Raw genomic sequence first — 71,709 nt, 5'->3', positions numbered from 1 at the left:
CTGTTAATGCTGTAACTTAACAAATATAATAATAAAGGAAGTTCTAATTTTAAAGTATGACGGCAGAATGAGACGCTTGGCGGCGGAAACCCTTTGACCCTTTGTTTATCAGCGCTGGAGCGACTCGCCGGATATGCCGCTGACGGAAATGCGTCGAGTGCCCACTGGTCCGCTCGTACACTGACATACAAATTTTACGAAGGCTCGGTATGCCCCTCTATACCGCAGAATCTTTTTTTCTCGTATACTTTTAAAAGTTTACTGCTGATGAACCATGCGCTCGTACATTTCTTCTTCAACTCATGAACTCTGAATTTTATTACCCGCCAATAGACGTTGCGTGGAATACTACTTTACATATAATATGTGGAGTGTATGTGGGAACGGAGCGGACCCGTGCACGCGCTTTCTTCCACTCAGCTGTGCTGCCTTAAAGTTTGAATCTTGTTATATCTGACTACTTCATGATAGGGCTGCTTAACGACCGATTACATAGGTGAACGATCACAAACACGCAGGGCTGCCACTGCAGGACTTAATAGAATTCGTTTCTTTGTTCTTACGACCAAGTTCTCAATACTATGCCGCCAATGCGATGCAATGTCAAAACTATTCAAGTACAGAAAGAAAAATGTAAGAAAAGGGAAAATCTTTGTTTCAAAAAGTACTCTTCGTTGAAAAGAAAAATAGACTCTGCGCCAAACGTAGGTAAGTAGTGCAAATAAAATTGCAATATTTTCTAAAAAATAAAAGTTAGAGTTTCGATTGTTTAATAGGAAATTATTTTAGCTTTTTTACAAGCTATAATTGTTATCACCACATTTCGCTTGTCTTTGTTCTTTTTTGGATAAACGATAACTTTTATCACAAAAAAAATTACAAAAGCGTTACAGACGCGAAGCCATGGTTAGAAACTAGTATGTTATGTGATATCTTAATTTCACAGCATTAAGTTCTTTACGTTTTAATGAGGTTTTAATACGTTTATCTACTTAGTTACATCCGCTGCACTTCTAGTCCGCAAGATGTCGCTCACAGCGGCGCGTCTACAATGTTGCTCGGTTTTATGAAGACCTCTTCCTTGATAAGATCGTATATGTATGTTTTTTTTTTAATTATATCCGTTCATGTCATGAGAAATCGTAAAGTAGGTTGTTTATTTCTTTATTTTTTGTTGCTCCCTTTACCACAACTATAAATATCAAACAGGTAGCTTTGTATATTAATTTGTATATTCTCTGAAATGTTGTATGAATCAATTTTCTTTGTTACATTTTTTATGTTCCATAACAGGATGGTGATGATTTCTTCCATTGCGACTTCCTGCTACTAACCCACCATCATTGCTGATTTTGTTAAGCATCTTTCGAATCATTTCCAGAGTATCACTGAAATAGTCATTTTTCCTAATTGATTTTTAATAACTTTAGCATTATCTGCTTCTATTTAAGTTTAGATTATTAATTATATATGAACTTAACTTCTCATTTCATTTGATCTCCTATATGCAAGTATTTCCCATAGAAACCAAAACAACCTTGATAAAATGTGTTCACACACAATCATTGGTCATTGCACTTGTGTCTTTAAAGGTTATAATGATCATGTGACAGGAATAAATTATAATTTTTCTCACTTTATGTTGAAACATGTGTAATTTACATTTAAATAAAAAAAAAGAATTCTTTCACAGAAGAATGATTTTCCCACGATGTTATCATGTAAATAAAACATCATATCTACTTATGTGCATTTTACAAAATATAACAAAGAATGGCATAAAAATACACAAAGAAAGTCATTAACCTCTCATATACTTTTATTAAATTGTATAATTAGACATAAATAAAATTCTCGTGTCACAGTTTTCGTCACCGTACTCCTCCGAAACGGCTTGACCGATTCTCATGAAATTTTGTGAGCATATTGAGTAGGTCTGAGAATCGGCCAACATCTATTTTTCATACCCCCCCCCCATTTTTTTTAACTGCGCGCGGACGGAGTCGCGGGCGACAGCTAGTTAAACATAAAAAAAACATACATCTTGGTCATTTCAAATCACAGTTTCGTTCTTTGTATCATAAAGTGACAAACGAGCGTGCAGCCCCCTGAATTCGCTGAAATAGCGAAGCGACCGTTGCCCATAGACATCTGTAATTTCAGATGCGTTGCTTAGCTCTAATCGACGGAGGAGGGGACGCATATTCATAGAATAATTCCCCTTCTTATGCATTCCCTCCTCCGTCAAATCAATTTCCCATTCCCACCCTTTTCTTATAATGAAACAGAAGTAAAATTAGGCCACCGGCACAACACCCATCAGACGAAACGCGGAATTGCTTCCACTTGACGCCTTTCTTCTGTGTGGTCGTAGTATTCGTAGTCGTAGTAGTTCACCGGGCGAGCCGGCCAATTCGTTTAACAGACGATATTGTTGCTGGCGTTTACCACTGTTTCTCTTGATTTATTTATATAATAAGCATTTAATAAGTTGCACAGGCTTCAAAAGTAGTCCTAGTATTAAGATCTCTGTTATTTAACGCAGAAAACAGGAGATTTTAAAAGGGATTAGTGTAAAACTTGAGATTGTGGTCTAACAAATAAATTGATTCGACAATCTTATTATTTGAAATATAAACAAATGGTTATAAGTATACAAAATAATAGCAGAATTTATAAAAAATGCGTTAAATATGTTTTATCTTTTGTCATTAGTAAGTTGCACAACCCTATGGTATGTTTATTAACTGTCAACGCATGTTCGTCACGGCCCAAATAATGCTTCCAGCGAGTGTAACATACTGGTGCGTACTTTGCCAACGATAACATCGACATACTTTAGTTATATCTACCTGTTTTTAATATATGTTTTAACACATTCAGTACCATTATGACGACCGGACAACACCGGAGGCCCATTCTAGTCCTCTTCTTCTTCCCATCTATTCTAAAAAGGAAAAGATGTTAAGGTTAGTGGATTTGGGGGAGGGGATATATAGGAAAGGTAAATATCTTTTTTACGATAACAGGTAGCCGCTCAGTAGTTTATCTTATGTTGAAATATTAAATTTCACTTACTAAAGTGAACAAGCAGGCAGACTGGCATTGGACGTGTTAATACCAACTATACCCACATATTAAAAAAAATTACTCATTGTAAACAGGGATTTCCGGTGTTTTTGTAACAAACGCAATAAGTGATTAATATTATAATAGGTACCTAGTTCAACTATGTATTACATAAGCACGTGTAAAATACGCAATAAGTTCATTAGTGTTATTTTCGTGTATAATAACGGGTGACTTGTGGGAATTCGATAAATTGGTATTTTAAATAAGTTTGTAATCGAAAACAGTACATATATAATAATGGTGCTAAATCCACTAGTAATAAAACAGATATGTATTAAGTAAACGACATAATTTATGCTTACTGAGAAGTTACAAAACGGATAATTAACTTAAAACTAACGGCAAATAAGGCCAATACGATGTCTAAAATACACCATCAAAAATATTCTTTCAAACCACTTTAGTGTGAGTTTAAGAATGAAGACGTTGGCAAAGGATTAGTGGCGTTAGTTTTGTAGATAGGAATAACATTGACTTGTCACATTCCCAGTGTATTCAACCCACACCTGTGTGCCCGGCTACCACCCAGCGGCAGACATCGGGCAAACACTGGAGATTTCACAACATCTATTTACATCGCAAATAGACTTAAACATGCTGTATTGCGACATATGAAATGATTACTGTCATTTTCTTTGAATAAAAAAAAGATATAACAAGAGAATGTTTCTGCACGACTGTTTCGGCAGCATTATTTTTGTTATAATATAGTTAAGGTGCAAACGGAATGCCATCTAATTTCGATAAAATGACCAAGTGATCGCTGCCTATAGACATCTATAACTTGAAAGGTTGCTGATGCGTTCCATAAATAGACAGACTTACGAAATGGGGATATTTCCCTTTTGCATACGCCCCCTCCCTGTCAAGTTTACTTCCTCTACGCATCTTTCCCTTAAAAAAGAAATAGCGTGCAATCTAGACTCTTCTATGACTTTATGTCATTTAGTGCTCCTATGTCAACAGATACAATAATAAGTGACTAAAGTGTGACCTTAGAAGTTTTACAGCGTATCCAAGTTCTCTAGAAGTATTTAAAGACATTCATTTTATAGAAGGCCGACTGAATGCGTCGTATCCTCTTATCTCGTACTTAATCTTTCCACTACTACATTATATTTTAATGATGACGTATCTACAAATAGCCTCAACTATACTATGCCTATTTACGGTGACTAACTAGCCCGTACAGTATCTAAATTACTTAAGAAATCCTAAATTATTATGGTCACAGGACTTAATACACCTGAAAACAGACCAATCGATTGAAAGCTTCTTAAATCTCAGCCAGGTCACTAATTTGGTACATTGTTTTCTTGGCTTTTTTTGCACGTCATGAGAAATCAATAGAAAACACTAGATTTATCCAGTAACTATGAATTATTTTTTATTTAACCAAAAAACATTATGAGGCAAAAACAATATTATGGAATGATTTCCAATAATAACCTTGCGACTGTTACATTAAATCTCTGTAGGGACGATAACTAAACAGCTGACTGTCATGCGCCGCGTCACCGGCGCCGGCGCAAGTCAAACGTCGCAATGCGTATGACGGTTATATTACCGTAGAAATCCACTGCTGTGACTTGTATTAATACATTATTTTGAACAGTAATAAAACCCGCACCAAGAACACCTTTTTCACGAATGATCCGGCTCAATCGGTGTAATTCCACGAACATACAAACAGGCGTGAAGTGGAAGCAATTCCGCATTTCAGTGATGACTGCCTACCGGAGGCTTAATTATAGCCCTCTTTCCCATCGATTTCGTAGTGGGCCGTTTGGGATGGGAAGATATCCTCTTTCTGTGCGTCCCCTCCTCTGTCGATTAAATGTAAGCAACGTTTCTGCAAATGCAGATTTCTATGAGTAACGTCCATTTCGCAAATGTTTTCCATAAAAAAAAGCGTTTTGTCATCCCTTTCATTCTCTTTGAAAAAAACAGAGACATCAATGTATTTTAATACAAGTATTATGGCAGTGGAATACTACGGTTAATGCACGAAGATTCCACGCACATTACTCAGCGCACGCGCATAAAACAAATAAACTGGAAAATGGATCGATTATGACTATTTTTTGACATAATCCTTGTTTTCATACAATTTATGTTATGCAATTTATCACTTAGAGTCTGACTGTAGACTGTACAGACATAAGTCGAACAATCTAATATATAAAATTCTCGTGTCACAGTTTTCGTCACCGTACTCCTCCGAAACGGCTTGACCGATTCTCATGAAATTTTGTGAGCATATTCAGTAGGTCTGAGAATCAGCCAACATCTATTTTTCATTTTTTTTAACTGCGCGCGGACGGAGTCGCGGGCGACAGCTAGTTTTTAATAAATATTACGAACAATAAGCGTTAACTGAGTTACACGTTTTTACTCTTACTTTTAATCTTCGTAATATTATAAATACGTAAGTTTAGATGGTTACATGGATGTTTGTTTGAAGGTATCTCCGGAACGGCTCAACGGATCTTGAGGAAATGATGCACAGATGTAGTACATAGTCTGGAAAAACACATAGGCTACTTTTTTTTTTAAATTCTGCACGGACGGAGTTCCTGGCGACAGCTAGTGTCAAATAAAGTTAAAGAATCAAGAAGAAGATAGTCTACTTTGAAAGCATTTGAAAAATCGTAACAATTTTTTGTTTTTTTAAAATACCAAGTTTTCAGTAAAGAATACCGATAAAGTCGGAATAAAACTTAATTATTGTAAATTATGATAATTGATTTATAATTAAAGACTTCAAAATCGGTGCAGTTCGGAATTCAAAAGCAACGTGATAATGAAAAGAAATATATATTAACACGAACTTATCACATTTGTGATAATTTCTTATAAACCGTGGGCTTTCGCTGCCGAAACACATGTTCATATAATATTGTTATCTTTGTGTATTTGTAGACAATGAAAAATATAACAATAAGTTTTGATACAAGTGAGTCAGCTGTGAAACCCTACGGTAAGAAATAAAAGTCAAACGTTTTATTTGATTTGTATCCTTCGTTCAACCTTTATAATTACTACAATACAGCGCCAGTTCAAGGTTTCAAGACATTGCCCTCGAATGCGTTTTCGGGGTTGAATCATATTTGAAAAACACTGTCAGTGGCTAAATATAGCTCTCAACTTAATTATATCATTTATGACAGCTTATTATACTAATTGGTTACTATTTGGTTAAAAAAAAAACATTTGTAAGACAGAACAATGTGAAGTGAAAACATGTCTGAAAAGAAACAAACAGTAAGTTTTGCAAATAATACGGAATTAAACTACTTAGCATTTAGTTGCCAAGGAGTTCTTAAAAGGCAGTTCAGATTAAAATTTATTTTTGGACTATTTTTGGTACTAGCTTTGATGGTAATTAAAAAAATCCCAACATGCAATTAATTTATAAGCACACATTTCGTAACAAATTTTTACAAACAGGTTGGTTTCTACTTTTTGATGTGGGAATATGCAATAACCCTTTGATGTCTTGTAGCTATCATTTAAAATTATTAAGGCACATTTACATAGCAGACACGAGCCGCGTTTTTTGTGCGGCTAAAATTGTCTGTAAACGGCGCACGCACTACCTACACAATGAATTCATGGTTCCATTCCGCGGTAGGGAAAGTACACCTGCTTTTTTTAGTTTAAGTACGTCTTAGCTTTGACTAAGCTGTGTATAATATGCGAAAAAAGCGACGCAGAGCTTTTGTTTATAACATTATAAGTAAAATGGGCTTACTTACTTTTATGGGCTTACTTAAGGCTTACTTAATTTTTATATTGGATGTTATGTAAGACCAAGATTATGAGAATGAAGAGAGAGAGAGAGAAGGACTTTTGTTAAACATTAAAGATTTTCTTACGTTCAATTCAATCAATATATGTACTGGTATATGTCGTATCTATTTTGTATAAGGTCCCTAACAATAGCAATAATAGCTTATCAAAACAATAATTAATAACAAAGGGCCCGCTAAATAGCAACGCAAATAGCTAATATAATGACATCACTATTTAGAAATAGTTGTGGGCTACGTCAGTGGCGCCGGCGAATGCGTCCCTCCCCAGCCAGCACCAAACCTTAACGGGCACGACGCGACATTCCTAGGCTGTGACTCAGTGCAAGTATAATGCACGCTAAGCCCATTCAAAGCACTGACTACTTGCCACAGTGTACATGAAAGCAGCATGTAAAGTAGGCACCATAACGACATCAGATAGACATATCAGATGCATTAGACTTCATTTTAAATACGCAATCAGAATATACGAATTATTAAATGAATCTAGAATAGCCTTGTTCTTATTAGGTAAGGTTCTTTAAGAAAAAATGTTTTTTGTGTTTTCTTAAAAATAATATCATGTTTTAAAGCATGTTTTAAGACGATAGGGCTCTTGAAAAATCGCATTCTTTGTGTTACATACATGTAGGAGTCATCAATTATTAAGTTACAATAATATAACCGAATAGTTTTTTCAGTTATAAAACTAAGCATGGCTAAATTCAGAACTTTATCGTAATTCAACAGCGGTAGACGCCAGCAACAACGTTTGTTGCACGAATGGGCCGGCTCGCTCGGTGCAATACCACAACATACAAGACAGGCGTCAAGTAGAAGCAATTCTGGTATTCGTATGATGAATGTACGTACCTGTGGACGCATATGAAAGGGAAATGTTCTCTTTCTGTGCATCCCCTCCTCCGTCTATTAATTAAATAAAAGGCAGCAGTCTTTTCGCTATTTCGGCGAATCAAGGTGACCGCTTACTAGTTTGCCACCTAATAATATAAAAAAGTAATCTCTAAACTAACAATGAGTTCCAGTACGCATAACATTCCTTTCTCTTATCGTTTCATATTTACGCATGTACACTATTTCCATTTATAATAAACAGAGCATTGTACTGGAGTTGCAACAGAATAAGTTACGGAAGCGATACGCGGACTTGCCTCACAGTTTGCCAACACTGCCCAGTGGCTTGCTTTAGTACAGTACTTCGAATATTGCCACATCACATTTCTGTGAGAATTATTACAACATACTATTCACTAAATAATGATTAAAAACGAAAAAAAGATGTCTTGCACCTCTTAAAACTAAACACAGAAACCTTCTACCGACTACTATTTATGTAGAGAACCCATTATGTAACTTCTTTAATAGCTAATTTATTGTACCATTCTCACCTTGTGTATTGATTTTAATATCAATTAATCTTTAGTGTAAATTTTGCCATCACTACTTTTTTGTGTCAGTAAATTGAGGAAACTTGCCATCGTTTACATTCTCGAATTTGTGGCTTGCGTGCGTTTATCCAATAACATGTCATCGCTGCATTATTTTCATATATTATTTGCTTTACGAAGAATAATCCAGAAGGAATTGCTATTGGCGGCACTTTCTCGCCGTGATTTTACATTTATGATATTCTAACGGGTACAGTTAATGTTATTTTCAACACATCTATAACACTAACAGTTGCTTTTCATTTATTCTGCAATCTGATAGACGTTTCTAAAACAATTAGTATTGAAGAACAAAACAAATGTTATGTAAAGCTAAAGATACAGTTTCGTACCTTCTTTTTGTAAAAGTAGAAAGGTTTTAAAAAATAAATATCTAAGCATCGGACAGCAAAGTAGAACTTTTAGTGCAAAACTATTAGTGTACAACCTGAAGTATAATGACTTTGAACTTTTGACTTTAGAACTGCAGTGGGTACTAACATAGTCAATGGCACAACGATATCTTCAAATAATGATTAAATTTCTTACACTTTCTTCAAAATATCACAATATCATTCAAAAATGTATTAAAATTAAAGGAATCAAAAAAAATTAAAGCGAAATAAACGTTAAAGGGAACTAAAAATTATGCGTTATGTTAATGAGGAAGACGATCGTGACCAAGTAATGTGTTGCGACCAATGGCAAGGGGTGCTCTCAGCAATAATAAGTGGTTAAAAAGCTCCTAGTTTTGTGGAAAAAGTAAAAGATATAAAAGTTCAGTTGTATAGAGGACCTGCGTTACTGGCGACTCATGTTAATAGGGATTGACAGATGCATAAAAACAACTACGTATTGACCCCAGACCACACCGAATAGAAACTTCTGGTAACCCTTTGGATTACTTACTATTTTATACGTAAATGGCAACCCTGGCCAAAGCCGGGAGTCCCATGTGTGTGAATCAGCGCGTGACCGTGGTGGGCGCGTGAGGCCACTCGCGGCTAGGGTTACCAAATTTAAATAATCTTGAACACTGGCGGTGAAACCGACAACCAGGCTTGTCAAACTTCGACTCCTCCACGACATTAACGACAGTCACTTGTTTCATACAACCCACTATGACCCAAAGATATCAATGTTAAACCAATAGCCCGAATATGCACCACGCAAGCGCAAAGCATTGACAACCCTAGTTGCGACTCGTCCGACGCACATTGTTGGACAATGGCTGATGTCATACAAGCGTGTGTGATACGCTTCACAAATACCTATGTGTTCAGCTGCACCACCGAATAACAGGATTACCGATTAAATGATTCATATTTATTTTAAGTCACGGAAAATTTGGATCACTTTTCATTGAATATCTGTATACCTTTCTATCTAAAAAACATTTCTTTTTACACTTTAATCCGTTTCAAGTTTGTTGCGTCAAAATAAGTCATGGTTCTTAGGAAATAATTAACTTTATATACGGTAAGGGACAACAAGACTCTTGGTTATCTTTGGACTTAATAAATTACAGAATATACAATAAATTAAAATGTCTTTGAAGTTCATTTTATTACACTAACTAATATTAACAGTACTCTAATAAAACATCTTAACATAAACAAGAGAAATACGTTACTTACCAACATACTCGAGCAACGTGGCCAGGTACTCGTAGCATCACGAGTTCTATTTCTGTTTACGAGGCATATATACAAATACTGCACTACACAATTCACTTGTTTATAAATGCAACAAATACACTCGGCGTTAAAAAAATCGCACATCCGAAAAAAATAATTTAAATACTATTTTAACACAACAGGCCAATGGCAATGTTGTGGTTTGAGGGTATCATTCGAAAGGTAATTTCATTAGCTTTTAGGGGTTTTAATTGAATTTTACATTTATAAAGAGACGAAAGAGAAATTAAAGAAAAAGACAGGGTATGTACAAATTCTCAAATTAATAATTTAAAAAAAAAAAACTTAATAAACACAAAAAAGTTCTTAAAAACTAGTGTTACCCCGTCTTGCCTTGATAACGGCTTCCATGCGATCTTTCATGGAAGCCGTTATCAAGGCAAGACAAGGGTCGCAACAGCTTCTTGGGGTATTTGTTCCCACTCTTCAAGTACCGCATCTTGGAGCTCTTGAAGAGTGGTTGGAGCTGGATCTCGAGCTCTCACGCGCCGTTTTAGGTCATCCCAGAGATGTTCTATTGGGTTAAGGTCTGGACTTCGTGCTGGCCAATGCATAACAGGGATATCGACCTCCTGTAAATAAACCCGTACAATAGCCGCGGTGTGGCAACGAGCATTATCATGCATTAACAAGAATCCATCACCGACATAACCAGCATACGGGACCACATGTTCCTCCAAGATTTCAGTAATGTACCGACCAGCATTTAATGACCCTTGCCCACGGCCACCCCGAGTCCGGGAAACGCACACAAGTTCCGTTTTCCCGTCGACGGAAATGCCGCCCCAAAACATATACGAGCCACCCCTGTATTCGACAGATTCTTCGAAGCAGGGTTATGTGAACCTCTCCCCCTGTCTTCTGTAGACCCTTCTACGTCTGTCATTGCAGAAGAGACAGACCCTCGTCTCATCAGAGAAGAGTACGGTCCGCCACTGTTCTAGAGTCCACTCGCAATGATTGCGAGCAAACTCTAGGCGATCTCTGCGATGCTGTGCAGTAAGTTTTGGACCTTTAGCAGGTCTATGGGCTGTTAAACTCTTTTAGTGTAACCTTCTTCTTATCGTAGAAACACTCACAGATCTTCTCCGAGTTGATCGAAGCTGTTGTTGCAACTCAACACCATTTGTAAAACGGTTTCGTAAAGATGTCGTAACGATGAAACGGTCATCTCTTTCTGATGTGGACCGTTTTCTTCCAGATCCCGGTTTTCTAACATAACCACCAGTCTGCTGAAAACGTTGGAACACCCGTCGAACTGAAAAACGGGACAGTTCAACTGTCGAGCAATGTCACACTGCCGCATCCCCGACTGCAATTGGGCAATCACTTGAGCGGCTTCTTCAGAGCTGGTGTCCATCTTTACTTGTTCTTACTTGGGTTACTTGTTCACGTGTGTTCACTGCAAAGTTTAAATTACGACTGACCCATATTTCATCCAGATCGACCCTTTTATACCCTTTTTAGGTGGTGTAACTAGCGTCCTTACTAACGAGCATTTGACAGTGTTTATTTTTGACGCTCTATAAAGATAAATGTTTTAATGATTTCATGATTTTTTTATTAATAATGTAAAGCTAATCAAATACCCATTTCAAACATACCAATATTTATATAAAATATAATTAGTTTCTAGCCATTACAGCCATTTTTCGCGCAAACTCAGAGAGGTGCGATTTTTGTGACGCCGAGTGTAGATACAACTAGTCGTAGAACAAAAAAATCACTTAGTTACAAATAATTACTGATGAGGGTACTTAAAAATTTCATATTTAGAAACAGATTAATGAGGGTAATTTCACATTTTTATAGGAGATGGGTCGTTTGCCTTCTCGAATCGATAAGCACAATTGAGTGTACCCGTATGACAATATCTAATCAATCTTATGAAATTGATCAAGTCATATATGCTACAAGAGATTACAAGTAAAGGAACATAACTACATAAATTCTAGCGAAAAACATTACTCTGGGCAATAAATTCAAGGAATTTCACTTGACTTGTAATTATACAATACGTTAGCGAGTACCGCGAATGGAATGTTATGCGCGCACACGACACCGCGGTTATCGGCTGACCCAGTCTGCAACTGATAGCTTGGAATGCCAAAGTCCCTGCACAGAACAATGCAGACCCATTTCATACTGCTTGGAGGAAAATTCGATATTTATTTAGTAACTAGTTGAAGTAACTTTATCCGGTATAAGTTGGAATGCCATTTAAAGTAAAACGGCTTACTTGTTTACTCTACAAGTACTACAAGCTTTTGTTTTTAGGAAAGAAGTAAGTAATTTAAAATTCGGACATTAAAAATGTTGACAGTGTGGAAATCTATAATGTTGGTATTGATGACAAATGAGGAAAAAGTACCAACTGTGCTGCGAACCGACGAGCAATTAAGGCATAATGTAGATTCCATACGGATAATGTGTAAAGCGAGGATGGTGTGGCAACACCTTGCTAAAATAGAATAATAATAATTTACTTGGATTACAGGTGGTGTTTTACTTCACTAATCAAACCTCAAAAACAAAGCATGTCCTACTTTAGCTTTCCACTTTACCGACAAGTGCAATATAATTTACTTCCAATAATATTATGAAACGTTACATTTTGATTTAACCTGTATATGTCAGTCTTGACGTTAACATGAAGTTGACTGCTAAAAAATGCCTTTAGGCATTAAGTTGCCCTAAAATGAACCGCAAATGTAAATGCTTATTTAATACTCTACTTAAACAACATATTGTGTTTTGAAATACACGTTAAAATTTAAATTTGTAATTTGTTAACTTTTATTAGAGAACAATTGTTGACTATTCAAGCGCAATGGTATACCAGGGCATTGTTTTAGGAAACACGAGACTTCCATATTTTTGAAGTGATGGTAAGAGATCGTCTAGTGGGGAAATGATTTCGCTTACAGGAACACACAGGAAGAAGCAAACCTTTTATCGCAGATTTATCTACACGACATAACAAAAAAGGTTAGTCTTCATAAAAACAATGATAATCTAAAGAATTTCACTGCTAACAAAGCTAGCTATTGTCTATGCATATATGGCTGTTTAATCCGTGATGAATGGCAGCACACAGCAATGCGGGACGCGGCCGGACTAAGGAGTGCCTCTGACTCACGCGGCGCCCACGCCGACGACCGACGCTAATTCTATACCAGGGGGCGCCACTCTACTCTAACACTGTTTATGGTAACAAGTTTACAAAACGATATATAACCTTTTTGGATTCTTTATTACTGGCCACTTAACTTTGAGAGATGACAGACACCAACTCTTTTATTGTATTGAAGATGAAACAGACCAACCCTGAGAGATTATAGAGTGGTTTATCTGCATGTCAAATCTGGAGACACAGCAGAGCCACCGACAAAAGTGTATGGACTATATGGCCAGTGTTTACTAGCGTGGATTATTTCCACGTTCGCCTTCCTTTGTTATATGTACGGGTGAACGACAGGGCTTGATAAGCCTAAGCAATGTAATAAACTGGGTATTATTTAGATAACAAACTATATAAGTACCTATGTACTGGAAAGTTTCTTACTGTTGACCAATATTGTATAAAAAAATTACGCACTTTTGGGTATAATTTTCGATATTTGATTAAACTACGATGTTTCCTAAAATAAATATTTACGTTTGGAATGATGGTTTTAGCTGACAAGAAACTGCCTGTAAGAATTTATATATACAGTCAAACAACCGGTTTCTGCTTAGTTCTATTAGTAAAAAGTGATAAACTGGCTTAGGGGAATTATTGATTGTGCTATAAATCTTATGTTCAAGCTGTAAGACGGATATGGCCGCGGCGCCATGGATTCGCCATGCGCGCACTATGTCGCGACCGTCGACTCTACTGTAATCATGTATTAGAAGATTCTAACTTAAAGATGGTTCGTAGTTAGCTGCAAGCGCAAGTATGTGGGTCTAATGCCGGTAGAGGAAAGCTGCAGGCGCGGGAGTGTTTCTCGACCCGGCAACTATTTATCCCGCATTATGATCCAAAGTCGAAATTGATTAACCAGAAGAACGTCAATTTCCACACATGGCGGCCAAAACGAATTGACTTTTTTTGTTATTTTGTGAAAATCTAAACTAAAATTATAAAGAGGAAAGATTTGATTGTTTGTTTGTTTGCAAAATTATTTTACTGTTACACTATCACTGATTGTCATAGATAATCATTACTTTTTTTAAAATTACGCGCGGACGAAGTGTCAGTTATCTACTAGTTGGGAGATAAAGTGATATTGTAAAATAAAGGTAGCTAATGTTATAGTTGCCGAGAAAAAGTGTTTCACTAGAAGTATTTCATAAATTTCGATGTGAATGAAGCCAGGCATATGTCCCGTTGATACCTAAAACTGTGTGCAGTATTTCATATGACATTGCGAGCTACCATAAAGTTTGAATAGCACTGTACCAGTCGAGTGGGCGAACGCCGCCCTTCAACGAGGATTACCTTTCACGGAAAAGTAACACAAATAAATTACGACGCGACGATTGTTATAAATATTTAACAGTTATTTACTTACAATTAACAAAGTCACAATATATGTACATAACTAGAAAGGTGAATAATATGGTTCGCAGAATTAATATATAAGATATTTATTTGATATATTAGGTCCTTACATATGAAATTGGCGTTTTTCGTACTGGCCACTTTAATCACGAATTTCTCCTCTTTGGTAAGGAATTCCAAATTCAAATTTGTACAGCTATAGACTCATGTATTTGTGGTTCGATGACCGTCATTCATTTGTTTTTTTTCTTCTATTTTTTTCTGTTTGCGTCACTCATTTTACAAAATGGAAAACTTAAAATATCGCATTATTTACGAGTACGAGTTCCGCCGTGGCACTAGTGCTGCGGAAACGACTCGAAGGGTGAATGATGTGTATGGCGGTCGTGTTGCAAAAGAAAACACAGTTCGTTTTTGGTTCCAACGTTTTCGTTCTGGAAATTTCGATCTGCAGAACAAGCCCCGTGGACGGCCTGAGACTCAAGTTGATAATGAAGAGTTGAAGGCTATTGTGGAAGCGGATCCATCGCAAACCACGTCCGAGTTAGCTGCAGGCTGCGATGTTAGTGATAAAACTGTTTTAATTCACTTGAAGCAAATTGGGAAGATTAAAAAGCTTGAAAGGTGGGTACCTCACGAATTGACTGAAGCAAACCGGCAAACGCGCGTCGATTGTTGCGTTACATTACTCAACCGGCACAATAATGAAGGTATTTTAAACCGAATCATTACCTGTGATGAAAAATGGGTTCTTTACGATAATCGGAAGCGCTCAGCGCAATGGTTGGATCCTGGCCAGCCAGCCAAATCCTGCCCCAAGCGAAAATTAACCCCAAAAAAGTTACTTGTAAGCGTTTGGTGGACTAGTGCCGGTATTGTTCATTACAGTTTTCTCAAATCTGGCCAGACTATTACGGCTGATGTCTATTGTCAGCAATTGCAAACCATGATGGAAAAGCTAGCGGCTAAACAACCTAGGCTGGTCAATCGCTCCACGCCACTGCTGCTTCACGACAACGCTAGACCACACACTGCGCAACAGACGGCTACTAAATTAGAAGAGCTTCAATTGGAAAGTCTAAGACATCCTCCGTACTCCCCGGACCTTGCTCCAACAGATTACCATTTTTTTCGAAATTTGGATAACTTCTTGCAAGGGAAAAAATTCAACTCCGATGGGGCAGTCCAAATCGCCTTCAAAGATTTTATTGATTCCCGTCCGACTGGTTTTTTTAGTAAAGGGATTAATGAACTACCTATGAGATGGCAAAAGTGCATAGAAAATAATGGTTCATACTTTGATTAATTAAATATATTATATTAAAAAATATTCGACTTTTTGTTCCTCCCATACAAAACGCCAATTTCATATGTAAGGACCTAATATATTTTCATCAATGATCGTCTTCAAAGAAATTTAAAAGAAAACTACTAGATTAATATTATTTGTTATACCTACAATATATAGGAATATTTTTATTACTAACTTACTCTTCGTGATATCAATAACAAAATTATCTTTCCGTCCCGAGCAAAACAACTTTATAGACTTTGGAATACATATGTTAACACAATGAACACACATTGTTCTACAAACTGTATACAAGAGAAGAACAGAACAAATATCATGATTGTATATTGAATGAGAAGCAAATTTCACACTAGGACAGTATAGTAATGTAGAAAAATAGTGCAGTACTATTATTGTTTGAACACAAATGCACTGTTTTGTTCTGTCTCGTCGTTGTGTCTTCAAGCAATAGCAGTATTTTTGTCGTACGATTCCACCTTACCGTCCTCGTGTGTAAATAGCATAAGACAGCTGTTCGACGTCCGGTTCAGAGGACAAGGTGCTGAGTGAGCGCATAGTTATTATAGCTTTATGTACAATGAGGTCACTTGTCGGTAGGGCCGGAAACACGCGTGCGAAACATGTTCAATTAATTAACTTTATAAATACTATAAAATAGGGTTCTTCCTAAAATTAAATTGTTTAAAACAATTTGTTTAATTTAATTATAATTGTTCAGAACTTAGATGGAGTTGTAGTTTCGACAATTTTAGGACTTGTGATTATCCCTTGAAATATTTCGCTTTTGTACTTTCTATTAAATACTGCGTACAAGTAAAAGATTTTAAACACATATCTGAGTCAATAAGGTTTCTCTGTTATAAATATACAGAAATTATAGTTCTTTGACTATAATTTTGTCGTAACAAGAAACGGGTGTCTATTTAAATCTGTGAGAACTACTTTTGTCAGTATTAGAACGTTGAATTGTCAAGTAGAGGCCCGATCGCTAACGCAGCCTTGCAAGGACGTTACGTCTATGCGACCGGCCAGTATCCTTTAATTAATTCCACCTTTACACTGACTCACCTCTCCCTACTGGTTATTGCAGTGTGGTTAAAGTCCATTGCGTTAAGCTTTATACTAACAACTAGCGACATCTAGTAACAATTGCATGATGCATATAAATATATTACTGGTCGCCCATTAATTGAGAATGGGTCGTTATTATTTTTTTTAAATATCACTTATCACCTTTCCACTTTAAATTAAATGGTGTCAAATTTCACGTTCATGGCGCAATTTCTTCAAAAAGGGTTACAAAGTTTTCGCTTCACGTATTAATATGTTTTTTGGAAGCAGAGAGGAATAATTATTTTACCTTTTTTCTTAGTATAAAATTGTACAGGAAACGATTCCCACCACTAACCAATTACAGTGATATAAGTTAACCAATGTATACGATATAATTCGATACTGAAATTTATCATTTGGTTGTTAACCAAATTATTTATTAATATACTAATCAGAAATAAAACATATTTTATTAAATAGTTATAGTACTCTTTGTACTCAGAGGTCATAAAAAATCTTGAGGTTAGAACGGAGTCAACACTAGAAACGACGGTAGGTATTACCATAGAATTTCACTGCTATTGTCGTGACATTTGTTACATTTAAATACTAGCTTTTACCCGCGACTCCGTCCGCGCGGAATAAATAAAAATAGAAAACGGGGTAAAAATTATCCTATGTCCGTTTCCTGGTTCTAAGCTACCTTCCCACCAATTTTCAGTCAAATCGATTCAGCTGTTCTTGAGTTATAAATAGTGTAACTAACACGACTTTCTTTTATATATATAGATATAGATAATAAGATGTATGTATGTAGTCTTATTTTAGTCAAAGAGTATAAAAGAGGAAGCATTATGTATGAATTAAAGTGTGACAGCAGTGAAATTCTACGGTTACAGTATAACTTCCTGGCTAGAGGGTCAATAATCCTAAGTTAAATAAATTAATATGAGTTGTATATTCGTCTCATGAAATGTCTAGCTTTTCGTTTCGTATATTAATACATTTCCAAAAGCGTCAGCTCGGCGTCTGTGCTATTCCTGAACGTCTTCAGCCATATTTATTTCTGTCCAGACGACCATAGGGTTGCTACCTGTTATGCCACAGAATAAAAAAAAATCTCGAATACCTTCGTACTTTTGCTACACGATACTCTCACCTAAAAGATAGTCAGAATTATACATCAGATAAAATCTCTAGTTAGTCGTTGTTTCACCTTATTACGGTTACTTTAAAATCTGTCATTCAAATAGTGTTAGTTATAAAGCAGTTTCGCAAAAAGGTTTTCAGTTGCTAAAAAGTAAGAAAAATTCCTGGTTCGTATAAATTTAGTAGGCAATAAAAATAAGTAAAAATATAAAACATTTGAACAACAAATTATAGGAGTGTAAACTATAGGATTTGTTAAGGAAAAGTAAAAAGTGCATAATGCAAGAAATATTATTTACATAAACCAAAAAAAAACTTCTTATACAAACTATTCAGAAAGTACATAAAGTCTATGCTCTATGGTATCGGATTTAAATAAATAAAAAGAATTATTTTTATTGTTATATTGAATTGTGATAAATTAAAACTACAGAACTAGTAAACTACATCTCCATTACAATAATTAATTGTGTATTTGCATTAACATTCAATGTTTAAAATACAATTTTTGTAATATCCAAGCAACTGCACTAAAGTGGTTAACAAAACTCTAAGAAATGTACAAACTTAACCTAGATTTATCTTAAAATTAAACTCTATAATTTTCCGAAATACATCGCATTAATGTTACTAAAATAAAGATGGACCTAAAATTAATTTGCTATCATAAAAATGTTGGTAACTTTACGTATTAGCCGCGTATGAGCCGCGGGTAAATTATAATGAATCAATACACGATAACTAGTTCAATTGAGGCGTACTACTAAGGTGTCCTAATTCAAGCGTCACTATAGTCATAAGTACGACAAACTTAACTGACCCGGTAGGCTATAAAGAAACTAAAGTATATCTCACAGTTGCCCCTCGTCAAAGTGTCACAAGTTGTCAGAATGCAGCTTTTGTTTTGAGTGTCATTTTCTAGGCCTAAGTTATCCGCTTTCTGACAGAACTAACTGCGATAGTGCACCGCTCTTTCGTCCCCGGCCGGATAAGTTCGTCGTACTCTAATAATTCACATGCATAATAATAATAAAGTATATATAAGAATATAAGTAATGTGGTATATAATAATATGAAATTCATGTCCAGAAAAATGACTTCTAATATTTACAAATACATAAGTATATGCACATTAATATAAGCTAAAACATAAATTAACTATTATTTTTATTTTTATGTAGTGTTTATAGCATCAAATAAATCATGAAAGTGTCTTTAAAATCCAAAATACACATTTCTATTTTTAAAAATTAAATCAAAAATGTGCAGAATATAAATAACATATTATCCACAGCATCAAATGTGATTTATTATTTCATTAAAATATGAAGACTTAAGAAAACTGAATAAACTTTGTAAGTTTATTGATAAACTTTATCACGTTAAATCGATATTTAACTATGACGACTTCATTTCAGAAAAATAAAACGATATGCTTATTTTATGAATTAATAGTAAATACAGTAATTTTTCATAAACAAGTATTATAATGTCTGCTATCCACGTTGGGCGATGCTTCCCGAGTGAAAGCTTTCTATCGCGCGGCGTCGCTCACGTAACGCTTTGCACGCTTAAGCACGTGTACAAGCACCAACGTTAAGGCTCATGACCACTTGCCTCAATTTGGGGCGGTGTCGGTTTTTCTACACAAATCAAAAGCGCTCGCACGCGCTTGGCTAATGTGGTCAATGCGCCAGAAGAATTTAATCCCTTGTTTAAACTGACCAATTACACAGACTTGCTAAACGCATAGACAGTAGCATTTGACTTGTATTAATTTGCCTTCACCAGGCATGCCTCGGCCACCGTGTATAGCCGGCATAATAATTGCCACCAGCGATGTTGAACTAATTAATTTTTAATACAAACCCACATCCCCACAAAGTTCTCCCGCGCTGTTGTATATATATAGCACGTTATCTAATAAACTAACGTTCTATTTTTAAATATACTAACGAATTTTGTAATATACGTTATAATTATATATATATTTTTTATTTTCCTTTAACATTTCTAACTCTATACAATGTACACTTAAACCATTTTTTAATATAAATATCAACATCTAATCGTTTTTGTTAATTCTTTAATAATAATTAACATTGGAAGAACACTATATAAGCATTTAAGGCAATTTAAATGTTCCTTTTACTTTACGCAATGTTGTATTGTTTGTGAATTTCAACTGCAATAACATCCGCATCAAAATATATATCGTTGTCTCGGTTTTTCAATGAGAAAGAAAGAGATGAATATATGTTTTAATACACATGTTTCTGTAGTGAAAATGCACCATACAACTTCTTAACATCTGGCAAAACTAACATACTACGGATAACAATATAGTACCTACAAAAAATACAATAAAATGTATTTTTTATATAAACAATCAAAATTGTAATAATTCCTATAACGTTGGGTTTCTATTGTTCAAACAGCTGTATATGTTTTCGTCCATCTTCATTTTAAAAAAGGAACAAAAAATATGTCTTTACACAAATGTTTAAGCAGTGGAAACCTACGTAAAATTATATTTATTTTGAATTTGGAATAAACATACGTCCACTACGTTGTTTGATTTTATAAGGTACATTTTGCCTGATTTACTGCCTATTTCCACTGCAGTATCACTTGTCTCTATTTTGTCAGAGAAAATGTAAATTCTAGGGTTAATTCTGTCTGGTCTGTAGGGTCTGTTTTCAAATGTTTCACACACAATGTTACATATATGGAAATAATATTCCCGAATTTAATTATTTCATGTTTTAACCTATAAAAATGTCCAAATTTACGAAAAATTAAAATTAGTCATTTAATATGAATAATAATAAAAAAAAATTACGAATTAATATTCTATATGTTTTGAGAAAGCTGTTTATATATTATTTGCTATTACATAAACTTGTATACTTTATATATTGTATCACGTTATTGATTTAAAAAATGTTATATTAAAATAGTGAATTTTATTGTTCTTAGACGGTGTTAATATAATTATAAATACTTAATACTTAAAATTAATTTTGTTATAGACAATTAAAAAAATAACAAGAAAAAAAAACTTAACTTTTTAAACTCAAAGCTTTAGCGAGGCAAAAAAACTTACAAACTCCAACCAAGCGTATTTACTTTGGCAGGCACTGGCAATAAAAATTAACTATAGCCGGGCCAATTTACTGTTGGTTTCCGAAACTAAAATCTCTTGTAAAACGTATCGTTATTCCTGTCATTATCTTTGTCAAAACAGAAATAACAATGTTTTAAACGAGCATTTTGGTCTCAGAAACCCACGTTAAACAGATCACATTTGACAACTATCAGATTTACTTTCATAGTGGAGTAACCTGCTTAAAAACACCAATTAAATAAATAAAATAATAAAATAAAGTCGATAAGGACTTCAAATATTCAATTGATTTTAGTTATTATGAAAAAAAAACGATGTTTTTCGTTCAAGTTTTTTTTGTAACATCCCTTATGTTTAGATAAAGGTATCATTGACCAACATTGTGAGGACGTTCTATGTTTATTTTTAAAATAAATACTTCATTTAAATTTGAAAAAAAGGTTAGTAATTGTCAATATTAACATCAAATAATATTTTATACCCGCCTTTTCAAGGTTATGTTGAATATTGTAATGTCAAATGTGATCTATTAAATTGATGCAATAAGTAAAAATATTAACATTATAATCACTTAAAACTTAAATCCTTACTTCAATTTCATTGTGAATAATAATTATATTACGAGATTACATCAATTCAATGGTTTTTAGTAAATATTTATATGTGTACATATATTTTTATGTCATATAATTTTAGTGCAAATGAATGAACGAATGAATGACTTACATAAGTGTTTTTTTAGTCAATTCTGGTCATTGTTCATAGTTTCGAAATGAGTTAGTTTTTCAATATGAACAAGAGCTCAGACAAATCATTTTTTTTTGTTATGTTTATTTGTGTTTCATTACAGTCGATAACGAATTTACGACAACGATAAGCAAAACCATAGATCCATAGCTCCTAAAATTGTGATTTTTAATTTATTTATCACCGAGCTTCAAGTTTTTCAACGCATTTTATTTTATCTTGTGTATGACATCACATATGCATAATTATTTTTAAAGCGGCCTATAAATATATTTTAATATTACCAATAAACAAGCATTTTATATTCAACAATATTATAGCCTGACCGGAAATATTGAAAACTCAATTTGATGGCGCCACATTAGCATTTTTAATTCATGTGTGTGCTAGAACTTTATTTTTCTTATATTATTTTACTGCACTTTATAAAGTTATCAAACATCTTTAATATTTCCATTCAAGTTGTAAACAATTTATATGACAACATCGTTGTTTTTGACGTACTATTGTATTCAACAATCACTCAATAAACAATTAAAACCATTAACAAAGCAAACATTTAAGACCCGCGTGGTTAAATGCCAAGAGACTTTAGTCTTTTTCATTTTGGTATCTCTAGAGATGTTAGACATTGAATTAAACTAATTTTAAGAATTAAAAACCTTCTGACGTCACAGTTATATAATGAACGAGAAGAAAAATGAAACAATCGCATGAATCTTACAACATGTTACTTTGGTTTGAGTATTATATATTTTATAGAAATCATACGTAGAATTAGTTTAATTCAATGAAGTTATTCTTATAATTTATATTGTAATGCACCTAAATGTGCCATCTGACATCGCGCGACGAGCTCGCGACATCTGCCAACGAGATGACGACGATTCTTGTTCCGTACTGGAATAAAATAACACACTTTTTATATTAATATTCCTTACAGTAAAAAGTTACCAAAAAGCAAGAGACCCGATTTCATATATAGATATCGCGAACAAATTGTTGAGTTGCTTATCTCAAATAGACAAAGGACAGGACGTACAGAAAATAGCATTTTCTCTCACTACACGTCTTTTCCCTTTTCGAGTCCAATTGCCTTTCCCATCTTTTCCTTATAAAAAATAGTAGGAAAGACATAGCAGCAGTTTCAGCCTCTACAGCTGTATATTGTTACCTGTGTGGTGTGTAGGCGGGGGATGAGGCGGGGGGTGAGGCGGGGGGTCAGGCGAGGTAGGCGCGGACGAGGGCGCGTACCGCAGCACGACACAGCGGACACGCAGCCAGCGCCGCACCACACCCCGCACATGACACCAGGTGTCCACACGGCAGGAACACCACACTCACCTGACACATACACATATACACGTACAAATAACTATATTTTATAGACAAAGGCTCGATAAACTGCGCCTTCAGTCGGCTCGAAGGACCAAAATATACTTTCGGTATCAATTACAAGCCTAATTGAGCCTAAAAATATTCGTTCTGGCTATAATAATTAACGCGAGTAAATAAAATCATTGAATGCTGTTTAACAAAGAATGCCTTATCGCCTTATCTCTCTCTTAAACACTTGACCAAACATAATCACATGGTGTTTGTACACGATTATTTTGTAATTACCAGAAAAATAATATAGCGTAACCTGTTTTTAATATACCGATTTTATTTAAGACATCTAATATATAAAATTCTCGTGTCACAGTTTTCGTTCCCGTACTCCTCCGAAACGGCTTGACCGATTCTCATGAAATTTTGTGAGCATATTCAGTAGGTCTGAGAATCGGCCAACATCTATTTTTCATAACCCCCTCCCCTCATTTTTTAACTGCGCGCGGACGGAGTCGCGGGCGACAGCTAGTAATAATATATAATAACGAAAATCAAAATTTCAAAATAACATCCTAAAAAAAAAAATCAAATTATCGTGTCAGTATGCGTGCGCGCATACTTAATGATAACGTTTATAATAATAGTTACCATACATTATGTTCATAAAAAACCGCAAATATAACTAATCCCCACATCCTGACTTCAACCCACAACAAACTACATATTTTCGTTAATAAAATAACTAGTCTATATATGAGCCGTTTATTTTGAAAGTGACCTAACTCCGTTTTTCAATTTTTTGCCAGTTACCATTGTTACATGTACAACTTCATGTTATTTATCAGTGAAGCACTTCAGATTGCTCAAATTCAGAAAAAATACGATACATTTTTTACACATAAGTTTTCCGAATTAATTGAATAACTGAGCCGTGTAGTTTGAAAGTGGCCCAACTACATTTATAGTTACATCAAGTTAATGTTTCATGCATCTTAAAACATATTAAAAAATTAAGAAGTGAAAAACACATCATAGCTTACAGTGATATGTGCTCCGGGCAAAATAGAAACATTAAAGTAGCTTTAATGTGGTTGAAAATTGTCCAAGCTTTGCATAATAATGTAGAAATTATAGATCATAAATTTTTAATATCAGGACATTCGTTTTTACCAAATGATAGAGATTTTGCCGTGGTAGAAATGGCATTAAAAAATAATTTACTGTACGTTCCCCAAGATTATTAAAAAGTGTCGGAAGGGTAATAATTTTACCCTAAATTAAATGAGACAGGAAGATTTTGTATCGACAAAATTATTAAAAAGAGTAAAAAATTCTGATGGAGAATCAGTAAACTGGTTAAGAATATGTTGGATGCGTTTTGTCAGAAATGAACCATATAAAATTTTTTATAAGACATCCATGAATGAAAATGAAAATTTTAAAGTTCTGAATTTATTACCACGCCAGGGTAGTCTAGAAAATTGTTTTGTAATAAATTTATGTTCTGTAATTAAAAAATGTTTTGAATCGCATAAATTATGTTTCCGAAGTGTTTTCAACATATGCAAAACAAATTCCGTATTCCTTTTTTTTCAATTTGAAACATCTTAAATTATGTTGAATGGACTTGGGCACCTTCAAATTTTATAATGAATCTGGCTGTTAATTTTGAAAGTGGCCCAACTCCATTCTTGATAAGAAAACGCACGTTATTTACTTAATAATTGCCACTATTTTAACAGGAACTTTAAATTTAACATCCTTAAATACGCTTAAGCAGTATGACTCGTTAGTATCTTATACGTTTATTTTTAAATTCATTGAAACGCAAACCTTTCAATATCTCGATTTGAAGATAAATGGAGTTAGGTCACTTTCAAAATAAGCGGCTCATATATAAAAGAAAGTCGTGTTAGTTACACTATTTATAACTCAAGATCTGATTAACTCAAGAAGTGATTTAGCTGAAAATTGATGGGAAGGTAGCTTAGAACTAGGAGACGGACATAGGAACTTTTTTTATCTCGTATGCATTTTTTTATTCCGCGCGGACGGAGTCGCGGATAAAAGCTAGTAGTATTATATTTGTAAAGAAGTATGGAGTCCATGTTTTTACAGGATTTTTGATAATTTTAATTTGTGATTAACTTAATCATGGTGGAGACAAAAAATAATGAATACATATCATGTATTCTAGATTTTCTGCTTACATAATTATTTTGTGGCACCCAAAAATAATGTTATTGAAATAATCACAAGTTATAAAAATAATAATTACCTCACTATCCATACACACTTTACAGAGCCTTGCTTCTTTCAGCTGCCTGTTCTCTTCTTCTAGAGTAAGTTCCTTCTTCTGTGATGCCGGACTTGCATTTCTCTTCTTATCACCGCTCGTTTTCCGTTCTTTGCTTGAGCTGAGAGAGCGTGTTTGAGTTTTTTCACTTCTAGAAGGTTGTGTCGGCAGGGACGCTCTAGAAGGAGTTACATCTCTCCTTCTAAAAGGAGTTATATTTCTGGCCGCAGGTGTTGGAGATACAGATGGACTTTCCGATTCAGATCTACTTTCAGATTCGTCTTCGGCTCGCGAAGGTGGCATTAGTCTGAAATTATTATTTCAATATAAAAAAATAACAAGTAAATTATATATTTTTTATATTTAAACACAAATAATTATTACAAATACGTGAATTATTTTCATATGTAAATTTTTAATTTGCTTCAATAAACGAAATTATTTTACCCTAAAGACACAACCAAATAAAAAAAATAATCACCTATTGAAATAACATAAAGTTGGTACTGAAATTTTTTTGTATATATATAATATTTTTTTATTTAATATTATGGCGGAATATTTAAGTACAATAATAACCATACCTGGTACCACCAGGCACGAAATCTCTCAACGTCTCTGCCAGTATATCTCTCGCCAGCCGCTGGCTCTGAGGAGTCACACTCCAAGCCTCCTCGTTCAGCTGCTCATCCAGTACTGCGTCTATCAGAGCCTCCGATGAACTGAACGGCAGACCTACACATAGACAACAACTTCTTTTAATATTGTGTTATTCAGCTTTCTAATGGCAAAAGTATGTTTGAAATCGGTGCAGTAGTTTTTGAGTTTATTTGTTACATACAAAAAATACAAAAATATACATCTTTTTTATTTATAATCTTAATATTATAAATGCTTTATACTAGTATATACTATTTCTATTATATTATATACTACTTTTTTTTTTAACAATCAATAAGGTTAATAAATGAATATGGAATAATAATTATAAATGCGAATGCAAAATAGCTAAACAGATCTCGATAAAATTTGACATAGATAAAGAAGATATGATAAATCTAGATTTGACAATTTGGAAGAACACATAATATTTTTTTTTTTTTTAATTTCACACGAAAGTAGTCGCGGGTCCAGCTAGTAGTTAGTAAAGAGATCATAAGGAAACATGTAAAATTTTCAAGGTTTTCTCTGGCTTTTGTTAGTACTGACCAGTGGTGCGCAGTCTGCGGACGAGCGCGCGCCGCACGCGGGCCGCGTCCAGCCCCGCACCCAGCGCTGCCATCGCCGTACTGCTCTCCATACATGCGTCCACCTTACATACAATTACATTATTATACTTGTTTATATGTCATATTATTAAATAGAACAAAAGGGCAAATTCTCACCTGACTGTCAGTTATTGAAAAATTAGCACTTGGATTACGTCGTCTTGTACTGAGACCGCTGTCGGCTGACAACTGAAAATATTAACAAACATAAATTATAATTACACATGAACTCAAGCAAAATCAAATCATGTTAAGTTCATGTGATTTATTTGCTATGCTGATAACGAACTAATTTTTTAAAATTTTATCTGTCTATCTTTATATCAGTCTGAAAGTAATTTGTCATTCGTTCCAGGTAAACTCCAAAGCGGCTGAATCGATTTTGGAGACTTTTCAATTATGACGAAGTCGCGGGCGACCACTAGTCAAGGATAAAATATCATTCAATGATCTTCAATGTACAAAATTTAATGAACAAAAGAGAGAATGTACAGAAAAAGTAGTACTCACAGTGCGCTGCACGGAGGACTTGTTGCGGCACGATTCAACGAAGTCGTGGCCCTTCACAAGCAGCAGGTATCCGCAGTGCGGGAACCAGTGCGCGTGCTCCGACCACGGCGCATCTCCCGCCTCCCACTTCCCCAAACCACCGTCGCAGTAGAAACAACGCACCTATTTAAAATAAAATCAAAGAATCTAAATTTTTACAGCCCTGTGTTTATAAAAACTGAAATAAAATAATGAAATACCTGATCATCCACCCCGGTGTAATAAAATCCAGCCTCGGCCAATGCCTTGGGCACCTGAGGGCGGTCCGCCGGCCAGTGGCTGAAGGTCTGCAGGCGAGAGGCGAGGGAGGCGTAGGCTGCGTGCCGCGCCCCGCCCCCCACCACGCCCAGCGACCGCCACGAGCTGCCCGCAGCCACCACGCGCGCGTTGTGCGCCGCGCCAGAACTAAACCCATCATTGTTGCTAGTTTCATAAACTCGTAATGCCAGTTGCAAAATGGACGACTTTCGGAAGAAGTCAGGAAATTTTTGCTTACTGGTAACTCTTAAAACTTGTACGTATTCTAAATGCGCAGGAAACCGCTACTTAACATTATCAAAATCCTCATAAGAGTTGATTACCTTTGCCTTAAGTATATACTTATGCTGACATAGACATATAATATAACAATTATAGACATATAATTTAATAATATAACAATATACCCGTGTGTGACGTCTTCATATTTTGGTCACATACTACAGTAAAATACTGATGAAAAGAAACAACACAAGTACCAAAAGACATTCAACAAGTTTAGTTTAACACTGGATGTGAAGTGATATTTGTTTGTAATACTGACCACTATGATTTAAATGTTTGTTGACATAATGTTTTAAAAATCTACTCTATAACTGATATATTTAAATTTCTTTGATCATATCAAATGACTCACGATTGGGGCTGGTTATTATCAGTATTGTCGGGTACGTCCGGGTCTTCCCAGGGCCGGGTCGGCATCATCGCATAATTGTTGCGTTGCGCCGTCTCAAGTGCTTGTGCATGCGCGCATCGGGGGAAGTACCTACCAGGGGAAAATCATTTGTAAAACAAAACATAAAGTAATGTAAGTACTATTTATATTACTTTAACATTGTTTTATTAAAACACCCTTGATTCAGGATGTTGTAATATGTTCCTACTATTCCAACAAGGTTCAAACAAAAGCACAAGTCATTGAAAGTTACATTTTTTTTACTAATAAACATACAATTTCTGAATAAATAAATGTTTAAACTATCAACCATGGAATCATGATATTTCTATATTAAAGTCAAATCGCCAGGCAAGTTGAGAGTACTAAATGTGTAAACATTACAAGTTCCTTACATCCTATGTACTTCAAGGGGTGATCCCAATGAACCAAAGTTTCTAAACGGTGCAAGTTCACCTCCACACCAAGCACAACGGAGACGGCCCTCACCCGCATGATAGAAGCCAGCATTTACTAATGCCTCTTGAGATACTGAACTGTCCTATACAGAAAAAATAATATGTAATTGATTTAACAGCTAACAAATGTTGACTTGCCTAATGTTCTGTTTATATTTGTAAATGACCTGCTTTCCTAGACAAAGCAACATTCAAGTGGGATATCTGTAATTGAAAAGTCAAAAATAACTTTTAATATGTCACATGCTTAACACATAATTATTCCAATACATTTTGGCATATTTTATTGATACTACTAGTGAAATTACGAATCAAATGTTACATTGCCCAGAGGGGTTGATAGGATAATCCAATAAATTAAAAGACAGCCATTGCCTCCTTAAAACACTTAAAATAAAAAAATAGAGGTAATGATTCTTTCCATATATCTCGGCGGCCTAGTCATTGGCCCCCCTATCACAATACCATTTACTAAACTTCCCCGCTAAACTTAAAATTGTATTCTGTGCAGGGACTGTAAGGGAGTTAAGAGCCGCCAAGATATCTGAAAACTATTATACTAATACAAAAACTTACATTCCAATTAGTAAATGAAAGCAACCGAAGTATATCAGTTTTATACATTTCATCTTCTTCAGTATGACCGTAATCTTGAGAAGATTCATCAATATTTTGATCGTTAGATGAAGATCGGTTTGATCTCTGTGGTGAAGATTCAGAGGGAGCTACGGGCTCATCAGTAGATGGGCAATCTCCTCCAGGCGTTAGCGGGACATTACCGGACGATTGAGGGTTTATGACAAATTCACAGTTTGGATACATCATACGATGTCGCCACATTACTTGGTCTCCACAATTCCATTGCGACAGTTTTCCACTGCAGCTAAAACATTGCACTTCTGTTCCTTGTCCCGTATAAAAGAAACCCGCTTTCGCAATTCTTACAGGATTTATCAAGGCACATGCTGGCCAGTTTGTAAAAGTATTTAATCTGTTAATTTCAAGATTCATTTTCACTATAACACACAAATGGACGTATCATAAGAAAACTTAAGACACTTTTATGAAATAAAGAGAATGAGAAACTTATTAAAATCCAATTAGTAACATTGCTTTATGTCTAGAATAATGTTTAAAGGTTTTGACTTTGTAGTTTTAGAATTTTTAGATGAATCAATATTGTTGACTGACTTTGGCAATCTGAAATCTGACGGTTGACAGGGGCTGGGGCTGACATGACAGTGACAACTGTAACAGTTATACATGCTCTTTGATGTGATACACATACTGTGAAACTGACCTCCGTGAACTTGGCCCCCTCACTTTCATTTTTTTAACTTTTTTTTACGCAAATCGTTTGAGAATCGTTTGAGAGGGTTTGAGAGAAAAGAAATATCGTTTGAGAGTTCCTACTTTCTCCGTAAAAACAATTTCAAATTCTAGTGTGAAGTTGGCCCCCTCACTTTACTTTTTTTTATTTTTTTCAATGCGAATCGTTAGAGAGTCGTTTGAGAGACATTAAGAGAAAAGAAATATCGTTTGAGAGTTTTTACTTTTTCTGTAATAAATATTTTAATTCTGGGCATCGAAAGTTACAAATCGATTTTCCTTTTTTTCCGAATTAAATATGGCAATCATGCACTTGGACGTTTCAAATTTATTGTGTAGGTAGAGAATGGTAAGAGAGTGATTGAGAGAAAAGAGAAATCGTTTGAGAGTTAATACTTTTTCTGAAATAAATATTTAAATTTTTGAGATTTGTAAGTTTTTGAAAATCGATTTGTTACTTACGATTCCGAAATTGAAATATTTATTTCAGGAAAAGTATTAACTCTCAAACGATTTCTCTTTTCTCTCAATCACTCTCTAATCATTCTCTACCTACACAATAAATTTGAAACGTCTAAGTGCATGATTGCCATATTTAATTCGAAATAAAAGGAAAATCGATTTGTAACTTTCGATTCCGACATTGAAATATTTATTTCAAAAAAAGTATTAACTCTCAAACAATTTCTGTTTTCTCTCAATCACTCTATTACCATTCTCTTCCTACACCATAAATTTGAATCGTCTAAGTGCATGATTGCCATATTTAATTCGGAAAAAAGGAAAATCGATTTGTTACGTTCGATTCAGAAATTGAAATATTTATTTCAGAAAAAGTATTAACTCTCAAACGATTTCTGTTTTCTCTCAATCACTCTATTACTATTCTCTTCTTACACCATATATTTGAATCGTCTAAGTGCATGATTGCCATATTTAATTCGGAAAAAAGGAAAATCGATTTGTTACGTTCGATTCAGAAATTGAAATATTTATTTCAGGAAAAGTATTAACTCTCAAACGATTTCTCTTTTCTCTCAATCACTCTCTAATCATTCTCTAACTACACAATAAATTTGAAACGTCTAAGTGCATGATTGCCATAATTATTTCGGAAAAAAAGCAAAATCGATTGGTAACTTTCGATTCCGACATTGAAATATATTTTTCAGAAAAAGTATTAACTCTCAAACGATTTCTTTTTTCTCTCAATCACTCTATTACCATTCCCTACCTACACCATAAATTTGAATCGTCTAAGTGCATGATTGCTATATTTAATTCGGAAAAAAGGAAAATCGATTTGTTACTTTCGATTCCGACATTGAAATATATATTTCAGAAAAAGTATTAACTCTCAAACGATTTCTCTTTTCTCTCAATCACTCTCTTACCATTCTCTACCTACACAATAAATTTGAAACGTCCAAGTGCATGATTGCCATATTTAATTCGGAAAAAAGGAAAATCGATTTGTTACTTTCGATTCAGAAATCGAAATATTTATTTCAGGAAAAGTATTAACTCTCAAACGATTTCTCTTTTCTCTCAATCACTCTCTAATCATTCTCTACCTACACAATAAATTTGAAACGTCTAAGTGCATGATTGCCATAATTATTTCGGAAAAAAAGGAAAATCGATTCCGACATTGAAATATATATTTCAGAAAAAGTATTAACTCTCAAACGATTTCTCTTTTCTCTCAATCACTCTCTTACCATTCTCTACCTACACAATAAATTTGAAACGTCACAGTGCATGATAGCCATATTTAATTCGGAAAAAGGAAAATCGATTTGTTACTTTCGATTCAGAAATTTAAATATTTATTTCAGGAAAAGTATTAACTCTCAAACGATTTCTCTTTTCTCTCAATCACTGTCTAATCATTCTCTACCTACACAATAAATTTGAAACGTCTAAGTGCATGATTGCCATAATTATTTCGGAAAAAAAGGAAAATCGATTTGTTACTTTCGATTCAGAAATTGAAATATTTATTTCAGGAAAAGAATTAACTCTCAAACGATTTCTCTTTTCTCTCAATCACTCTCTAAGCATTCTCTACCTACACAATAAATTTGAAACGTCTTAGTGCATGATTGCCATATTTAATTCGAAATAAAAGGAAAATCGATTTGTTACTTTCGATTCAGAAATTGAAATATTTATTTCAGGAAAAGAATTAACTCTCAAACGATTTCTCTTTTCTCTCAATCACTCCCTAAGCATTCTCTACCTACACAATAAATTTGAAACGTCTAAGTGCATGATTGCCATATTCAATTCGGAAAAAAAAGAAAATCGATTTGTAACTTTCGATGCCCAGAATTAAAATATTTATTACAGAAAAAGTAAAAACTCTCAAACGATATTTCTTTTCTCTCAATGTCTCTCAAACGACTCTCTAACGATTCGCATTGAAAAAATATAAAAAAGTAAAGTGAGGGGGCCAACTTAACACTAGAATTTGAAATTGTTTTTACGGAGAAAGTAGGAACTCTCAAACGATATTTCTTTTCTCTCAAACCCTCTCAAACGATTCTCAAACGATTTGCGTAAAAAAAAGTTAAAAAAATGAAAGTGAGGGGGCCAACTTCACGGAGGTGTGAAACTGTCTCCAAGACTGCCGTCTAAACTCTCTGGCAATCTATATCTATGCACAACGTCAAGCTTCAACGCGTATATGAAAGATAGATTCAGCCTTAGTTTGAATTGTTAAATTAGAAATGTAATATTTTGTTATATTTACTTTGAAACCTTCAGAAAATATTAAGAATATATAGGTTTAATACCAAAAGTGAAAAATGATCTTCGTTATTGTAATTTCTCTAATTTTAGTCCTGATAAGCGCTTTATTGGTAACCTTACATTTTGGACTAGATAAGAAAGTGGTTTATAAAAACTTACAATTCAAACATGTGGTAATTACCGGTGGATCCAGTGGAATCGGGAAGGCAGTAGCTGAGGAGGCTGCTAAATTAGGAGCTCATGTAACTATTATAGGCCGCGATATCGCGAAGTTGGAAAGTGCCGTTAAAGATATTTCTGTATGTAAATCTAATGATGAACAGAAAATTCAGTATGCTGCCTTGGATATTACATCGGATTATTCGTCTATAGAAAAATGTCTATCATCTCTGGAAGTAGATATTGGTCCAATATTCATGCTTATCAACTGTGCCGGTATGTGCATTTGTGGTCAATTCGAAAGTATGAAAATCGAAGATATAAAGCAAATGATTGATCTTAATTATTTTGGCACTGCATATCCAACTAGGTATGTCTTGAAAGGTATGAAAAAAAGAAATGAAGGAATTATTGTATTTGTATCTTCAGAAGCAGCATTGTTGGGTAAGCAACATCAATTTATATTTTAATGCAAGAGAAAAATCAAATACTAATTTAATGTGAACACTTTAGTATGTTAATATTCTCTGTGGACATGAGTTCATCATAAAAAAAAACATGGTTTTCTAAATCAGTTTTATTCTCGTAAATTCTTCATAACAACGTTTTTTTACTTGTCCTTCTTTTGTTATAATTGCAATTTAAACATAATATTTATATGATATAAGCTTATAGTAATATCTTATAAATTAAAAATTTAATTTCAGGTATATATGGTTACAGTGCTTATAGTGCTGCTAAATGGGCTGTCCGAGGTCTAGCTGAGTCAGTGCTTATGGAGTTAGTTGGCACTGACGTAAGGTTGATGCTTGCATTTCCACCAGATACTGATACCCCTGGTTTTAAACAAGAAGAACTGACCAAGCCGAAAGAAACCAAGTTGATTTCAGGGTCTGGAGGTCTGCAGTCTCCTGAATCAGTTGGAAAGAAAATGTTACTAGATGCCATGGTATGTAAGCTTATGTTCTGTATACACCAAAATTATAAAGGAGAAAAAAATTGTATTTTTGTGTGTTTGTCTATACAAATAAAGAGGAAAGATTTGTGATTTTTTATATAATAATTTAAAAAAAAAATAATCATTTCATACAAAATTTGATTTCAAAGATTTTTATGCCTTTAGTTACAAGTTACATTATTTAGTTTTTTTTGTACTTGTATATTTTTTGTAGGCAAAAACTGATAATGTAAAAACAGAAAAAATACTGGTCTGTTTTCAAAAATATTTAAAACTAGCTGTCGCCTGTGACTTCGAAATTTCATTGAGATCCATGCAACTTTCTAGAGATACCTTGTAACAAACAAACTTCCATCCAAACATTCCCATGTTTAATATTAGTAAAATGTTTGGTGAATAAATGCAAAATTATTTGGGATAGCTCAAACAAATTATATGTTTAAATGAATAAAAATACATAAAAAATAAAATACAATCCATATCTTTTATATTTTTTTTTCAGAATGGAAAGACATATTCAGTGTTTGGCATGAGTGGACAATTACTGGCCACTTTATACTGTAGTTCAATAGACAGTTTTGGACAAGTGTTTATGCAGATTTTAACAACAGGTTTCTTGAGGGCTATTACTGTGCCAATAATATTATCATTCCATAAAATTGTCAGAGATGGCCTCATAGAACGAATGAAGAGTGAAAAGAAGACTGTGCAATAATTTTTTATGGAATTGTGTCGTTTTTATAATAATAAATAAAATATGGGTTTTATTGTAAATCTTTACGTTTATTTAACTTGTATGAAAATTGTAATTAAATGCTAAAATTGTAATTAAATAATAAAAAAATATTATATGTCATATATAAATATTATTCCAGCATTTAATTATAGAAATTAAAATAAAAGAATTTAAAGAAAGGTATCATTAAATATTTTATCATTCATTAATATAGATCACGACATTAAAATACCTTCAAACCATTAAAATATTTATGCAACAAAAATATCAGCTATGTTGAATTTTTAAATCTTCATTTTTTCGATATTGTGCAAGAACTCTGTTGATAGTGTAACTTAAACCCTCTTCCAACATAGCCTTCGTCAGACCTGAACCAAACCACTATGGGTCCGCCGCTGACATCTAAAAAAAAAACTTAGTACGTATAATGTTTTTCACATATTTTGGCAGTTCTAACTTCGCGGGAGTCGCTGCGCATAACATAATTTTAAGTGTAGCGGGATGCGGGGGGAGGACACAGCGCAGCTCACGGTGACCCTGGTCGGTCAAGATATTTGAAAAGACATATTAATTAATGCTTATAACATCGTAAAATTTAATTTAGAAACTTTTTTTAAATCAGCTAAAATACAATAATCCCGACTGCCTGCTTTACGTATGATTTCCTTCCATTGAGGCGAGAAATTATTACCTCGCAAGAAATTTAGCCTTTCGCACGTTCGACACTTATTTTGGAAACGAGGCCTTACCCCGCTTTTAATGTTCGATGACGTAAAAACAAACATACCTACCATTTGCTTGCTGTGCAAAATAGGTGAAACCATTTCTAACATGCGCCTCAATGAAACAAATATTAAAAGCCAAGCTCGCGAACATGATAAGCCAGTAGAGTATTTACCTGTGACTGGTGCATCTAAATAAAAATCGTGTACAACTGAACCATCGTTTAGGCGCTCTCCACAGAGCCTCACAGCGGATATCAGCAGCCAGTCACTTGGACAGTTAAATATCTCAACACCGGCCTGACGTGGCGGAATTAACGGCAGACCATCTGTATATTAAAAATGAAAAGCCTAAAATTAATTCTCAGAAAGAGCTGAATTTTCTTTTTAAATTCTTAAATTTTGGGTTCGACCCAAATTTTTGGCTAGTAATTAATAAGTATACAATACTGAATCTTGTCTCAACTCTTATCGTAATTACTTTGGAGATATTTCTGTGTATTAAAACATTAAGCTTTACTTACCGGTGTCATAATTAACTATTTGCATAGGATCTTCATTTGTATACGTGACGCTGCATGACGACTTCTCACGCTTAATGCAAATTGCGTAATTTAAATTGTTCTAAAAGTAAATAAGTATACTGGTTATATTATATTCATCACGTCTATTACTTAAACTTTGTCTATGCAAATCTGACGTTTTGTCTTTAATTTTTTGTTTCTTTTCATGAAAATGAATCCAGTAATTTAACTTTTAGCAATGTACAAATATTTAAATAAAGAAGAACTCACCAAATAACTGGGAATAGATTCGCTCGCGATATCTGTTATGTTCCTGTAATTGAATGATTCTATGGAGCCGTCCGGTTTATTAAAATATTGTAGGCATCCTGTCGGCGCGGCTAAGATGTCTGAGCTCTTTAGTTGTGTTACCTTAACATAATAAATACATATATTTTGTAACTATTGTACATAAAGCGTAAATTTGTATTCTCCTCCGCCGTTGCAGTCTTGTCGGATCACGTATAAGTGACTCGCTTAACAAGACACCACCACTTCTTCAAAATTATATGGAAAAAAATAATACGTACCTTTATTGCAAACAATCGACTTTCTGGTGCAGCAGTCTGAATTGTCAAACGTATAGGTCCTTGCGTGTCACCCACTTCTATGTATACTGAAATGTAATCACGATCCCGTTAGACGTGCACGGCATAGGAAAAATAATTTTTCCTAAAAGTGATTTTGTTGGTGTCCATTCATTCAGATCAGTCTAATTGGATTCGAACCTTACGTCTTATGGTGCGTGGTCTGCATGTATTCTGAATTCATAGTTAATTAGAAGCGAAATAACCACCGAAAAAGAAAAAGCATAAAGATATCAACACATAGAGCCCAACAATAATGAACTACCTAAAATGTTGCAGTTGTGGAAATCTTAAGCAATTAAGTAGCTTGTAATTAAAAAGTTAAACACTTAATATTATGTAAATATAATTAATGCACACCTTGTATTTGTTTGTGTAGTTAACGCTTAGTTTCAGTTTACGGAAATAATAATTTTAATGTTAGTATGTATTTTTATATTATAGAGTGGCGAGTGACCAAGCGTCCACCTGTAAACGCCTACTTTGCAAAGCGATTCCTGCCCATAGACATTCACAATTGCAGATGCGTTGCCTACCTCTAATCGACAGAAGAGGAGGAGGTGACGCACAGAAAGAGGATATTCCCTTCTTATGCGTCCTCTCCTCCGAAAAAGGAATTGCAAGTTTACTCGTTGTTATAATAGTTTCCAATCCATATCATACACACAAACACATACATTGTTATCTCAATTTTATTATAGAGGATGAAACAGATGACAACATTTATAATTTTTGTGTGAAAGCAGTGAAAACCGAGTCATATATTTTGTCAGTTACGTGTCAAGTGATTTTTGTGGGTTGTGATATACATAAAATCATATATTTGTCATAGTATACCATTAAATAATATTGGTTTTTATAATTGGAAATGCTAAATAATTTAATTAAAATTAAATGTATTACTGTGTTGGCCAGTATTAATTCCGCAGAGTATAGGTATTACGTGGTTGGTATTCTGTCCAGAAACTACAAACTGGTCCTGGTCGCACGTCCCTGAAGTAGGGGGCATGAGCTATGGGATAAAAGAAAATTATTTAGTTGAGTTATTTTTAAAAATAATTTTTTTTTATGATTTCATATACATCTTTGAGTGGACTTTTTTGTTTTCTGAGAGATAGAAAATATATTATGACCGAATATTTTAAAAGTTTTTTTTTTTAATTTGAAAATTAAATACAGTGTTAAGGATGATTATTAAATATAATTTTTTACAAAATTGCGAGGTCATTTCATTTTTGGCATTTACGCATAATTATTGTCTTATATAGTTTTAAATAAATAAAAAGACGAATACCTCGAATTTGGCGAAATCTAAGCGTATTTGTTTTATATCATTTGAAGTCTTATTCAGTGTAAGAGCGCAAGCGAGACGATCAATACTCGGGGAAGGAAAGTCAGGGTTTATAAGCCAACTGACGCTCGCAGATGTTTGGCCATAACACGACAGTGCAACTGAAAACCAAAAAATCATTAGTACCAATATTTTTCCGCGATTGTAAAGGCGATGTCATAATAATAAGTTTCTTATGTATTAACCTTATTGAATTCCAATATTTTCAATTAAATTAGACATGAATAAGATGGTGTTTTTACGATCTTTAAAAGAATATTCTTTGTAAACACCTGAATAGACTTATAGACATATTATCTACTTAACCCACAAGTAACATAGATTTCATTGTCCTGAACAAAAAAGTTGTTGTACTTACTCACACAACATGTTCCGTAACCATCAGCGCAAGCACCCATTGGGGAGCCTCCAGAACTTTGACATTCGTACTTATGAAGACATCTTCCTTCCAAACCATTAGTAGACGTACAAATTACATGGTCAAATTGAACAACTTCAAATACTTCCAGAAACCTAGATTTAACCGTTATATTGTCACTAAAATGACTAATCTGTTCACGTGTGTTTGATGTTGGACGTTTTCTTGCAATTTTTCGTTTAGGTGCACTAGTATTACCATTATTTTTGTATTCAAGACTACTTTCATTATATAAGTAATTGGTTCCATTAAATTTACCAGAGTTAGAAAACTCTTGAAAAATTGATTGATTATCGTTTTTAGGCGAGTTATAGAAAAGTTTTTCAAATACATTTTGTGTCTTCAATTCCGTCGCTGTTGACTCAGATCTAATTTTTGTCCGCCAGTTATTATTACTAGCGTTATAATTTCTTACTGTTTTCAAATCGTAATTTGTTCCTTGATCCAGTGGATTGGATTTTATCTTCTTTGTTATGCTCGCTGCGTACCACTGATCTCCATTAATAAAAGTACTTATTAAAAATAAAGCAATTATCCCATTGAGGTACATTCTCATGGTACTGATACGTGCACTAGCTTCGCCTTACTGGACAGTTTTATTTTCTATTATGGTCTACGAGGACAATGTATTTGATATAATTAAAAGTCTAGAAACCGTTAAGCCTTATTCTTTTGCTCTACTTACTCATCAAATTTCTACCTATTATTACAAACGCTTAAGTGCTCCACTGTATTTAATGTTTTTATCCAGTCAATGCCTTGATAATTATCAAGCATTCTAACAGACAAATAAGCACTTGTATTTGTGGCACAGGGGAATAAACAAAGAATAATGATTTATGCGCGGTCTTTATCACCTTAGCTGCGGCAAGTAAAATCTTAAACCTTCGTCTGGTGCGGCGGCGGGCCAAAGTGTGCCCCCAATGATTTTTCCGCCAGTGCGTGGCAGGCGTTTCTCGACCCACCAGCATAAGGTTAGATTAAATCGCTATAACTTTGCGAAAACATAATATAGGTGTGTACTTTTTGGACTGTTAGAAAAACCTTGAACCCACCTTCTTTAGAGTTGATTCGCCCCGGGATCTGCCAAACAGGAAATGAGAAATGAACCAGGGAAAGTGGCGGGTCGATATCGACCAGCACCGCACTAGAAAGTATTTTTAGTAGTGATGGAAAGACAAAAATAAGGAGATATCGAAAATAAAATAGAATTGTAGAAAAGAAATGAAAAATAGTTTATTTAATTATTTATTTATGCTTGTCTTTAAAACATTTCGCACAAAGATTTTGTGTGCACATCCTATTTTTTTTTTCTTGAAGGAAAATATCTATTTTTTTCTTGAAGGAAAATATCTATTTTTTATTCTTGAAGGAAAATATTTCCTCACTGCTGTCACTATCACTTTTATCTGCCTCGCGAATTAGTTTATTTTCCAAAATTTGTATTTTTCTTTTGTTTCCTGCCATCGTGCGTCGTTAATTTTACGAAAAGAAAAAACGCGACGTACAGTTCAGTGAGATGGCTCAACACTAACTAGCGAAGCGGGGCGCTCCGTGCGGTATCGGGTCGCCAACCGCCTGTTGGGACGGCGGGCCGCGATAGACCCCTGCCGCACCGAGTTGATATTTTTCACCGTCAGTGCGTGGTAGGCCGATAAAGGCCTGCCGTGATTTTTTATGAGAAAATCGTTCCGCACCAGTGAGAGGGACATAGTTTTCTTCGTCCGCACCAGCTGAAATTCCGCGGCAGGTCGATCTAGGCCTGATCCGCAGTGAACGTGTTATACAACGACGGAGGACTGGCTTTAACAAGCTCTTGGACTATAATTTTCATATTTTTTTTTAAAATGTAAAATTATAAAACTATTGAAGTTAAACCAATAAATGTTTTATAACAATGCGTGTGCTTGATTCTTATCTTGACAAATAATATCCTTTAGAATTTAAAATGATTTATATTAGTCCAGTTGACGTGTTTAGGTCATAGAATGTGTTCTCACTGGACGGCCGCAACTTGAACATAATCGCATTATGCGACCTTAATTTCATACAAAGGTAATTACAATTTCTTGTGTAGTATCCGGAAAATGCTGTGAATTTGTAGTATATTTACTTTGCAAACCGATATTTTAAGACGATGTCTTCATTATATTTTAATTCAACTAGAGCTAAAGAATTTTGTAGTCAGAAGTAACCATAAATAATTAACAATATGCGTACATGTAGTGCCGGCTTTAGCGCTTCCATAGCCTTAGGTGAGATTTCTAATTCGCTCCCTTTTTTTCCATTTCTTTGATGGAGGATTAAAACTGTTACGTCAGACTGTATAGTACCTAACTACTAACCAGTGCGCTATTTTACTAACCCAATCTTAAGTCAGTTTTAATTAATACTTAGCTGTTCTAGTATTTATAAAATAATAATTCAATTCTAGTAATCCTTGATCACACCTGCAACAGTTATGTCAATGCCTAACACTATAGTATGTTGCATACAATACATTCTGTAGCAAATTATACGCCACCGTCACACGCATGACCCTAAAATGACATACTAGTATGTAATATGTTGGTATATCCAGTTGCCTATAAAAGCTTTACCGTTTCTAATTGGAGACATATCACTCACGGGCTTTCAAGCACAACTAAATATGATGCTTAAGGTAAGCAATATGATTTATTATATTTTTTATTAACATTTCTTAGAATAAACTTACTACAGAACTAAGAATGTTCCGACTTCACTACACTTTCTGAAATCTATGGTGCCTTATTTATTTATTTGAACATTGGACGCCTTTTCCAGGCGTCGGTACATATTATTTTTTTATATATTGAAATTTCTCGAATTTTGATAATGAATTTTGTTGTACTTTATCTCTGCATATTAACTTAAAATATTCTTAACTGCTACTTTGAAGTGCTATGAGATAGTAGTATTTGACTCGCTTTATATTTATTGCACTACCAGCACCATCCTGTCTAGAATCTAGAGGTTTAAAAACTTAACTTCTTTTTTATCTGGAATGAACACATGCAATCATCATTCAAGATGTATTACAACTTTATTTTCTCTGGTAGTGTGTATTTATAAGTTCAATAATTGTGTTACCATTTCTCAATTAAATACGGTTAACATATTACCTTTAATGTTACATGAAAATTCGTCACGCCTTAGCAATAAATGTCGACTAAAATGATAAGTCATGCACACAAATAAAGATAAAGGAATATTTATGCGTTTATACTTTGAGCGTTTTAATGTGAAAAGAAAAATTTTAAGTTCGTTTTGAGATGGAAGTAAAAATACTTTAATTAAGTGCAAAAATTAAAGACGTTACTCAGAGAGGTTTTTCAGATAACTAGATATTAAATTCATTATTCTTGCTCTTTATAACCACACACAGTATACATGTTATGCTCGTTAGATCGACATTTCTTTTCATACTATTCTGATATTTTTTTTTAAAACTCTAGTTATTGATTGTGGTCTGCGCCGTGGCTGCGACCAACGCAGGGGGATTGCTCTCACCTGTGGGGGTATACGGTGGTCACTACGGAACCATCGGCGCGTGGAACCCTTACAGCTCCTACCCCGCCCAGCCGGCCATAGCGTCACAACAATCTAATATATACAGGTCACCCTTAAACCTGGGCCAGGTACGAAATAAATACAATTAATTTATTTAGCGATTAGAAATCTGAAAACTATATAACAGTTATTAAACTTATTATTATTTTACGTTTGACTCACAAGATGATAATGGATTTCTCTTTAGCTATTTATCTATTCAACGCATCTGCAATTGCAGATGTCAATGGACCATCGGTCGCTTCGCTATATAGCAAATTCAAGAGGCCGCTTGCTCGTTTGCAACCTTATAATATAAAAAACTAAATCTAATATACCGGTGCCAAAATTTACTAGTTTCGGACCCTTTGGAGGTACTTCAGCACGAGTGTTTCTTTGGCTTTGTTCCCGGTCGCATCACGCCTTGCGCTACGGAACGGGGCGAGTAGCCGTTGTTTATAACAATCGATTATTACATTCCAGGTATCAACGTTCTCAAAAGCAGTTGACACCCCGTTCTCAAGTGTTCGCAAGTCAGATGTACGAATAAGCAATCCTGGAGTAGCCCTCGCGCCGGCTTACCAGGGCATCGCGGCACCGCTTGTGACACACTATGGTGTCGGAGCACCTTTGGCTGCCCCTGTAGCTAAAGTAAGTAATTTATTAAAATTACTGTAACAACTTGTCATTATATTTTTTACTTTTTGGAATTATAAACTCGCTGGTCGAGATTAACAGGTACCAATCAGCACCTATTTTTTTTTAAGTCAGTTCTATGAAAACAATGATTTGTTGCAGAACTCAGTGATTAGGCTTTGCCATGTAACGGCAGATCAATTCGATTAAAATCATCTCTCTCATTTTATTATTACGTATGTATAATAATCTCTAACATTAAAATTTGTATAACACAGGTAGCTGGAGGGCTTCTGGGTGTAGCTTATTCGGCGGCTCCAGCTGTTTCCCACATGAGCTACACAAATGGTCTTGGTCTTGCCTACTCCTGGTAAACTGTACATTAACTAATGTGTAGTTATTTTGTTTATTGTATTCGTAAGAGTTTAATGATTCCTCTTTATTTATTACCTGATAGTTATTAGCATTTATGGTTTTAAAAATCATTTTTTTCTCTAATAAAAAGTATTGTTCAATCATTTAGTTGTTTTTTTCTAAATTATTACAGTACAACGTACAACATAGCGTTGATTTATTTGTTTAGGTTTGCCGCCTTTCAAGAGATAAAGAACATTCTGTTTCAGGTAATCAAATTCAAACAAAAAAATTAAAACATCAGATTCAGTATACTACAAGTTAACAGATTCATTATTTGATTCTTTACTTGCAAAGATAAGAACTGTTAAGAAATCAACATTATCTCACAAGTATTAATAATGCGACAAATTGACATGGTGTAAGTGGCATTGCTATCGCGGAAAATTGGTAGCTTTATCGCATTTTAGTGTGAAATTCGAGATGTTTGTATTTTGTTATGGAAACTCACACAAGTTATCATTTTAACAATGTAAAATAATATATGAAAGGTTACAAATCTCTTAGTTATTTTTGATCGATTTAATTTGGCTGCCTGTACAAAGATTTTTACCTTACAGTGAAATTAAAATATCCAATTGTCACAGGTTTCACTGCCAAATGTCAGTGTCGTTGAATTTTCAATTGTCAATTCGTGTCGGATTATGTTGATTCTCTCTTTTTTATGAACGCGATTTCGTATTGTTGTCCTTGTTCTTTTGTAAGCACTATATTATTTGTAAATTTTAACCAAATCATTCATCCATGAGAATTATTTGAAAGTAATTTGTCTGAAAACCTTAAATTTTTTGGTAAATCGTGTCAATAAGATACAAGAATTAATTGTCGACGCTGGTTCTAATCATATGTTTAATCTGGACTCGAGTTGTTTACTTTAAGATATCAAATTCAGTATATAGTGTGTGATTACAAAAGCAGTAGATAGTTTTATTGCAATGTCTGACAGTGGTGATAGTGATATTACTTGGACCTTTTACAAGGACCGCCCGGAATGGAGCGATGTTACGCCAGTACCAGAAAACGATGGTCCCAAACCTGTGGTTGTAATAGCACATTCTGAGAAATGTAAGTTTATTAGTTGATAAAATTAGATTGTCTTTGCTTTGCTTAAATCAAATCTAGTCATTGTCAACAAATTGAAAACAAGGAAGAAAAGGATTAAGTGCATCACTTCACTTACAAACCCCACTGGTAATTGAATTTAATAAAAAAGGTTTTATGTGGTAGTGTTTTTCAGATTGATATGTATTTTAAAATTCACGTGTATTATCTGTTTGATTCTAGTTGAAGATGTGTATGACTATTTCCGAGCTATTTTGCAAACAAATGAAAAGTCTGAACGGGCTCTACATTTGACGAAAGATGCGGTGGACTTAAACCCAGCAAATTATACTGTCTGGCAATACAGGTATGTTTACCCAATTTGAAGTATTATTTATAATTTTTTACTTTTAATTTTGTATTAAATAGTATTGTGAACATGTATTTTTACACTACAATTTTTACATTACAGAAGGGATTTGCTTCAAGCATTAGGTACTGACTTAAGATCTGAACTAGATTATGTTGAAGCAGTTATAAAACAATCGCCTAAAAATTATCAAGTAAGTATAAATGCAACTAAAACTTTTTTGTTTAGTCTTTTTTTCCATTTATGTCCTTGTTTATATGTACTTCTAACCTGAAATAATCTTAAATAAAATAAAATACCAAAGTTATGTATAACATTATGGTTCATAATATTAGTTTTACTACATCAACTTAACTCATTATTATAACCTAAAGTAGTTGGCAGATACTATTGATTTCCATTTGAGTATTTCATCAATCTGGATGGTGTGAGGTGCACCCAACAAACACTGCCACTCCCTTTTTTGTCATAAATTTCCTTTGTTATTCCTTCTATTCTTTTCAACATGCCCAAACCACCTAAGCATGCCTTTTTTAACACTACTAGGGAAGTAATGTTGAAAATATAAATATGACACTTTTATTAATTTTAATTGTTGTAATTTCCAGGTATGGCATCACAGGCGTGTATTGGTAGAATGGCTGCAAGATTCAGATTTGGAGTTGGAATTGACTCGTGATGCCTTATTACAAGATCCTAAAAATTATCATGCATGGCAACACCGACAATGGGTAATCAAGACATTTGGGTATGTTTCATTTAAAATATATTTATATATTTTATATTATATTATATCCACACTAATTGTGTATAACTCCAAAACATTATGTTCTTGAATGTTTCATTCAAATGTTACAGGTTATTTGAGAAAGAAATGGAGTTTGTCGACAACCTTATTACTGAAGATGTCCGCAACAATTCAGCATGGAATCAACGCTACTTTGTTATGAATAACCATCTCGGCTGGTCAGATATGAATGTGCAGAAAGAAATACGTTATACATTAGAAAAGATTAATTTTGTGAAAAACAATGAAAGTGCATGGAATTATTTACGAGGTGTTTTATTGCACGACGCAAAAGGATTAAGTGGTAATACTGAAGTTACATCGTTTTGTGAAGAATTGTACTCTAACAAATGTCGTTCACCGTACTTACTGGCATTTTTGATAGATATATGTGATGAAGCAATTAAAAAAGGAGAAATAAATTCTTTGTATAATGCTGAAAAAGCTTTAAATCTTTGTCAAGCATTAGCAACTAAGTACGACAAAATCAGAAGCAAGTATTGGAATTTTATAGCAGAAAAGTTTCGAAAATATCAATCTAATTAAAATTAAATTGGATCAAATAAACATGGATAGATATCACGAGATTTATCATTTGTAAAATTGATTTTTTTTTGTCATAATAAATAATTTCAAAGTAATTTAATGTGTAAAAAGCTTATTTTTATATTGTAAATAATATCCTTTCATTTGGATATAAATATATTTTTCAACTTTACTGATTTTAGTTACAAATGACAAATATTTGTTTTTATGCAATTAATTACATTTATTATGTACACTTGGTTAGTTTTTTTCTATGACATTGTCTTCAGTTGCAGAGCTACATTCTTCTTGATGAATTAAAGTTCCAATATTCATATGAATATTAGAGCGTAGGGCTTGTGCAAATATTCCACATGAACAAATATTATCATCTATAATCATGTCTAACATAGCCGCATGATCAAGGTAACTTGTGCAATTGCATTTATTGCTAGTGCTCATTTTACTAGCTTTTGTACCAACACTGGTTTTAGATGCTTTTGGTGTAAGATTTGATCTTTTTTGAGATATTAGGTTTGTTGAGCCAGGACAATATTTGCTTGTACAATTCTTACAAAGATCTAATGGCTGAAAATGAATGTATATTTATATATATGATTTTAGAAAACATATCGATATCACAGAATTCTACAGCTAAAATTACTAGTGAATTCAATATTTTTTACATAAATAAGTAAAATTGATTAAAATTAAGCCAAAATATTAGGGCTCGTAAAACGTGGAGCGCTAACCCCACGTGAGTGAGGTAAGGCCCGGAAGATGATGGTGACTACTTTTAAACTAGGTATTATTTACCTTGGGTTTTGGCTTTGATGGACTTGTTTTCTTATTTTCTTTGCATTTCTTCATTTTAATTAATCAACACGTACTATGACACGAATTAAAATTTGTGTAGAAAGGGAATTGCATGCTGTATTTAATAAACATTTTTTTTATTTTATATGTCCATTGTCATTGCGACTTTTATTTGAAAATGTTATATTTATGTTATTCTTTTACCTTTTTTCTTGCGCACTGTTAAAACCATAAATATCGTGTTCTATATGTCACTGTCATTTCTTGTTTCGCATTAAGTCGTTAAAAATTAAAACAGCTAATAAATATGTAGTAAAATTGTAAGGTATCAAGTGCATCGTCATGCATTATTAGAGTACGGTTTTTAAAAAATGCGGTCTCACTAAACCGGTCGATGGCAAAAGATATGCAACAAGACAAGGTCCCAGAACCGATAGAGGTTCGTTTGCTGAAGCAAAAATTAGCATGTTTTGCATGCAAATGCTTAAATTGTGAAAAGTACAGCAGATATAATAGATTAAATGCAGTAAAAAATGGTGAAAGTACTGGAGTTCAAGTGGATAATATTGCTTCAGACCGGTTTAGTAAAGTTAGAGTACAAGACCGCATTGACGATAAATCAAAAAAAATTGATAAAGCAACAGGTAGCAGTTTTATAAGTACACTGTGTAATAATTATATTTGCCCTAGCTGTCAGTACATCGTAGAATTCTTGCGGGAAAATTTGAATAAAGTATTCAAAGATGCGGAGTCGGAAACAAAACCATTGGACCGTTGCGACAAATCGACAGAAAAAACTATTGATCACTTAGACAAAACTACATCAATGATAAAGTGTGATTCATCGTGTGCTATGAAAAAAAAGTTTTCTGCTGAATTTATCAAAGCAGAAAATAAAGAACGAAAGAGCGAAAAAGTTGTTTTTGTAGATTCCGTAAAAGGTAATGTCTCAGATTTAGAAAGTAATATAAAAGTTACAATAGACAAAGATAAAAAAGAGAATGTCGAAAAATATAAAAACGTGATTACCGAAAATGACAAAACAGTGAATATTGAAAAGCAGACTTCACCAGATGCCGAAAAATCGATGTATTTGGATACAAAACATAGTACCGGTGTTCCAAAGCAGTACATGTGTGGGAACTGTGTTTGCGTGGAAAAATTTATAAATGCCATAAGGCCGTACGCTTAAATTGAACAAAATAATTTTACTTCAATTAATTTTAATTTCATAGTATGTTTGAACAGATGCGGATATATAAAACATTGATTACATCTGTTTTAAAATTTTCGAGGAAATTCAATAAATTGTTAAAGAATTGAGACGATGAAATGAAATAATGTCATGGTCACATTTTTGTAGATAATAAAGGCCGTACCTAATAAACATGTTTTATTTTTTAACCATAAAACCGTCGGCATAGGATTACGTAGAAGAGATTAATAATGTGTGAAAAGGACATGAAAGGAAGAAGTGATCCAATTCAATACTTAAAATAAATTATTTATTGTATTTATATTTATGTAGCAGCGTAATGTTTAATAAACCTTGCCGACGGATCCGAAACTTGCACCCATTTGGGCATCCAATAGTAGGGCGTAAAGTTATGTTGACCTGAAAATGATTTCTCAAATACATAGCGATAGTATTTGGATTCAGTGCTCGTTGGTTGAAGTCCCTTAAATTGTTGATCGTCTTCGGGTAGTCTCTCCGTAATAATTTCAGATATGGTAGTAAACAAAGACTTCTTTACTGATGCCACACCGTCGCTAAAAGCTTCTTTGTGTCGCCATAAAATAGAGTCAGGTAATAGACCACTTTTAGCGAAGCTACTGCGCAAAAGATGTTTCTCAACTCCATTCTGTGGTTGTCGAAGTTTCGGTTCGATGTTGAGGTAGTGGTGCGTGAACTGAATGTCTAAGAATGGCACACGAAGTTCTAAACTAAACGCGCTAGTCGTTCTGTCCGCCCTTAGGCCATCGTATAAGTAGATATCGGATAGTAAGCGAATGCTTTCCTCGTGAGCGGCCACTGGCGTTGGCGCGTCCCTGAAGTAAATATATCCCTGAGCTACCTCATCCGCACCTTCGCCACTGAACACTACCGTCGTATCCGTGTTCTCCTTGATGTACTTAGACAATATGTACATAGGGAGGCTAGCACGTATTGTTGTGATGTCAAAGGTTTCCAAATGATAAATAACGTTATCTAGTGACTGTCTTACATCGTTCTCATCGAACCTAACCTCATGATGTTCCGTACCGAGGTAATCTGCTACCGTGCGTGCTGCGACAAGGTCGGGAGAATCACCCATACCGATCGCAAATGTTTGTATTTTGTATGGCAATTTATGTTCCTTAGCAAGTTTTACAACTAAAGCTGTAATTAACGACGAATCTAAACCACCGCTAAGCAAACATCCGATTCTTCGATCCGACATAAGCCTTTTCCTACAAGCGGCTTCCAACAAAAACGCGGTCTTTTCATACAGACTATTCAATTTTGCTAATTCCTCTGTTGATACATAAGGTACAAAACGGGGAGGTGTTCCCGGAGTGAAATATCTTTCGTTGTAGTCCAGTTTAACTTTGCCATCGTCTAATAAACTCCACACCTCGAAATGTCCGGGCGGAAACTGACCAAGGCTTGAACTTTCACTAGCTTTCTGTTTCAAACCCATTAATCCTTTAGCTTCCGAACATATTGCCATCAATCCCTTTTCATTGTCATGTAATTTGAAAAGTGGCCGAACACCGTAAGGATCTCGTGCTATATAAACCTTACGCGCTTCACCGTCAATCAGACAAAACGAGAATACACCGTCCAATTTATTAACAGTGTCGGCGATTCCGAACTTTTTGTACGTATGAATAATAGCTTCGACGTCGCAGTTAGTTTCATACGGGAAATTATATTGATCTCGGAGACGTTTACAGTTGTAGATTTCGCCGTTGCAAATCAAAGTGAGGCGAGGAAAACAATGCAGTCGCATCGGCTGCATACCATGTAAACCGTCTACGATGGCAAGGCGTTGAAATCCAAGCACCGCCTGTGGCTCGCGGGAATCCTGCTCGAGGCGCCAAGCGTCCGGCCCTCGATGTACGATGGCGGCAAAACACTTTATGCACGTTGGAGTTAAGCCGCCATCCATGCCAAAAGTTCCCCATATGCCGCACATTTTGTATGTTTCTGAAAGTGATAATTTAATCAATTAAAGTTGGAGTAATTGTGTCATATAGTACAGTTAGTGAGTACAACAAAAAGCACTCGCAGTAAAAGAAAAACAAGTTATAGACTTTCTCAAAATCGGATCTCAAGGCGGATCTAAAGTTTGTCTTTTGAATTGTAACATGTCTATATTACAGACGGTTATAAGAGTGTTAAACATGAAACTGTATAATCTATTCGCTTTGATTAGTGAAATATGAACGGCTTAAAATCACTTATGGAATTCGCTAATTATTTGCTACTACATATTTGATGACACAGTTACGTGTTGATGCTACCTTTTATAAAATAAACTAGCTTTCGCCCGCGACTTTGTCCGCGCGGCTATAAAAAAACTTTATATGTAGCATATGTGTTCTTCCAGATTATGTTCTACATTTGTGTCAAATTTCATCAAGATCCGTTGAGCCGTTCCGGAGATTCCTTCAAATCCATCCATCCATCCATCCATCCATCGAAACATTCGCATTTATATTATTACTAAGATAGAAAGTGGAAGTACTGTTACTAAATGAGATTATGTGTGTCGTACAAAGTTAAAAATTAAAATACCGTATAGCTATCAATAACGCAACGTACCGCTACCGTGGCTAAAATTGTATAATTTTGTCAGAATAGCAGCTGTGCAATCGCGCTATTTTCAAAATAGTAAAATGTTAGATATGACTTTACTTATTTATTTTAACTATTTATGAAACTAATAACTAAGAACTTAATTTATGATATAAATAGATTTTAAAAATTATTTTTCTTAAAATTTAAGTGCGAAATTAAGGTAATATTTCTAAATTCTCTGTTACTTACCAGTTTGGTGATACCTTTGTAATGATTATTGGGATATTTTATTTATTAAAATTAGCGATATTTACTGATTCTGAGTGTACAAAACTGACATTAAACCTTTAAATGTGTACGATATACTGAAAGGAAACCGGCAGAGCTGGAGCTCTACGGCACATTGTTTTAGTTCCAGCTCGTGTTCGTCGTTACAGATAACGTAAAAGCCATTCAATGTCAAGAGAGAAAAGCACAGTCATATCACAGTTGTAATGTGTTTGAGCGAGACAAAAATGCATACATGATATTCCGTTTCATCTAAATTCTTCCTTTTAAATTAAGAAATTTATAATGTTTTCTTAATTATTATTACTTTGTTGACCTTTTCAACTGTTGACCTTTATCTAAAAGTAGCACTTGGAATTATTGGAAATCGTTTTGAAACTTAACAAACGTACATTTTTATGGTTAATTTCCATACATTTTCGAATTTGAATTGTTCTTTGTGAACAAGAAATAATTCTAACAAATAAAGTCAAACGCTTTAATTCTATGAAATATTTTCAAATTTAATTGGCGTGCATGAAGAGAAACGTTAGTAATTGTTGTTGGCGGGATGTATGATTTAGTCTGTGGAATGTTATGTTGACCGGCTGTGACTGTGAGTCAATTGATGTCAATTATTGCATCATCGTCGTCTCAGTAGTTGCTATGTCCTTAAATGCATTTTTTTTGCTGGCGTTTGATTAATTACTTCCGAAGTCTAAAACCTAACGTATTTAGTTCTTACTAGCTGTCGCCCGCGACTCCGTATGCGCGGGGTTAAAAAAAAGTTAATAAGTAGCTTATATGTTCTTCCATACTATTTTACTACATCTATGCCATATTTCATCATGGTCCATTGAGCCGCTCCGTAGATACCTTCTAGCATCCATCCATCCATCCATCCATTCCTCCATCCATGTAAACTTTCGCGTTTGTAAGATAGCGAAAGCGTCCAATTGATTCTAATGGTAAAAATAGAAAATGTCAAGCAAAATATTTTATCCTAGCACACAGTATCGCATAACGTTATAACAGCATAATGTAAAAGAATATTATTCTATCTATATTTAAATTTGTATAAATGAATGGGAGATCGCGAGATCATGGTATTCTGTTGCTAACGAATTCATTTAAAATATTTCGCCATGAACTATATTGCGCAACTCAATTTTGATTATCAATATATCAAAGAGGCACTCGCTTACGACATACTGTTAAGGTTAATTTGTTATTTTTCGTTAAATAGTTTGTCTTACTGATTTGAAGGCAATATTGCAAAATACAATTATCAAAGATGTTTCCTATCTCCAGATATCAATTGGCGGCTTCGTGAAATTTCCCGTTATGCAAGTCAAAAGGGCGTGAGGCTTCCTCAGTCCTTTACTTATTTACATTATTCATTTACCTTCGTAAAGGAAACACAAGAAGCTCCTAAAATGAACAAATAATAATTAAATGGTTGCATTTATTTGCTCTACGTCACAAATAACAACAATATCCCTGTAAAATTTATTTTTTCTTTTACCTAATAAAATAAATTTCTGCACTCTGCATGTGAATAAAAAAAACTTACTTGCATTAAAATTAAAAACGGCCAGCATTTCAGACTAATCAATCCGGCCAGTGACAAAATGATAGTTTATAGTGATTTCCAATATCACTCTTAATTATAATATTATAATTTAATTAATTTACTTGATAATTTTTTCAATATTATATTACAATTAGTAAGAATAATTTATAAGAAAATTAAATAAATTTGGTGTATAAAATAAAAGTTACAAGTTTTGTTAATGACATATAGTGGCTAGTTATAGTTTTTTCTTATTGAATCTTTGCAATCTGTGCTTGTTAGGATCCGATGCCGAAAGGTCTATGTTACCCGGTCATAAAAAAAAGAAGAAGAACGAAAAACAAATGACGTACAATTATTAAATTATAAGAGTAGTCATTTGTTCATCAGTGTTTTATTGGTAACCAAAATTTTCAAGGAAGTGTTTTTATTAAATTAATAAAATGTCATCAACATCATCGCAGCTAAATAATCAAATCAAGATTTGTGTACTCAAGTCTAATTTGGAAGAAATAGGAAATGAGTTGATTATACAAGTAAGATTTTGAAAATATTTCATCTTTTCATCAAATTATTTTTGGCTATATTTTGAAGAGTGTTGTTCATAATTTTAGAATTCGACAATACCAGCACTAGATGACGAGAACGAGTGTAAATATCGTGAAACTATGGGGGTGGTTCAAGTACTACGTGCCATTACCATTGAAATAGAGCTTCAAAAAGAAGAAAGTTGTAAGTGTCACTAAAATGTATATCTATATTTATATGTATTAGTTCCTGTATTAATGAAACAATAATTTTAGTAATTTCTTACTTTAAGTATTTCTCATTTCTGTCTATAATGTAGCGAAATTATCTGCAAAGCGAAGGCAACTTCAGCTTAACTGCGAAGAGATGACCAAGTCAATCAATAAGGTGCTCGAAACGCGTAACGAACACGAAAATCAGTTACAACAAGTCGAAAACGATATAGAGCAGAAAATGTACGTATTAAAAAATTCTTAGTATGATTTCTATGCCCCAAGGGCAGGTAAAGTGCGCGGCTGACAAACCTTTAATAATTTACCCTTTTACAAAAAATTGTCTTGTTTATTAAGCTCTTTATAGATTCTTCATACATCTTAAGATTTTTTAAGAGTTTGAGTAAATTTTCGAAAAATAATATTTCACTAAACAACAGTATAAACATTTTCATAGACACTTAAATATGCGTTTACCGATTCAGTACCGATTCCCGATTATAGTAATCAATATCTTGTAATTACATTGTTCTATTTTTTTTATAACATTAAAACTAGTATCAAACAATGTTTATATGCATTGCAATATTTTTTTACTTAGCCGTTCATATGAAGCATTGTTACATGAAAAGGCAGATCGTTTTCGAAAAATGCACAACGTTTATGTAAGTTAATGTACTTTTTTGTTTATTTTTTTCTTATTTTTAAATTGTCGTCTTTGGCTGAACGTTTACTGTTACATGTTTCCTTAAAACAATTATTTGAAAAAAATCTTGTACTCAAATTTTAGACTCACTTACGACTAAATTAGTACCGGTAGTTAAGGTACACATTCATGTATACAAGAATACGTCCAAGTTTCAAGTTCTATTATTATTTTTATAGGATGAAGTAGAAATGAAGAAACAGTTAGAGATGGTTAACGACAATTTAATAAAAATTACTACAGAAGAAGCAAAGCAGCAGAATGTAGTTAAAGAGTTAGAGAAAGAATTGAGCTCAATAGTACCGGACTTGCCCGATAACATTTTGGCTATATTGTGAGTTACGTCATTATCATAATGGTTAAGTTAAAGGTGAATGTACACTAGAGCATTTTGTCAAGCATTTCTATGTAATGTAACGTTCTTACGAATGGTATATTATGGGTAAAAGCATAGTTTCCAAAGCACGTCTGGTTCGTGAAAGTGTGATACACTAGAACATATCATAGAGCGGCTTGTTGTTTTGTTACAAGTAAATGCTCTAGTCTATACCCACCTTAAGACTAATACGAATTACTCGTCGTATAAAGATGTAAGTTTTTGAGAATACATTCAAAAATCACACTTACATGTGATATCATGAGACTAGGGTACGCCCTTACTACTACTGGCTACGGCCAGTCGATGATCAAAGGGGTCTAGTAGTATTTTTTTTTTCTTAGAGATTGCTTTCAATTTGTGGGATTTTTTTTAATGAAAAACTGAGAAGTCGGGTTTGAGTTATCTAAGTATGTCTATAGGGATTGTAGGCATCTTAGTATTTCGTAGTAGTTTATCTATTTTATGTTATCGAATCTCAAGGGCGCAATGCCCGCCCTGTCCATCCTTTGCAACGCCCACGATCAGAGAGTGGGTGACAAATGCATTGAGACGTGTATTAGTCCAACATATCTTTCATTCCCTCTGACAAAAAAAAGACTACAATGTGTTTTAGATCATGGTGCTAGTCATTGAATAACTAATTTAAGAAATTATTTTGTTATGGGTAACTATTGAATACTTCCAAAAGGTGTATAAATCCCTTGTATTTATTATCGGCGTCGTAAAATGGATTTTACGACACCCCTGTACCACCTACAAAAGTATCAAAGGAATAAAATAATAATGTGTCCTTTAATACCATATACTTATTTAACGACTTGACATTATTATTTTGATTTTAGGCGTAAACCGGAATTGGAAAATAAATTGAAAACACTGACTGATGAATGTAATCTAAAACGAGATACACTTGATCGCCTTCAGAAGAAACAGAAATACGGCTTCGAGTTTAATATTTACTAAATACTTTTTTCCTTAATTACAATAGTATAAAATACAAGGAATGATTATTATTAGTTTAACATATTGATTTAGTTAACTATCACAAATTTAAAAGTAACAGACAACGGGACAGGTGAAACTTAATACAAGGTTATATACAAAAAAAAAAAAAAATGATATTACATTATTTTTTTGTACCGGCGCTAGCACTAAGAATTATTACAGGAATATAAAATTTGTTTGATACTTTGATCAAAGCCCGTACACCCTTTATTAAAAAAATTGTTCACAGTTTAAAAGTTTTTTTTTTAAATAGCTATTATTACCTTGTTCTTATTACATAAAGACTACTATGAAATAATCAGTCACGTTACTATTTAAAAAAATAAGTAAGTCCGTAAGACCTTTCATGATTTATGCATCCGAATGTTGGGCAGTTAAAGGGACGGATGAAACATGTGTAGGAAATGTGAATGTTAAGATGAGATAAATGGGATGTATGAGAAGCTAAGAAGTAAAAGGTTAGCATGGTATGGACGTATATATTATGAGGATGGAATAATCTCATGTGACGAGGAGAGTTTTAATTATGAGGGTGGACGGGTACACCGGTAGAGGTAGGCCTATGAAGAGACGGATGGATTGCGTGAAAGGTGAAAAGATCGAGAATATGACGACTGAGACGATGGAAAATAGATTGATGTGAAGGACGAAAACCTTCTGCGCTGATAATGACAGGGAGATGATGAAGTTTTAATAGTTTTTTAATTTTTTAACACGTCTGACAAATTGTAAGTAATAAGGATCTAGCGATTGATATAATAATCGAAGATAAAATAAACAATAACAACTTGTTAAATATCGCTATATCATAAGTACCAAGTAGTACATACGTTAGCTATTCTTATAACGCAATTGGATTTAAAAGATATACAGCTTTCAAATCTTAGATTACCATAAACAATTTGTTAACCAAACACGTTTAAGAAATTTTAACATGCTGCACGATATAAAACAAAAGTACAATGAAAATTTTTGCATAGAACTCACTTTCGATACATTTAAATTCTAACGATAATTTTATTCTATTAATTTCGTCGTGGAGGATAACTTGAATCCAATACATTTTAGTCAAATAAGTTAACCCGAGGTCATATAGATAAAAGGACGTCTTAGTTTATGGCGTAGGCGAGCGTAAATTATTATCGAAAAAAGAAATAGAAAAGTGTCAAAAGGCAATTCTATGAAAAATCGAAGCGTTATTATTTCTTAATAAACGAAGCCGTAATTAAATTGAAAACGGTCAAAAAGAGATTGAAGAAACGTTCCAACATTTTATTTTATTGCGATTTATATTTTCATCTGAAATTATATTATTATGCTTTAGATTTGAATGTTTGACTGTAGAAGGAGAATGTTTGTGTTTACTGCGTCCATTTTGCAATGCCTGCTGCACCGCACTTACGGCCAACGCGCCTTGAAAGAAGGTACTCTGAAAAAACAACTCAATAATTTTAAAACAAAAGAAGCATTGTGAAGTATAAAAATGTGTTGATATAAAAAAAAATGTTCAGCTATCTCAAAGTTTACACTTTGTTTAATTTCTATATCTCAAGTTGGTGTGAATAGCCTACTTTTGTTTTTTCTATTTTCTTTTCTTGTTAACTTATATTTAAATTTAGAAGAATTATTGTTATCTTTACTGGTACTGCACTTTAACAATTTACTTATACCAAACATATTTTATCATATAGAGTTTAACCGACATTTTAACATAGTTTTAATCTCAAACTTTCATTCAAGTAAAGATACGTGTCTTTCATCATCAGTTAGAGGAATTTCAAAAGTTTCTTTGTAGTGCAGTATACTAAAACATACCAAACCATCCCTAATCTTATGCGACCAGGGTTTACTCGTAGTTGTTGAAACGGTATTAGGTTTAGCCGACGTTATGGCACAGAATACTGAAGACATTTGCAAACAAATAGCAACAACGACGAGTAACAAACCAATCTTCATATTGTCACGTCTACTTATAAGTGAAATCACGAATCTTATTAAAAGGGCTTTTATAGGCGTTAGAAGGAAAAATATACACTACGTTGAATCGCGGAATGGGAATTCGCAACCGTCTTATTCGTAGTAGCGTTTGTATTTACCCGGCACGTGTTGGAAATTTATAATAGATCTCACAGTCATCTTATTAATAAAATATTCCATACCTTACATAAATGTGTTAATCGTATACTTATAAATTATTACTTGTTATGTTTAGCATGTGATAGATATTTATATTACAATGACAATTGGTCGCTCATTATTTGTAATTCTACCATAATTCATAACATTTTTTGGACCAGAAAGAAGTGAGTATTAGATGATGGGTAATGGACAGTGACAAGAAGAGAGAAACGTCAAATTAGGGTTTTATACGGCATTGACTTACACAATAAACAGTTTTTTAATTAAAATATTAATTGCAAAAACATATACACATATACATAATTAAACACTTTAATGATAATACTTTTTGAATAATACAAACTTAATGTGTAAAGCTTTTTTTTATTAATTTATAAATAAATTTTATCGGCGATAAACTTATGTGATGGCATATGTGCAATGTAGAGCTTGTTATTGTAAATAAAGTTGACATATTTACTAATGATAACTTGTAAAAAAAAATATAATAAACTAAAATTAAAAATTTATATACAATAAATTAAAATATTAGATTAAATATAATACATAAAAACTAAAATATATCATTAAAAGGTGTCCCTTTAGGCAAGGTTCCGAAGATACTGGCAGCGTTCCCCCTTTGAATGGCAAGACTTATTCTTTGTCCGAGGTAGCTGCCAGCTCTTCGGTCTCCTGTGATGTCGACTAACCTTTTTGATGTTTCCTTAAATTGTATTTGGTACTTGAGTAATATAAATTACTTTAACACTCTAACTGATTGTTGCCGTTAAAAAGAAAATTATGTACGCAAACGTCACGTAGGTACACGCAAGCGTTTTATCCCTAATGGGACTGGTGGAGTTTTATTATCGTTACACAGCACACTTTACAGTTTTTAGCGTCATGTATGTAATAAGAAAATGTGTAGTCATTGACTTTATGTTTTTATTTTAATTACATTTTATACAAATCACAAACATATCTGTCGTACTGATAATCAAATAATACCTACATACTGGTAGTCGCCGATTGGACGAAATTCGAATAATCAAAGGCTTAGATTAAAAATACGTTACCTTAAATGTATCACCCACGTTCAACCGTGTGCGCTATGTTCTTAAAGCTTTACTTATATATATCACTCTCGTTATCGTATCAGTCCCAAAATAACCCTATAAAAGGCTTTAAAAGTATTTGGGGTATGTTGGTCCAAAAATAAATAAATAAATACATGTTTATTTTTCCTTGTTGACTATTTCTGTTTCTCTATTCGAATCGTCTCATGGCCTTATTTTATACGCGTAGTAATAGATTGAAATAACATTATGATGTTCTGTGTAGATAAATATACAAAAAATGTAGCAGTAATCTTTTATAAGGCTACGACGCTACTAATCACATTTATATCACCAACATTTCTGTAATCTTACTTATGAATACGAATATTGGGATGTATAAAAACATATTTGTTGTCACGTAACTGCAGAACAGTTGAACGCATCTGGATGGAATTTGGAATAGGGATGAAATAGGGTCAGTCTGGAATAGCACAGAGGTTGCAATTTTTTTTTTAATTCCGCGCGAACGAGTTCGCGGATACCACTGTATTTCACGAATAGAATTTCAAATAAAATGACGAAAATAAAAATACATTGTACATTAATAATCCGAATTTCGTTCAATATTGTCTTTTAATTAATAATGTAGTAAGTACAATGGTAGTAAGCTCCTTTACCGATAAATGAAACGTGAAATTCTGTAATTAGCGACGTCCACGTATATCGAATTTCCACTACCGAAACCTTTGTACAAAAATACACTGTTAACTTTGTTTTTTTCAAAGGTAATGAGATGCATGAAAATAGGTTTTGTAAGGTCATATGGTTGATAGAAACGAAACGATGATATATGTAGGTAAAGAAGTACATATGTAGTTTGTGTTAAAAATTATGTAGTGCAGGGATGATTAACCTTTACGTAACAATGTACCGTTTCTCTAAAGAACTGTTTGATGAATAATAGGCGGGTAACTTGAATTTCAATAAGTTAGGTAGGTTTGCGTAAAAAACAGTTTTTTTTTTCTATTTCCCACTTGATTGTATATTTTGTGAACCGTCCCAGCTGCCGAAAACACTCCAAGGCCTTTGTTTCAGAAAACAAAGTACTTTAAATTAACAGCTATTCTTTTGATGCATAATAAACTAATACTAGTAGATTGAATTTATTAAAGTTGTAGTACGTTTTGAAATCAATATATAGGCGTAAACGCTGATAGAACGTATTGGGCAAAAATTTAAGATTTCTCCTTTATTTTCGGAGTCCGTCGAACTAACGGACTCACAGCATGAACACTACGTTCCATTTAAGTACAAGAACAATTATAGTAATTTAATTAGTTTTTGCCTGACATTTCTTTTGATATAAAACAGGGCTCGATTATATTCGTAATGTGCAACTTCTAAATTGATCAATGTTATAATATAAAAATTTATAAAAGCCTTCAGTTTCATTGTTACTACTTTGATGACAAAAGAAACAAGCGTATCGAAATGCGTATTGCTAGTGATGTCTCCAGTTATTCAAAGATTGGTGGCGAATGTTTTTCTTACACCTGAACGTAATTTTATGACGTCCAATGAATACCATACTACGTTAGAAAAACCCTCCTCTGTTTATAATGTGATGTAATATCTTACAACATTGTATGTAAATAAATTATATTATCTTGGACTACTACTACTACTACTTGGACTACCTTTAATTTTTTAAGCTGTTTGAAGTCTAAAGCAATATGTTTTCTGAATAATTAATTGTATTGTACTTTGGGCGCACACTTTGAAAACATACAAGATTAGGTCAATAAGCGACTTATAAATGCTAAAAGGTTAATTACCAATGTATATTCCAAACAACTGAAATTTTGACTGCAATCTATATAAATCATTAAAATTAATTGCCAGTTTTCCCGAACATATTCAGATGATTTCCCGTTGATCTCATAAATTGAATTAAAGCATGTAGATTTGGAGTTTAATCTAATTAAATTAAATTGAAACATATAGGTATACCCGAACGTACTCGATAGAAATTATAAAATCAAACAATTATCTTTATTTAACTTGAAGCAATTAAAAAAGCTCATAATATACTGAATTATATTATTATATTATATTAAAGGTAATATAAATGATTATACGAAACAATTTAATTATGTTTGAAGTCTATTTATTAGATATTCCAAGAATATAATTACATGGTGACAATATTTACAAAACTTAAAATTGTTTTAGATAAATTTATAACATTTTTCCAGTATTACAATTTTTTTAACTTTAAGTAAAATATATAAGTTTCTAGTTTCGTCTGTTTTTGACGTGGTTGTAGACCTCGTGAGCCGTACCCGCAGCGGAAAGCACGCCAAAGCCTTTCCTCTGCAAAAAAGAAACATATCAAATCACACTTTGTATAACTAACAATCCATTTAATACGAGTTTTCACTGCTGAAACTTATAACAAAAATGTGTCAGCTCTAACATTCTTTGAACAAACACAGTTTAGGAAGTGGACAGTCGCAGTCTTAACTTGCATTATAATACGAATCTATAATAAAAATTTGGTTGTATAGTTTTGAACGTAAATAAAATATACTTAACAAAATGACATAAGGTTGATAAGATTAGATAAAAAGCTTGTTTAAACTTACGATAACTTTTCCGCCTTTCTTAATAGCGCCAACGTTAAGTTTAGGCGCTGCAGTACTACTTCCCACGAAGAGCGCGAGTACAGCAAGGAACATAAACAAGAAAGCTGACACCTTCATCTTTGCTATATTATTTGTTGTAGAAATGTTATTAGAAAAGGTAGGCTAGATATAGCTGGGCAGACTGTATCACGGTTGTGGAAGTAATGCTTCAAGTTCCACCATAACGCGTATATAAATGCCTTCAATAGCGACTGTTTTCCTCATGGGATATACCCAAACGGTGGCGTAGAAAAACCATTATTAGATGAAGCCTTTAAAACCCAAGTTGCTACTATAAAACTAATTTGGTATTCTTTTATACTCTTCGTAAAATTAGAACTACTATGCTTACTTTATTGAATTTAGAAGCGATGTGTCAATTATCTACTTACAGTGAGTACATATCAAAGTCTTTATATTGAATTAAAGATGTTGACATATACACAAATGGTAGAAGACAGCCGTGTCCTTGGCTTATATTTAAATTTGAAGAAACTAAAACAACATTCAACAATAACTGTTTCATTTAAGAAGCGCCTTACTAATTTTTGTACATAAACGAAGTCCTTTTTTACAATCCTGGTGGGAATTTTGCAACGCAAACATAAATTATATTGTAAGTAATTTTTTTCGTCCTTTAACTATAAACTCAAGTAAGTACTACTTTACATAATTTTAACTTTTAAAATAATAAAATTTAACATAAAAAAAATGAAAGAAGACAAGATTAAAACTGTGAACCTTTTAACTAGTTGGGCTACGAAGAATATTGTTACAAATAATTGAAAATTATTTTAACTGATAAATTGAGCTGGAGCATACCAAGAGGGTTTATTATTAAATTTATTAAAACCATCAGAGCTGTTCTGTAAAATGTTATTTTTAGTAAAGTATTATGTAAGTACCTATCTATTAAAAAATCTTAGATATTATTTTAACTTTATACTCTATTCAATAGGTACAAAAAATCAAAACGATTATAATATGTAAAGTATAAAAAAAACAATATTGTGTTTGGATATATTTAATAATTAATGATGCTTGTGCCGAATATGATCGTAGATATTGTGAACTTTGGTGCCAAGATCTGCGATCCGGATACCTCTGGCCTGCGACAGAAAAAAGGGATATAAAACTTTAAGATAAATGATATTTCCATTGATTCAGATCTAATTATAGCGAGTTAAATAAAAAATAAATAAATACAGCTTTATATTTGTAGTTTGTATGTGTTTTTAATGGAATTTAAATTTAGACCGATGAAATTATTAGATCCATCGGGCGCAGGTCAAAATTGATGATGATAGCCCTTATCAATGCCAAAATTGTCACAAGATTCTTTTGTTGTATTGTAAACTAGCTTTTACCCGCGACTCCGTCCGCGCGGAATAAAAAATAGAAAGCGGTGTAAAAAAAAATTCCTATGTCCGTTTCCTGGTTCTAAGCTACCTGCCCACCAATTTTCAGTCAAATCGATTCAGCCGTTCTTGAGTTATAAATAGTGTAACTAACACGACTTTCTTTTATATATATAGACTAGCTTTTACCCGCGACTCCGTCCGCGCGAAATAAAAAAAAAATAATAGAAAACGGGGTAAATATTATCCTATGTCCTATTCCTGGTTCTCAGCTACCTGCCCACCAATTTTCAGTCAAATCGATTCAGCCGTTCTTGAGTTATAAATGGCGTAACTAACACAACTTTCTTTTATATATATAGATAGATAGATGTCTTGCCATGATTTTTATTGTTATTTTCTATCAGAACTAACCGCGATAGAAGCAGCGCCCAGATAAGTTTTTCGCACCAAATGCAATCTAAAATTCGAGGTTTTTCGCGATTTAAGAGAAAACCTTTTTATAGAAACACTTTTGTATTCATGCCCCTTGGTTGGTAGTGCGGATTTCGTGGGATTTTACGAAGTCAAAACAAAGGCGTTGACCACCTTAGGAAGGAATGGAAATAGTAATTTCGTTTTACTGGTTACCCTGCCTGCATCAAATATTCACTTTCTCATCCATCTCCATAAAAAAAACTTGTATGAGGACTCCGGCATCTCACTTATCGGACCATATCAATAATTTTCTTTTTAACTGATTTAAGCAAAGTTGAAAGAAAGAACATTTAAATGAAAACGAGGACATAAAATAGCACAAACCCAATGTCAAAACTTACTTTTCATTTAATACTTATAGGTACTTACGATCCATTGGCCTCCTTTTTTGATGACACCAATAGGTATACCAGGTTTTGCGTTACTTCTTCCCAAAAATACTGCTAATATCCCAAATAATAATACAAACATTTTGGTAAAATGCATTTCGATTTTAGCACTTGTCTCAAATATTTAAATGTGCGTTAAAGTCGATTTGATTTATATTTATATGTGCGCTTAAATTGTTTGTTTTGACACGATTTTTCGTCGAAACTGAACGGGGACTCTACCTCGTCCCGTGCACACGGTATCATAATATGTACCTATAACACCACGATTCTCTTGTACCATGTTGACTTTGAGCTTGTATGTAATTTCATGCAAATTTAAAATAAAATTGAAAATCGATATCAATTACATTCTTGTGTTATTATTTTTTTTAATTTACATGAACGTATATCGATCAGTTTGACGACTTACAAGGTTAATTTTTTTTAATGTATTCAATTAAACGCATAGGTAACACTGTACTAAATCATTCTTGGTAAATATCAATACTTACTCTACCCTTTAAAATTAAAAAAAATACTAGATCTTTAGTTTTATTACTTCTATCATAAAATGTGAAACTAAGCAAAATAATAATTATTGTTGTTGTGTGGAATAATTTTATGTTTCGCCTCGTTTATTTACGAACCATACCATATTTGACAACATTAATAATTCGTCCGTCTGTTATGTACAATTTTATTAACACTTCGTGTTTTAAATTTGACGTAAAATGTCATATCGGACAAAAGCAGACACAATTTATTTGTTAATTTTTTATTTGAAACAAGTATTAACCTATACCTATCAAGTATCGTCTAATAAGACATTCTACTTTTACACCTTTTACTGCTGTATTATAGCGTAAAATAAAGAAAATAAAATAACTGTCACAATTTGATGACGAAAGATATTAAGAGTAGTAAATGGTTCCTTCAGTTCATAATTTTACGACATTTTATAATTACTTTATTGCGATCTATTAACGATGTTTAGACTTTTGGCGTGACGTAGATGAAAATTTCGTTCCTCTAAGGTATGCTTGAACCTTGGTATTCCACTAAACGTGCATTGAATAAGAATCTAACTGGCATCCCTACGGGGCCTTTGACTCGAGCTCTTTGCGTCCGTCCAAGCGACTTGAGCCTCTAATACTGTTTTCTTAAGACGTAATTGTTCCCGACAGGCCCTGGAATTTTTTTTTACTTTAGAAAAACATATCTGTATATATTATAGATTTCATCAAGTTCAATACCATGAAGATATTAAAATTGTCAATAAAATAAGCATTTAATTTATAGTTCTATTTGAACTTTTTGTTTCTATAACTTATTTGAAAACAGTTTAAAATATACATCAGTTATTTGTAGCATTTGTAAATTAAATACTTAGTTAGACAGATTGAATTTAATTACTCTAATGTCTGTTTAGTTATAAAGTGTAAATGGTTTTAATATAGCACAATTTTGTTTCAAATGACAGCAATATTCAAATATAGTGGGTACAAACTTATCTGGCCCGGTGATAGAGGCGCTCCTATAAAATCCTTACTAATATTATAAATGCGAAAGTAACTCTGTCTGTCTGTCTCGCTTTCACGCCAAAACTACTAAACCGATTTAAATGAAATTTTGTACACAGATAGTCTAGAGCCTGAGGATGGACATAGGCTACATTTTAACGCGAAAAAGGGGTTGTAAGGGGTAGAAAGTCGGGGTGAAAGTTTGTATGGAATTATCGTTATTTTTACAGGTAGAAGCTTGAAACTTATTTTCAAGTAATAGTATAATTTGATATAGATAAATACAAAATTAAATTTTTGTAAAAATTTTACCTCCAAGGGTGCTAAATAATAATAGGGGATGAAATTTTGTTTGGCAATATGTTCTGTTTTGGTGAATGTTTTGCTTTTATCCTTACCAATATTTAGTCTAGAGCCTAAGGAATGACGCAAGCTACTTATTAACGCGAAAAGGGGGTTGAAAGTGGGGGTTGTAAGGGGTTGAAAATGGGGGTTAAAGTTTGTATGGAATTATCGTCATTTTTACAGTTAGAAGCTTGAAACTTATTTTTAAGGCTGCTAATTTGATAGAAATAAAATTAAATTAAATTTTTGTAAAAACTTTGCCCCCAAGGGTGCTAAATAACAATAAGGGTTGAAATTTTGTTTGTCAATAGGTGAGGTTTTGGTGAATGTTTTGTTTAATGTTTTGCTGTTACCCTTACCAATATTTAGTCTAGAGCCTGAGTAAGGACATAGGCTACATTTTAACACGAAAAAAAGGGTTGAAAGTGGGGATGAAAGTTTGTATGGAATTATCGTCATTTTTGCCGTTAGAAGCTTGAAACTTATTTTTAAGGTTGCTAATATGTTATAAATAAATATGAAATTGAATGTTTAAAAAAATGTTACCCCCAAGGGTGCTAAATAACAATAAGGGATGAAATTTTGTTTCGGAATATTTTAGATTTTGGTGAATGTTTTGTTTAATACGTTTTGCTGTTACCCTTACTAATATTCAGTCTTGGGCCTCAGAAAGAACGTAGGCTACTATTTAGCGCGAAAAAAGGTTTGTAAGGGGTTGAAAGTGCGGGTGGTATTTTGTATGTAAGTATCGTCATTTTTTTACAGTTTTTTCATTTTTACTGTTAGAAGCTTGAAACTTCTTTCTAAGGCTGCTTATTTAATTTGACATAAATAAATAGGACATTTAAAGTTTGTAAAAATTTTACCTCAACGGTGCAATATTATAAAAAGGCATAGGGAATGAAAGTTTGTATGAGAATATATTATGTTTATGTGAATGTTTTGTAAGTTTAATATGTTGCTGTAATTGTTTATAAGTTTAAGTTAAAAACCACCACAACAACAACAAAAGTCACGAGTGTAACCCAGAGGGGTAGGCAGAAACTAAGGACCTATATTTGGCGCGGTCCAGGCACACCTCTCTCTATGGTTTTCTTCATCCATACATCAATGAATAGTACATCGGTTAAGTAAAATAATAAGCCAAAAAATGCTACCCGAAAACAGTATTTCACGCAGACGTACGAGCACAGCTAGTACGTGTATAAAATACGCGGATAGAAAATGAAAAGAAAAAACATGACAAGATAGCTACAGTACGACAAGGATTTTGTGACACTTTTTCAAAATTCACAGGGTCATCTCACTGGTCGCACAGTGAGCTATATGAGCCATAATTTTGACTTTGGGCACCGGGTCGGATTTCTTTGTCGGTGTATAGTAATTAATTAGTTGTAATTAACATAGGCAATATACAATAGGCGTTGAGTATCTTAATTACATTTAACGCAAATTAAAATTTCTCCCAAAGAACGTTTCAAGTTAATTACATTGAATAATTAAAAATGTAAGCGCACACGTAATTTTAAAGGTTTGGACAAAACGGTTTATCAATGTTACTTTCGAAAGGAAAATACTAAAATATTTTTAATTTATTTGTTTTATTAAGTGAAATTCTTTTGTTGTATAGTCAAACCTCGATAAGCGAGAAACCTTTACAAGCGAGAGTTTTTGGCCAGAACCCGACGAACGACCACCATAAGCGTGAAACACGGGTTAGAGAGAAACCTCTATAGGCGAGAAAAACAATTCAGTTCCTTGGACTCTCGCTTATTTAAGTTCGAGTGTATTTCAATATTAAGTATATACGTAAACAATATCTAAAAACATGCACAGTAAAAGAAGTAATTAATTTTATTTTCTACAAGAATAATTTGGAAAACACAAATAAACGACAGAAAGTTCAATATTGTTTTAACGTAATATTTCTTTTCTTCTTCCATTATTACTAAGCAAAAACAATTGTAAATATTTTTCACTTCAAATTAAATAATTTCTTTATTCTCTTGTCTGCCATCATTTATTTAACGTTATTTCTTATTATTAGATTTTTTCATCGACTGCGTATTGTTGTCTTATAAATTAGATTTCTAAATTGGCACTGGAGTGGGCCAATCTAATTCACTTCGAGACGTTTTATTGAATACTAACCAATCAAATACATTTTAAAAATATATTTTTTTTCCAATTTCTAACACATTTTAAGGTTACTAAACGTAGTTATGCCTATCGGTTAGTAGTCAAAATCAAGATCTTGCAGGAAGTTAACTTCCACACATTTCTACAAGCGCCTTCCATATGGAGGAATTGCAGTCATCGGAAACTGTTGTCAATTGACTTCTGCAACTAATTTAAAAAAATAAAATTAAACTAATTTTTATCGGGATCAAAATATTAAAAACAGTTTAGTAATAAACGACAAAACAGTACAGCGCCACTAAATTACATTTGCATGAAACATAGCTAATTCTGTCACGGCATTTAACTTTATAAGAAGGATTTAATGCTTGCATTTAAATACTAATTTCTTTTATATTGTAAACTTGTTTTGTTTTAAATTGTTTTGATAGAACACTGAAAATTTAATATTATCGCAATATACATAAATAATAAAGCTAAATTGTAAATCTGGTATACCGCGATAATTTTTAGGTATTGATTGGTTTGTTACAGTTTAATTATTACAAAATAATAGCAGAGACAAGTAACCTAGAAATTTTCTCCGTTAAAATTATTTAAACTTTAGTGAGTTCTTACTATCAATTAATTAAAAACGGCTACATTCACGTACAGTCAAGTGTCGACTACGAAAAATTTCAGACTCGTTTGGGGACCTTCTTCAAGGTAATCGAATACTGGACTTATTAGCCCATATCAATAAAATAGTGTATAATGCTAATGTAATTAGGGCATTATTAAGAAGTAATAATTTAGAAACAAAAGCGGTACGTGATTGAAATTTATCGTCAATCGAAGTTCTATGCAAATTTATAGTACCCAAGTGAGATACTGGCGAGTCTAACTTGCGACAAAGTTACGCGAAGCGTTCTGTAACTTTTTTTTATTTTAACGTAAAAAATCCATTACTAGGTCTCAGGTCAAACAATTTTTTTACAAACTTGCCACATTTCAACTAATGCTGTTGTATTATAAGAATCAATCATTTTTACTTTTATTGAACCGTAGAAGTAATATGTGGGACTTTGTTTTATAGGCGTTTAAAAATAAAACGATTCTTTCAAAACAGTTAGTTGGGTCTTTGGAAACAGATAGTATGAGAGACTTTGACATAAATTATGTAAAATACGTAAATCACAAGCCTATGACAGCCATGAATACACAAATTAGTTCATTTGTCGAATAATTGAAATTGGTTAATACGTTTCCGGTACGACCATCAGTTCTATTCGGCGTGGCATTTGCATGAATATCTAATCAATTTATGACATGTAGTGCAACAAACTTATCTGACCCGGTAGGAAAGCAACGTAATCGCGGTTAGACGTGTCAAGGGGGGACCGAAACAAGGGATTTTTTACTGACAGTAGCGGCGGGTGAGGTAACATTGTTGATCTATTCATTTTTTATAATATAAGTTGGCAAACGAGCAAGCGAATACAAAAATAAATAGCGAAGCGACCCCTGCCCATAGACATCCGCAGATGCGTTGCATATGAGGATATTTCCCCTTCCTATGCGTCTCTTTCCCTTCCCATATCTTAATTACAAGTAAAGGATGGGAAGGGGAACAGATCCAAAATTAGACTTCATCAGATAAAACGCGGAATTGCTTCTGCGGAATCTGCAAACATATTGGAATACTTGCGAAAAACCTTTCCCTCGTGCTAGTTTTGCTATAGAGTAATTTTGCGAACTAGCTGCTGCCTGAGGCTTTGCATGTTTTCGTTTATTTTCAATGCTGTAATAGTTTGTAGCTAAAATGGTTCGGGGAAAAGTGCGCTACTAAAGCAGTTTTGTTTTGTATAATCTATACAGTTTTCTCACAATAACCACTTTAGGCTTTAGAAAAAGCAATTAAAAAACGAACGTTATTTGCAGCGCTATTTTTTTTTTACATGATTCCTTATCCAAATAAATATGTTCGTTATCTTAAGAATTTAACATTGATTGAAATTGCCCTTTTTCATAACATAAATCAGTCAAATAGTTTAAAAGATATCACAATCGGAAACAATAAGCGTAACTGAAAAATCAGCTCGCGAATTGCTATCTGGGCGAAGCTAGTTTGGGCGACCCTAATTCTAGATAAATTAGTGCAAGTTCGTAGTAATTAGAAGTCCGTTCTATGTTTACCTTTTTGACTTATGTTTGAGATTTTATTTATTTTTAGATCGAAGTGTGAAATCTTAAACTAAAAAGCTTTTAAGTTAGATTAAAGACTTAACTTCCGTGTCTCAAAGCTATAAAGAATCAATGACGAATGCGCTATATATTTAAGTTTTAAAGTGTTTTTGCAGTTGAACGCTTTGGTTGATAGAAAATTAAATTTAAATCTATGAATGTTTTAGCTTAGATATATTATTCTAGTATAGTTTTTAGTCTCTGTAGTTTGTTATATAATAGAAGGGGGTAAACGGGCGGCGAGAACACAGAGGTTTCCGTAAGGTTGTAAATTTTATTGACTAGTTTTGATTTTTATATCTACTAGTTGTCGCCCTTGACTTCGTCCTCGTGGAATTAAAAAGTAAACAAAATAGAAAACAATAATAAAAAAACAAAGCCAAGTTTTAAAACCGTTCAGCCATTCCGTAGTAACAAACATCCCTTATTTGTCTACAGCTCAAATTGTTCTGATTAAAAAATGTGCTTATAAAAACTTTAGTTAATATATTTAGTTATATACCTCTATTATGTACTCGTAACTATAATGAATTTTATTTCAATTCATAATAATAATTTTGAAAATATACATAATCTGCAAAAACAAATATTCATCGTTTCAGACAGAATCGTAGAAATATAACATAGTATAAAATTTCTAAAATAGAATATTTCTAAAGAAAATATATTAACGTCTGCGATTCGTTGTTACACAACACAAATATATCATTAAATCGTCGCAGACATGCCAACGTGACGCAAATATACAATGTTTTCTATTGGCGATAGAATAGCTGACACCCGCGATTTTGTGGATTTCAAAAGCTTTAAATGTACTCAATAATGGAAATATTTCATTACTTTATGCGCTGCATATTAATTATGAATTTGATGTGTTATTTTTAGTGTAGCTTTCCAACAATGAAATAATTTTTTAAGTAATAAAAAAAAAACAAACAACAGATCTTCTTCTTCCTCTATATAATATTACTAGCTTTCGTCCGCGACTCCGTCCGCGCGGAATTAAAAAAAACTTAATAAGTAGCCTATGTGTTCTACATCTGTGCCAAGTTTCATCAAGATCCGTTCAGCCACCCAGAGATGCTTTCAAACAAACATCCATCCATCCATCTAAACATTCGCATTTATATAACATTAGTAAGACTATAATATAGTATTAGTAATATAGATATCGATAGAATCGTAATTGCTTATAAGTAGAAACGGAGTTTAAGTTCGTTGTCACTTTTCATAAATTGAAACACAGCAAACGGAGGTGACTGGCATTGTAATGATTATTATCCTCACATAGTGGTTTAAAGTAAATAAAACTACATATTATTTTAACTTGTTATCTAGATCTGTGGTATTTCTATAGATTCGCATAAGTATTCTTTTTCAAATAAATCCCTAAAATATATCTCAAAAAATGTTTATGATTTGTTTTATTAAAAGGAAACTCAGAGAAATAAAAGATATGTTATCTTTTATAACTTTCTGGTGGTTTCTTTTTTGTAAAGTTTCAAGGATCCTGTTGTTGTGACTTACATTATCATAAACTTGAAGAGAACTGCGCTCCGTAAAGGCTTATGACCATATTTACATATTTATAGCTTCCACCACACGTTACCAACATAACATTCTTTTATTAAATTAGGCATACAAGTTATGTTTCTTTTTCTGCTCAAGATTGGCTAGTTCAAATGAAATTATTCTATAAAATGTGTTAAAAGCACATAAATATTTTGCTGCAATAAGCCTGGTTCCTATAATAGTGTTAATATCGTTAATAAAATAGCTGTTGTCTGCGACTTGGTTCGCGCGGATTTCAAAAAATACTAGGACTCTAAACGCTAGTCCAGGCTGACATCTATGTATTATTTCAAATTCCATATTGATACGTTCAAACGTTCTATATTTATGTGGTATCAAACATCCACTCATCCAAACTTTTGCTTTTATAATACTCGTATTAGTAGGAAGTAAGATATAATCGCAAAGACCTCAGAATCTTAAAAAAATTCGTACCATTTATTTAATGTTGCCATTAATATCGCACCTTAAATTTACGCTGTGAGCTTTTCGCCTGACGTTCATTTTTGTCATTCTCGGAAGCTTGGTACTTTTTCATTATATTCGTACCACCCATGGGACAGCGATGAACATTGCGAATAGCTTTGTCCTTTCATTACAGTAAATAAATCCCCGTCAAATGTAAAATATAAAATGTATATTTTCATTTCATGTAATAATGATCAACGAACGTACTTCAATAGGTATATGCTTCAAATTTATTTATTTATTTTATGATTATTTAAGTTGAAAACTTTTGAAACACTTTATGTCTTGAAACATCAACGAGGCTCGCATTAGTTATTTGCTAGTCAAAACCTTATAAATTGGCC

The 71,709-nt window shown here is 33.4% G+C and overlaps 8 protein-coding genes across 9 annotated transcripts; 4 read left to right on the top strand and 4 right to left on the bottom strand.

Annotated features, from left to right (window-relative positions):
- Window positions 1-23,199: 23,199 nt before the first annotated feature.
- LOC106714052 (putative inhibitor of apoptosis) lies at window positions 23,200-30,131 on the bottom strand. The gene is made up of 10 exons (XM_045680031.1): window positions 29,419-30,131; window positions 28,780-28,925; window positions 28,346-28,474; window positions 27,651-27,855; window positions 27,412-27,573; window positions 27,019-27,090; window positions 26,843-26,945; window positions 26,218-26,368; window positions 25,616-25,940; window positions 23,200-23,349 (listed from the first exon to the last, which is right to left on the bottom strand). Exons 1-10 carry the CDS (start codon window positions 29,851-29,853, stop codon window positions 23,227-23,229), a joined length of 1,851 nt encoding a protein of 616 aa, XP_045535987.1. The 5' UTR covers window positions 29,854-30,131; the 3' UTR covers window positions 23,200-23,226.
- A 2,785-nt stretch (window positions 30,132-32,916) lies between these two features.
- LOC106714041 (3-ketodihydrosphingosine reductase) lies at window positions 32,917-34,791 on the top strand. The gene is made up of 3 exons (XM_014506976.2): window positions 32,917-33,528; window positions 33,792-34,033; window positions 34,545-34,791. The coding sequence occupies exons 1-3, from the start codon at window positions 32,982-32,984 to the stop codon at window positions 34,755-34,757; spliced, it is 1,002 nt and encodes a 333-aa protein (XP_014362462.2). The 5' UTR covers window positions 32,917-32,981; the 3' UTR covers window positions 34,758-34,791.
- A 279-nt stretch (window positions 34,792-35,070) lies between these two features.
- On the bottom strand, window positions 35,071-38,975 carry LOC106713534. Its single transcript, XM_045680090.1, has 9 exons — window positions 38,968-38,975; window positions 38,308-38,514; window positions 37,945-38,062; window positions 37,554-37,662; window positions 36,594-36,679; window positions 36,295-36,435; window positions 36,025-36,124; window positions 35,677-35,829; window positions 35,071-35,180 (listed from the first exon to the last, which is right to left on the bottom strand). The coding sequence occupies exons 1-9, from the start codon at window positions 38,973-38,975 to the stop codon at window positions 35,071-35,073; spliced, it is 1,032 nt and encodes a 343-aa protein (XP_045536046.1).
- A 1,839-nt stretch (window positions 38,976-40,814) lies between these two features.
- LOC106713997 (cuticle protein 76) lies at window positions 40,815-42,999 on the top strand. Its single transcript, XM_014506911.2, has 4 exons — window positions 40,815-41,081; window positions 41,896-42,078; window positions 42,473-42,640; window positions 42,904-42,999. Exons 1-4 carry the CDS (start codon window positions 41,070-41,072, stop codon window positions 42,997-42,999), a joined length of 459 nt encoding a protein of 152 aa, XP_014362397.2. The 5' UTR covers window positions 40,815-41,069.
- Window positions 43,000-43,703: 704 nt separating this feature from the next.
- LOC106713859 (protein farnesyltransferase/geranylgeranyltransferase type-1 subunit alpha) lies at window positions 43,704-45,817 on the top strand. Its single transcript, XM_014506751.2, has 5 exons — window positions 43,704-44,104; window positions 44,324-44,447; window positions 44,553-44,643; window positions 45,059-45,198; window positions 45,309-45,817. The coding sequence occupies exons 1-5, from the start codon at window positions 43,975-43,977 to the stop codon at window positions 45,781-45,783; spliced, it is 960 nt and encodes a 319-aa protein (XP_014362237.2). The 5' UTR covers window positions 43,704-43,974; the 3' UTR covers window positions 45,784-45,817.
- A 2,206-nt stretch (window positions 45,818-48,023) lies between these two features.
- LOC106713638 (asparagine synthetase [glutamine-hydrolyzing]) lies at window positions 48,024-52,065 on the bottom strand. 2 transcript variants are annotated; one of them, XM_014506488.2, is made up of 2 exons: window positions 51,886-52,065; window positions 48,024-49,768 (listed from the first exon to the last, which is right to left on the bottom strand). In XM_014506488.2, exon 2 carries the CDS (start codon window positions 49,755-49,757, stop codon window positions 48,099-48,101), a length of 1,659 nt encoding a protein of 552 aa, XP_014361974.2. In that variant the 5' UTR covers window positions 49,758-49,768; window positions 51,886-52,065; the 3' UTR covers window positions 48,024-48,098. The 2 variants fall into 2 exon arrangements, with proteins under 2 accessions (XP_014361974.2, XP_014361967.2); XM_014506481.2 differs by lacking the exon at window positions 51,886-52,065 and adding an exon at window positions 50,612-50,787.
- A 474-nt stretch (window positions 52,066-52,539) lies between these two features.
- On the top strand, window positions 52,540-54,990 carry LOC106713523. Its single transcript, XM_045680089.1, has 6 exons — window positions 52,540-52,738; window positions 52,817-52,934; window positions 53,050-53,185; window positions 53,544-53,607; window positions 53,828-53,982; window positions 54,870-54,990. The coding sequence occupies exons 1-6, from the start codon at window positions 52,646-52,648 to the stop codon at window positions 54,988-54,990; spliced, it is 687 nt and encodes a 228-aa protein (XP_045536045.1). The 5' UTR covers window positions 52,540-52,645.
- A 5,490-nt stretch (window positions 54,991-60,480) lies between these two features.
- LOC123721388 (virescein-like) lies at window positions 60,481-61,075 on the bottom strand. The gene is made up of 2 exons (XM_045680011.1): window positions 60,854-61,075; window positions 60,481-60,581 (listed from the first exon to the last, which is right to left on the bottom strand). The coding sequence occupies exons 1-2, from the start codon at window positions 60,968-60,970 to the stop codon at window positions 60,504-60,506; spliced, it is 195 nt and encodes a 64-aa protein (XP_045535967.1). The 5' UTR covers window positions 60,971-61,075; the 3' UTR covers window positions 60,481-60,503.
- Between the last annotated feature and the right edge of the window lie 10,634 nt (window positions 61,076-71,709).

The sequence above is a fragment of the Papilio machaon genome, chromosome 11 (assembly GCF_912999745.1).
Source record: "Papilio machaon chromosome 11, ilPapMach1.1, whole genome shotgun sequence".
Lineage (NCBI taxonomy): Eukaryota > Metazoa > Arthropoda > Insecta > Lepidoptera > Papilionidae > Papilio > Papilio machaon.
The sequence above is the reverse complement of the archived record's forward strand: the minus strand, read 5'-3'. Positions and strand labels throughout refer to the sequence as shown.

Coding starts and splice junctions, on each gene's coding strand:
- LOC106713523 (XM_045680089.1), top strand. CDS start 52,646: ATGTCATCAACATCATCGCAGCTAAATAATCAAATCAAGATTTGTGTA. Junction 52,935..53,049: donor GCTTCAAAAAGAAGAAAGTT/GTAAGTGTCACT, acceptor TCTATAATGTAG/CGAAATTATCTGCAAAGCGA. Junction 53,186..53,543: donor AACGATATAGAGCAGAAAAT/GTACGTATTAAA, acceptor TTTTTTACTTAG/CCGTTCATATGAAGCATTGT.
- LOC106714041 (XM_014506976.2), top strand. CDS start 32,982: ATGATCTTCGTTATTGTAATTTCTCTAATTTTAGTCCTGATAAGCGCT. Junction 33,529..33,791: donor TTCAGAAGCAGCATTGTTGG/GTAAGCAACATC, acceptor ATTTAATTTCAG/GTATATATGGTTACAGTGCT. Junction 34,034..34,544: donor AAATGTTACTAGATGCCATG/GTATGTAAGCTT, acceptor TTTTTTTTTCAG/AATGGAAAGACATATTCAGT.
- LOC106713638 (XM_014506488.2), bottom strand. CDS start 49,757: ATGTGCGGCATATGGGGAACTTTTGGCATGGATGGCGGCTTAACTCCA.
- LOC106714052 (XM_045680031.1), bottom strand. CDS start 29,853: ATGAATCTTGAAATTAACAGATTAAATACTTTTACAAACTGGCCAGCA. Junction 27,856..28,345: donor GATAATAACCAGCCCCAATC/GTGAGTCATTTG, acceptor TGATGGGTTTAG/TTCTGGCGCGGCGCACAACG. Junction 26,369..26,842: donor CCGCAGACTGCGCACCACTG/GTCAGTACTAAC, acceptor GTCTATGTGTAG/GTCTGCCGTTCAGTTCATCG.
- LOC106713534 (XM_045680090.1), bottom strand. Junction 38,063..38,307: donor GAAATCTATGTTACTTGTGG/GTTAAGTAGATA, acceptor TGCGAGCGTCAG/TTGGCTTATAAACCCTGACT. Junction 36,680..37,553: donor AATTAATACTGGCCAACACA/GTAATACATTTA, acceptor ATTACATTTCAG/TATACATAGAAGTGGGTGAC.
- LOC123721388 (XM_045680011.1), bottom strand. CDS start 60,970: ATGAAGGTGTCAGCTTTCTTGTTTATGTTCCTTGCTGTACTCGCGCTC. Junction 60,582..60,853: donor AGAAAGGCGGAAAAGTTATC/GTAAGTTTAAAC, acceptor TCTTTTTTGCAG/AGGAAAGGCTTTGGCGTGCT.
- LOC106713997 (XM_014506911.2), top strand. Junction 42,079..42,472: donor CACCCTTAAACCTGGGCCAG/GTACGAAATAAA, acceptor ATTACATTCCAG/GTATCAACGTTCTCAAAAGC. Junction 42,641..42,903: donor TGGCTGCCCCTGTAGCTAAA/GTAAGTAATTTA, acceptor TGTATAACACAG/GTAGCTGGAGGGCTTCTGGG.
- LOC106713859 (XM_014506751.2), top strand. CDS start 43,975: ATGTCTGACAGTGGTGATAGTGATATTACTTGGACCTTTTACAAGGAC. Junction 44,105..44,323: donor AATAGCACATTCTGAGAAAT/GTAAGTTTATTA, acceptor GTTTGATTCTAG/TTGAAGATGTGTATGACTAT. Junction 45,199..45,308: donor TGGGTAATCAAGACATTTGG/GTATGTTTCATT, acceptor CAAATGTTACAG/GTTATTTGAGAAAGAAATGG.